The sequence below is a fragment of the Pseudorca crassidens genome, chromosome 2 (assembly GCF_039906515.1).
Source record: "Pseudorca crassidens isolate mPseCra1 chromosome 2, mPseCra1.hap1, whole genome shotgun sequence".
NCBI classification, from domain to species: domain Eukaryota; kingdom Metazoa; phylum Chordata; class Mammalia; order Artiodactyla; family Delphinidae; genus Pseudorca; species Pseudorca crassidens.
Genome location: NC_090297.1, coordinates 49,775,156 through 49,847,244, shown reverse-complemented (window position 1 = coordinate 49,847,244; position 72,089 = coordinate 49,775,156). Strand labels below are relative to the sequence as shown.

At 44.4% G+C, this 72,089-nt stretch overlaps 4 long non-coding RNA genes across 4 annotated transcripts; 1 reads left to right on the top strand and 3 right to left on the bottom strand.

Annotated features, from left to right (window-relative positions):
- Nucleotides 1–5,052: 5,052 nt before the first annotated feature.
- Nucleotides 5,053–14,217, bottom strand: LOC137210573 (uncharacterized). The gene is made up of 2 exons (XR_010936617.1): nt 14,082–14,217; nt 5,053–5,188 (listed from the first exon to the last, which is right to left on the bottom strand). It is a non-coding gene; the product is annotated as an uncharacterized lncRNA (long non-coding RNA).
- On the bottom strand, nt 9,043–11,952 carry LOC137210577 (uncharacterized). The gene is made up of 2 exons (XR_010936618.1): nt 11,831–11,952; nt 9,043–9,233 (listed from the first exon to the last, which is right to left on the bottom strand). It is a non-coding gene; the product is annotated as an uncharacterized lncRNA (long non-coding RNA).
- Nucleotides 14,218–25,724: 11,507 nt separating the features above from the next.
- Nucleotides 25,725–40,557, top strand: LOC137218790 (uncharacterized). The gene is made up of 4 exons (XR_010940851.1): nt 25,725–25,984; nt 31,853–31,943; nt 38,674–38,757; nt 40,020–40,557. It is a non-coding gene; the product is annotated as an uncharacterized lncRNA (long non-coding RNA).
- Nucleotides 40,558–41,357: 800 nt separating this feature from the next.
- Nucleotides 41,358–60,518, bottom strand: LOC137218791 (uncharacterized). Its single transcript, XR_010940852.1, has 3 exons — nt 59,857–60,518; nt 42,710–43,096; nt 41,358–42,130 (listed from the first exon to the last, which is right to left on the bottom strand). It is a non-coding gene; the product is annotated as an uncharacterized lncRNA (long non-coding RNA).
- Between the last annotated feature and the right edge of the window lie 11,571 nt (nt 60,519–72,089).

The following is a 72,089-nucleotide window of genomic DNA, read 5'->3' as shown; positions in this document are numbered from 1 at the left end:
TTGGCTCAGCCTGTACCTTTGGCCTCCCAAGGTATCGCCCAAGGTCTCAGGCAAGGACTCCTTGGCTCCAGACATATGGCACTGGGGAGGCCTTCCTGTGATCTGGTCCCTCTGCTGGTTGGAGCTGGACTCAGACTTCTTGAGTCAGATAGACCCCAGTCTAGGCAGGACAGGGATAAAGACGCAGACATAGAGAATGGACGTGAGGCCACGAGGAGGGGGAAGGGAAGGCTGGGACAAAGTTAGAGAGTGGCATTTACTTATATATACTACCAAATATAAAATAGATAGCTAGTGGGAAGCAGCCGCGTAGCACAGGGAGATCAGCTCCGTGCTTTGTGACCACCTAGAGGGGTGGGATAGGGAAGGTGGGAGGGAGACACAAAAGGGAGGAGATATGAGGATACATGTATACATATAGCTGATTCACTTTGTTATACAGCAGAAAGCAACACAACATTGTAAAGCAATTATACTCCAATAAAGATGTTAAAAAAAAAACAAAACAGATATACCCCTGTCTGAGGATGACTTCAGATCCGTAGGGGCAGCCAGCACTGTAGACCCAGGCTTTCTTCCTCTAGACATGCCAACAGCCTGTGATGATTTCCTCTGGATAAGTGTGTACAGGGAGCTGAATTCAAATTCTGAACAGCTTGGCTGGTTAATATCCATATAAGCACTGAATACTCAATCAGAGGTGATTCCCTTCTTTGTAACACAGCAGCCAGCACTTGACTCATTCCATCACCTGTACAAATGAGAACCAATAACCAAGGGATTCCTGGATATTTCCCCTGCCCCTGAGTTTCCAGAGATGCTCTGATGTCACTGGCCCTGCTTGTTTTCCTACTGTTATGTTCTTAAATCCACCTTGGGCTTTCTTTCAAACACTATTAGAACATGATTTGGGGCCCAATCCAGGTCTGGTGGACCTAATTGCTAGACAGCAGTGCTTTATCTTACCCAGAAGTATTGAGCTGTATTAAGAGATTTGATATTCACCTTCCATGTTGCCCTGAGACCTAGAATGCATTCACTTATAAAGTACAGAAAAATAAGCTGAGGTTCTAGGAAGACCACAAGCTGGAGAGGCAACCCAAAGGCATGAAAATAGTGCTAGTCTAGGAGTTTAAAGATAGGACTAGGGCTTCCCTGGTGGCGCAGTGGTTGAGAGTCTGCCTGCCGATGCAGGGGACACGGGTTCCTGCCCCGGTCCGGGAAGATCCCGCACGCCGTGGAGCGGCCGGGCCCGTGAGCCATGGTCGCTGAGCCTGCGCGTCCGGAGCCTGTGCTCCGCAACGGGAGAGGCCACAACAGTGAGAGGCCCGCGTACCGCAAAAAAAATAAAAAATAAAAAAATAAAGATAGGAGCTAAAGCCCTAGTTCTGGTACTGAGGAGCTGTGTGAACTTTAACAAATAATTCCTGTTACCCTTCCTGTTGCCTCAGTGATCAAAGTCCTGAAAGCTGGCTACACTAGATCAAATGTTAATGTGTACAGGAATCACCTAGGAATCTGTTAAAATGCAGAGTTCAATTCGGCAGGCCCAGGGTTAATCTGAGATTCTGCATTTCTAGAAAGCTCAAGTGAAGCTGATGCTGCTAGACCAGGGACCACAGTTGGAGTAAGAATCTGTTTCAAAAGTTCCCTCCAGCTCCTGTGCTCTAAAAACATCACACTCTTTTTAGTGACAAGAATAACGTTTCCGAGGGGTTTAAGTATATTCTTACATACACATTTGTTAAATTACATATATGATACAGATGGTTAAAAAAATTCAAACAATACAGAAACATCAAAACATAGAGTGTGGAAGTACCCTGGTAATCGACCCCCAAGAGAGAACCATTGTTAATGGTGTCATTAAAGTATTTAAGAATATGACCACCCGCCAAAAGTCAGACTCAGCTGTCCTGATTATGGACAGGACCTTTTTTTGAAAGGACTTGAAGTTTCTCCTTCAGCTCAAAATCATTGCGGCCCCTCAGTGTGCTAGGTGACGAGGTAGTGAGTTTGGGCTTATTACATGCAGGAGTGGATTTCTTTGTGTTGTAATCTCAGATGGAAATTTAGAGTCTATGGTGGCTTCAGAAAGGGATCTTCGCAGAGCTAAGGGAGAGAGAATGAAAACACAGAGTGCTGGAAATTTGGTCACCTGGGGCTTTCCAAATAGGGGCTTTCTCCTCCTTAATTTCTCTGTGGGGACATTGCCCAGATATCAGGAGGAAAATTTGGCAGATGTTTTCCCTGAAAAATGCCCTGTGACATCAAAGAGTGATCTAATGGAACCAAGAAAGATGAGAATTTCTTCGGCAATGGACTTAGGACCAATTGGTCCTGGCTACCTAGAGCAGGATCCTCCTCGTCTAGGGCACCCACGAGAGGGGAAGGTTTTACCTTCTGCCACCTCAAGCACGCAAATGAGCCGGCTAGAGGCAAACTCTGGCTTTGCTGCTGTCTTCAGAGCAGACTCCTGAGACAAAGATTCCCCGAGTGCCCTCAGGACTACATTCAAAATATTCAAGATAGCTGGGTACCTCTCCCCTTATCCTCCAGCGCCTTCCTCTCCACCCATTCTCCAGGAGGGAGGCTTGATGCACTTACAAAAGCAGTTTCCTTAAATGAACCCTGCTCCTTTTAGCCTCTGGACTTTTCTAGGCTGTGCCCTCTTCCTGGAACACAGCTCTGGCCCTGTCATCCCCTCCCCACAGCCTTCACTGACTTCCCTTCCCTCCTAGTAGAGAAGGGTGGCTGTCCTCTCTGCTGGCATCTTATATCACCCCTAGAATAACACTTCTTACTCACGGTAACTTTTATCTCCCACATTATACTGGAGATCCTTGAGGACAGATAGCCTATTCTGTTTAAGGTTTTATCTTCCTCTACAGCACAGAGTATACTCATCAAATATTTGTTGAATGAATGGATGAAATTTAACTCACTCAAGGAGAATTAAAATGATATTTACTAAATATGCTTACCTGAATTACTTTTTGTTTAATTGAGGATTCTCTAATAAAGATAGGGTCACTAGTGCTTTTACTTTGTGGCCAGATTTTGAGAAGACAGTATGGTGTAGTGAAAGACCCTAGTCATGAGATCCGAGAGACCCAAGTCTACCATTTATATGTTTTATATCATTAATCAGGTGTTTGGCTTTTCTGGGCACCATTATCTTCAACAGGGAAAGAATGATTCCTATCATTCTCAAAAGATTAAATGAGATAATAGGCTTGATTTAAAAAAAAAAGCTACAGTGAGATTTGCAAATGTCAGTACTTATTATAACGGAGCATTTAAAGAAATTAAAGAATAAAGATACCGAATCACTGTCACCAGTGCTGGGGATGGCTCTGTGTGTAAGTTACGGAGATTCTGTCTCTGGGTTACAACCCCTCGTTCCCCCAACCCCCAATTCCGTTCTCCATTTTGAGACACTGGGCTGGGACTCTGTCAACCGAATGCCTCCTTTACCAACAGCTCCCTTTTAGGCTCTGCCAATATGGGGTGCTAGAGAGGGACTGTAAGCCTGGCAGAGGGAGAAAGGACTTGCTCCTTCCTGTTTGCTTCCTGTTCCTGTCAGTGTCACCCCAGCCTTGCTTCTTCACTCTGGCAGCAGTAATACCTTCCAGTTGAATCCAGGTGGTGGCTTTCCAATTCTTGGAGAACCAGCCTCCCTGCATCCTCCCAGGCACACCGGCACTAGCCGCTGGCACCCCCAGGTCTGGGCTGCAGCACCATACAGCTCCTCCTCCAAGCTCAGGGACCTCAGCACCGGCTGAGCATCACCCTCTTGTGTTTCAGTCCTCAGGGTCCCTCATTCAAGTTTCTACATTTTAATAATTCCAACATCTTCCTTCGTTTTCCCAGTGATGGAAGTGGTAGCTGCTTCCTGCAATCTTTACCTCCTGTTACTCTTTTTTTTTTTTTTCTGTTTTAGTCCTTTAATGCCTAGTAAACAATTCTTTACATTAAATTCTCTCTGTTAAGATAGCTGGTGTGCTTTCTGTCCCCCAACTGTATCCTGAACCAATTTGCTCACTGACGTATTAGGCTAGGTTTGGAGAAGGAATAGGAGAGTAAGAAAGAGCTCAGGAACTCTGGTAGTCCTTTATAAAGTCTCCTTGAAACATTCTACAATGTTCCTGTGGTAAACGGCCTCTAAGATAGTCCGCACTGACCCCTGCCTCCTGTTATTCATGATGGAACTGATTGGATGCCAAGTCTAAGATTAGATTATAAAAAATACTGTGGCTTCCATCTTGGGTACTCTCTCCTGGATTGCTCACTTTGGGGAAAGCTAGCTGCCATGTGGCTAGGCAGTCCTGTAGAGAGACCCCCCCATGATATGAGGCCAAGGCCTGCAAACACAAGTGGGCTTAGAAGATGCCCCTCCTCTCGAGTCTAGCCCCCAACTGAGACTGGAGCCTCAGCTGACCACTTGACTACAACTTCATGAGAGACCTTAGCTAGAGGCACGCAGTTAAACCACACAAAGATTCCAGTCCCACAGAACTGCAATAATAAATGGGTGCTGTGTTGAGTGACTAAGTTTTGAGATAACTTGTTACATAGCAATAGGTGACTAAAACAGTTCCTTTTATTGAGAAACTATGGAAGGACAAAAGGAAACATTTTTTTCCAAATTTATTTCCTGAATAAGTGAATATGGAAAACTGGACTAAGAATCAGCAGTTGTACATAATTGTATTCTGTTGAGTATTCATTTAGTTCCTACTATTTGGCTTTCTCCAAACTTTGGTTTTCCTTTTTTTGTGTGAAAAGTGTGCTGGTGGAAAGGAAACTGGAACACGGAGAATTGAACTACATATTTCTAAAGAACATTCTGGCTCTAATTTACCTATGGGCATATCCTGGACTATATATTAGATAAGTAAAAGATACATTTCAAACTCTAGTTCTCATTTTTAAAAAATTTAAAATTTAGTGACCTAGGGAGACCAAGAGTAATCAGGATTCTTGTTTGCAAATAGTGTATTTGTCATGGTAAATTAACTTCTTTAACAGGCAAACATAAACTACCAGTACTTTAACATTATACAAGTTCATTTCTTTGCATATGGAGAGGGGAGGGAATTTGCTCTTCATACTCATTTAAGAATCAGAGCCCAGGCTCCTCCCATCTCGTGGCTCTGCCCTCTTCTAGGTGACTTCAGTGGAACAGCTGGGAAAAGAGAGAATAGTAGATGATGTGAGAGATTTTTATGGGCTAGCCCTGGAAGTACATCACTACTTTCCATACTCTGTTGGCCAGAAGCCAGTCATGTGGAACCACAGAACGGCAAGGAATGCTGGGAAATGTAGTCTAGTTGGCTGTGTGCCCAGGAGGAAAAGGAAGTGAGGTTTGGTGAATACATAGCAATGTCTGTGACAAAGAGAAACCAATTCATGTTAAATTAGGTAGAAAAGAAATATATTGGAATGATATTTGCATAGCTAATGCTACCAAGTAGAATTGTGGAGCTTGTGTCCTGTAAGGAAGGCACCTGGATGAGGGAGAGTTTCTATGTTCAGCTCGGAGGGATGTTTGCTTCTTTCTAATGATCTCTTAAGAGAGGTATGCCTTAAAGAAATTCATACAATGGCACTGTATGTGCTAGGTGACCTTGTGCCTAGCTCATGGTTTTCATGGGAGGCAAAAGGATGAGACTTGGAAATAAGGGAGGGCCCAATGCTAGTATAAGAACAATCTATTTAGGATATTGGTGCTGCTGCTGTCATCACTGAACATTGGCTATCATCCTGACAGCCTCTGCTGGAAACTCACTATCTCCCCAAAGGATGTCCAGAGTGTGGCACCAGATAGGCTGCCTTGGGCTCTTGAGGCAACACATCCCACACAAAAGAATACTGCTCTGGCTTGTATACTGGGTGACACAGAAGGCTGTCGATTTTATTATATATATATATATATATTTTTACATCTTTATTGGAGTATAATTGCTTTACAATGGTGTGTTAGTTTCTGCTTTATAACAAAGTGAATCAGTTATACATATACATATGTCCCCATATCGCCTCCCTCTTGCATCTCCCTCTCACCCTCCCTATCCCACCCCTCTAGGTGGTCACAAAGCACTGAGCTGATCTCCCTGTGCTATGCGGCTGCTTCCCGCTAGCTATCTATTTTACATTTGGTAGTGTATATATGTCCATTACACTCTCTCACTTAGTCCCAGCTTACCCTTCTCCCTTCCTGTGTCCTCAAGTCCATTCTCTACGTCTGCATCTTTATTCCTGTCCTGCCCCTACGTTCTTCATAACCATGTTTTTTTTTTTTTAGATTCCATATATATGTGTTAGCATACGGTATTTGTTTTTCTGTTTCTGACTTACTTCACTCTGTGTGACAGACTCTAGGTCCATCCACCTCACTACAAATAACTCAATTTTGTTTCTTTTTATGGCTGAGTAATATTCCATTGTATATATGTGCCACATCTTCTTTATCCATTCATCTGTCGATGGACACTTAGGTTGCTTCCTGTCCTGGCTATTGTAAATAGAGTTGCAATGAACATTGTGGTACATGACTCTTTGAATTATGGTTTTCTCACGGTATATGCCCAGTAGTGGGATTGCTGGGTCATATGGTAGTTCTATTTTTAGTTTTTTAAGGAACCTCCATACTGTTCTCCATAGCAGATGTATCAATTCACATTCTCGCCAGCAGTGCAAGAGTGTTCCCTTTTCTCCACACCCTTTCCAGCATTTATTGTTTCTAGATTTTTTGATGATGGCCATTCTGACTGGTGTGAGGTGGTATCTCATTGTAGTTTTGATTTGCATTTCTCTAATGATTAATGATGTTGAGCATTCTTTCACGTGTTTGTTGGCAGTCTGTATATCTTCTTTGGAGAAGTGTCTATTTCGGTCTTCTGCCCATTTTTGGATTGGGTTGTTTGTTTTTTTGATATTGAGCTGCATGAGCTGCTTGTAAATTTTGGAGATTAATTCTTTGTCGGTTGCTTCATTTGCAAATATTTTCTCCCATTCTTAGGGTTGTCTTTTGGTCTTGTTTATGGTTTTCTTTGCTGTGCAAAAGCTTTGAAGTTTCATCAGGTCCCATTTGTTTATGTTTGTTTTTATTTCCATTACTCTAGGAGGTGGGTCAAGAAGGATCTTGCTGTGAGGGTGTCGATTTTAAATGGGACAGAGCTTCTCAGGAGATCTGGGCTGTGGTTCAATCAGCATTGCCCCTGGGGCTATATGTTCTGTCAGATGATATGATGTTGGAGGTAACAGGGTAGGAGAAACTTCACTGTGAATATTATAGCATTTTCCAGTGGGAGAATCACATGCAGGTTCTGGGGATTCTGAAGGAAGGTCATATATATGTGCACAGGGAATTATTCAAATAAATTCTCCATCTAAATTTGGTTTAAAAAAATGGGAGCAAGAAAAACAACAAACAAACAAAAACCAACCAAACAAACAAAAAAACCGGGAGCCACAAAGTGAAAATTACCAGAAATGACAGAAAGAAGAAACATCATGCCCACAATAGTCCAAATTATTCAGGAGATGGTTTAACCATTCCTAGTGCATAATAATCAGAGGGGCCTGGTTTACTTAGAGAGACCAAACATTGAGCACATAGTAGGTGTTTAAAAAATAAAAGCTATTGATTTAATAACCGTCTTAGTTGAGCAGGCATTTTCTGGCTGCCTAACGTCAGAAAATTCTTTTCATAGTGGAATAGGAGAATGGCTTTGTCTCCAAAAAGAAAGATTTTTACTTTCTCCACCCCAGGCAACTAGAACAGGGTTTCCCAGCATCTTTCCCACACTGTGGTGCATGCATGTCAGCATTCTGGGTTAAACAGGATGAAGGTCAGGGCCCAGATGCTGCTGCTTATTATGAACAAAGACCCCAGGTCCAGCTGTCCCTAAAATAGATACCTTATTGATGAGAATGTTCCACACTAGATCATGAGCAGCTCACCAGTGTCAGATGCTTCAGCCCTAAACTTCAGGTCTTGAGGGAAAGATGCCTAGGTGCAGGGTCAGTTAGATATCATTGGCACTCCTGAGTAGTAGTAGTAGGGCAAAATGCAGCAATTTGTCTTATACTTTGGAGGGACTATGCCAAACATGGCCTGGACCACTAGATGTCTAAAAACTTCCCTGAAATGACAGATCCCTGAATCTTTGTAGGATTGATCTCCTCCTCTCTCTGGAGCACACATGTCTTAAAGGTCTCCAGCCCACTAGCCACTGCTTGTACATCGTATCCAACCAACATGATGAGATTGATGTAATGGACCAGTGTCCTGTCTCTCAGGTTATATTAGAACAGAGGCCAGGAGAATTAACATAGTCCTGAGAAAATGAATATTATTATCTGTCCCATGTGAATGCAAATTGTTTCTGATTCTCTTTTTAAGTTGAAATGAAAAAGATTGCATTCACCAAACTGATGGTGGCCTACCATATCCCTGAGGTCTTATTAGTCAGTTCTAGGAGGGATGCCACATCTGGCACAGCTGCTGCACTCAGGGCTGCTACTTATGAAGTCTACAGTAGCATTCAGTCTCCAGGATCTATCAGCTCTCTGCAGGGTCTAGACTGATGAATTATACGGGACCACCACTTCCACAATTTTTTTTTTTTTTTTTTTTTTTTTTTGCGGTACCCGGGCCTCTCACTGTTGTGGCCTCTCCCGTTGCGGAGCACAGGCTCCGGATGCGCAGGCTCAGTGGCCATGGCTCACGGGCCCAGCCGCTCCGCGGCATGTGGGATCTTCCCGGACCGGGGCATCGGCAGGCGGACTCTCAACCACTGCGCCACCAGGGAAGCCCCACTTCTACAATTTTTCAATGTTTAATGGGGATTCTAATCCTCTGCTTCCCAGGACGTGATTGCTTTTGATTTACTATCTTGGCTGAGGTGAGGAACAGTTTCAGAGTCATTCTCTTCTTCTTCCCGCCATGATAGCCCTTACCTCAAAATCCAAGGAGCTAATGTGGGATTACTCCAATTGCCAAAACTTCCTTATGAGCTTACTATGAGCCAGACGTTAGACAGAATTTCATTTATTACCCGTCTCCTGTAGGCAGGGCTGGCTACACAATTTGCAGACCCAGTGAAGATGAAAATGCAGGGCCCCCTGTTCAAAGATCAGAAAAAAAAAGTGCCATTCGTGGTACATATAAAGGTTTTCCTTTCTTCTGTGTGTTGTCTCTCAATTTGTCCTGGTGTTTTTCTTTGCTATTTAATGTAAGTAAATAAAAATTTGAAATGATTAGCATTAATTTTACCATTCATCATGCCAGCTTTCAATGCAAATATCAGGGAATCACCAAAATTACTCATTTGTATTTCATAGCTTATCCCTAAGGGTGCTTCAAGATGGCCACAAGAGGCAAATATAAGCCAGACTCAGGAAGGTTAGAAGGAGAGAAAAAGGATCCCCCCCAGACATGGAGCCAGACGATACAGGTTTTGCGGGTATGGAGATCCTTGCAGCTGAGTGCAAGCCATTCTTGAAAGCAGGACGCACACTGCCTCACTCTAGCCTGATGGCGCAGGGTTCTCCCTCTTGCCAGCCATGGATTGACGCACCACGTCCTGATAAGGGGCAGGGTGTGAGGAGGTTGAATTGGTGTCTTAACTTCTCGAGGCCTGCCACCCCAGCTCATGGCAGAGAAGCAACCCCCAAGGATCTTTAAACCTTTGCCCCAGGACACGGTTGGTACCAAGATCAGGGGTGAGCAAGAGGCCTGGCTCTGTCAAGACACACCTCTGGCCTGTCACCCACCAGGTATACTATGGTACGTCCAGCCCAAGACAGCGACAGCTGCTTCCATGCCCTGCCCTGAGATGCTATGTGATGCTGAGAGCTGACCTTTCCTCTGCCCACGCTCAGTTCTTTCTCAGGTTGGAGGACAGCAGTGATTGCAGGACATGGAGGGGAAGGCTGGGTGGGCCCCGGAGGGCAAGCAAGCAGGGAAGCAGGTGGCAGAGGACTTGTCCTGAGGAGGCAGTGGTGAGTGGGGGTCGTGCTGGGGTCCACAGTCCCATTGGCCTTCACTTAATGAAACAAATTCAAAGTTAAATTATTAAGAGTTTCAAGGCAGCAATCGTAGAGCATTAACCCTGTGTGCAGGCCCTTCTGAGTATGACTTTATATGGCTACACTGGTCACATGGCCAGTGCAAGAATCTGGCCCCGCCCACAGGCCCCCACTCTAACAGGGGGACTGTGATGACACTTTAGACCTCTGGATATTGATATTAACTCAGACCCTGTAACCAATAATCCCCCCAATCCTGATATTCCCCCTTTCCCCAGAATAGTCACCCAGGTAAATGGTCATAGATCCATCTAGGAAGGGACCGGGGAGAGCATCACAGTATGTGCTTGTCATGGTGCTACAAGGTGTTTCCTCCGAGGGACCCAGCCACTTCTGCACCAATGAGTTCCGGATCTGAAAATTGGCTCAGGTATGGAACTGAACAAGGCTCATGGCTTTTTATGCGGGTGACAGCCCTCAACCTCCTGCCCCTCCATGCTTGTTTTTCTTGGTAATAGATATTAAGCATCACCCTTGCTGACTGTTCATCTATTTTCCCCTTCGGACATCATGTGCTATTAACCATCTCCTCAGCTCCCTGTGGGTCCATCTCCCTTGGTTACCTCTCTCACCTTGTTAGTCATTGCAGTAATTGTGGTGTCCTGGCTTCTGGTAGTTAAGGACCACCACCGGACCTCCATTATTTGGGTGGATGGGACATCATCCCCTGGGGCTATCACAGAGTCCACCTCTGTGATGGCCTCTCGGCAACTATCCCTGGCCTGCAGAGGAGGCCACCTCTGAACTTAGCAATGCTGTGCTCCTCTCACCAGTGCACTCCTGCTGGCCTTGGGGAATAGCGTGTCTTCAGGTGGAGCTTCTGGCTTTATATATTGTGGTAATCCCAGCGTGCCTCATCTCTCAGCCCCTCTACTCCTTCCTCTACCATTTGCCAGGATGCTTCTGGCAGTTCCACTTCCCTGAGAGTTGACCATCATTTTTCCAGGCTTCTCAACAGCCATTCATTCCTAGGGTGAGTTTGCCTTATCCTTGTGTCCTTCCTGGAACGTTAAGTCCCATGTCCCCAGAATGTGCCCCCAAGTCAATGAATTCTTGCTTATCCAGTCTTGCTTTCTGGCTTCCTTGATCAAGCATCCTCAAAATCCAATCTCAGGGGTAGTCCCTTGGCTCCTGTTGCAACTTTTTAAGTGTGTGGTCTCTTTCCTCTCTTACTAGGCCCAGCATACCTCCAGCTGAGTTATGTGGAGATTTAACCCTAGATATTGGCTTGGAAGTCAGCAGAGTCAACATCTTCAGGGGGACCCATCCAGATGTCCCTGTTCTGTATTTCAGGGTCCCAGGTTTTCACACCAGGACTCTGTCCTTCAAGTAACAGATCTTCCTTGACTAAGCATTCAAACATCTCTGGAGCTCTTCAGTTCTCACAGTTAAGGCTTCAGCATGCCCTTTGATTGGAGTTGCCCTTCAGTCACAGGTGATGAGGGCCTCTGTGCAGGCTGCCGTAGAGGCCTGATGACTCTCATACTTGGGCACTAGTTGCTTGTTAAATACTCCTACTCTCTCATTATCCTTCTTTTGGGTGTTAATGCAACTTAGGAGTAACCAGCCAACTCCCTAGTCTTTTAGGCCTTGTGCTCCCTTGTTTTTCAAATGTTTACATCATTGAACCTGCCACAGCATTCCCCTCCACCAGGACATTTTTTTGGGTCACCACTGATGAAATCTTTTTAGTGAGACCACCACTTGATTCCAGGGACCATCTGTGCCTCACCTAGCAACCATGCCTCTGTCCCCTTCTCCTGCCATGTGGGGGATGAGCCCATCTCAACTCCCAACTTTACTGTCTGTTTCTTCAGAGCACTCTCAGTGCCACTTATGCTGTTCTGGGTCCTCTGAGAAGGGGACACAAAGTGGATTTATTTATTTATATATTTAGCATCTTTATTGGAGTATAATTGCTTTACAATGTGTTAGTTTCTGCTGTATAACAAAGTGAACCAGCTATACATATAACTGTATCCCCATATCTCCTCCCTCTTGCGTCTCCCTCCCACCATCCCTATCCCACCCCTCTAGGTGGTCACAAAGCACCGAGCTGATCTCCCTGTGCTATGTGGCTGCTTCCCACTAGCTATCTATTTTACATTTGGTAGTGTATATATGTTAATGCTACTCTCTCACTTCATCCCAGCTTACCCTTCCCTCTCCCCATGTCCTCAAGTCCATTATCTACATCTACGTCTTTATTCCTGTCCTGCCCTTAGTTTCATCAGAATTAGAGTTTTCACCTTTTCTGGATATATACCAAGGAGTGGGATTGCTGGATCATATAGTAGTTCTATTTTTAGATTTTTAAGGAACCTCCATACTGTTCTCCATAGTGGCTGTATCAATTTACATACCCACCAACAATGCAAAGGGTTCCCTTTTCTCTACACCCTCTCCAGCATTTATTGTTTGTAGATTTTTTGATGATGGCCATTCTGACTGGTGTGATGTGACACCTCATTGTAGTTTTGATTTGCATTTCTCTAATGATTAGTGATGTTGAGCATCGTTTCATGTGTTTGTTGGCAATCTGTATATCTTCTTTAGAGAAATGTCTATTTAGGTCTTCTGCCCATTTTTGGATTGGGTTGTTTGTTTTTTTGATATTGAGCTGCATGAGCTGCTTGTATATTTTGGAAATTAATCCTTTGTCCTTTGCTTTGTTTGCAAATATTTTCTCTCATTCTGTGGGTTGTCTTTTCGTCTTGTTTATGTTTTCCTTTGCTGTGCAAAAGCTTTTAAGTTTCATTAGGTCCCATTTTTTTATTTTTGTTTTTATTTCCATTTCTCTGGGAGGTGGGTCAAAAAGGATCTTGCTGTGATTTATGTCATAGAGTGTTCTGCCTATGTTTTCCTCTAAGAGTTTTATAGTGTCTGGCCTTACATTTAGGTCTTTAATCCATTTTGAGTTTATTTTTGTGCATGGTGTTAGGGAGTGTCCTAATTTCATTCTTTTACATGTAGCTGTTCAGTTTTAAATGTGTGATGATTTATTAGGTAAATTTAAATGTGTGAGAGAAAAGCTCCTAGGGAAGGAGCTGGGGGATCCTGGGAGGAAAGTGTTAGACACTGATGCTGGTCTGACCCTAAATGAAGGAGGGAAAATGAAGGAAGGAAAGTTGGGTGGAAGTGTCTTAGATGATAGGGCAGTCCCAAGGGAAGTTTGGCAAAGTTGTTGGGAGTCCTGAGCCAATGGTACTCATCTATCATCTCCTCACAACCAGCCTATCTTAGTATTCTTGGTGTGCGCCGTCATGGGCTGGGAGCAGCAGGTGGGAGCATGGCTCAGGTGTTAATGCAGTGATGGATTGCAGAGCCCAGAGGTGAGGGCTCTTAGGCTTCATGCAGTCAGTGATCTGAGAAGCCCATTTTCATGGCCGCCATAGTGACAGACAATCAGAATGCTCTACATCAGTAGCTGTACTCAAAGTGTTTTAGAATCAAGCCTCATCCACACTTCCAAAGAGTGAAAAGTAAAGAGCCCACTAGATTCCTGTGTACTATTCATACAAAAGTGATCACTGCTTCCATAATATTCTAGCCAACTGCATATCTTTAAAATCATTAATTTTATCAATAAAAACCTATTTCTAACATCCGTTATGTTAATTAACAAAACTTTTGGCGTTAAATGGAGTGAAATATAACTGAAATGTTGTCTCTGAAGTGTGACCTCTTAATTAAACACCTCTGACTAAATGCTGACTAAATACCCCCAGAGTGTGTCTTCCTCCTTAGGGCAACAAGACATCCCAGGGTATAGAATAAAATAAACTAACATAGACTTACAGCGCTCACTGAATATACACTGAATCATGTTAAAGCAGATTGGAGATGATAATGATACTCATATCTGGCAGAAATAAGTAAGACGGAGGAAAAATGGCTAAAATCTTGGAAATATTAAACTAGTTCACATTATAACCCTTAGAACCCCAGCATAAATGGTAGACATTATTATTTTTATTACTCACCATATTACAACTTTGTAGAGTTTTATAGTTTTACGAAGCCTTAGATGCTGTGGAACAACCAGGATTTCCTCATTTCTCTTTGCCAGCACATGAACAGAAGCGAGCAGAGAATGAAGATGGTGGTTTCCATGTTAGGAAAAGAGGGCTGAACCTTTTCACGTGCTTAACTTATCCAGGATGTGTATGGACAGGTAGCTGGATTAGGTGAGCACTGTAAGGGAAGGCTGCAGCCCTGACTCTGTGCATAGGTGTGTCATAGGAGGAGAGCCAGGGAAACACCGATCCTTTCAGGTGGAACTTCTGATTGATCAGCATCTGTGTGTCGATATAACAATGAATATTTACACAGGGCTTTGCAATTTATAAAGCTTTTCCCCGCAATACATTGTCTCATTTAATCCTCATAACCCTATAAGGCAAGTAGTACTTTTATCCCCATTTCCTAGGTAAAGAAATATGACTCAGATGAAGTGAGCTGGCTAAGGTGTACAGAGTCATTTACTGTGAAGCCTGAATTGGCACCCCATTCTCCAGGCTCCCAGAGCCACGTTCATCTCACACATGCCAGCACTAGTTAATGCTGAGGATACAGCTATGATTAGGACACACTCTGTCCTCCCAAAGAGTCTTTTCTACAAGAATTCCTTGAGAATATTTGATGCTACTAGGAACTCTGAGAAGATAAAGAAAAATATACATTATGACCTTTCCCCTAGAAGAGTTTACACTCTAAACGGTTTTGTGTTTTTGTTTTTACTTTTTGGAACAATTTTAGATTTACAGAAAAGTTACAAAGATGGTACAGATTCCCATGTACCCTTCACCCAGCTTCCCCTGATGTTACATCTTACATAACCAAGGTACGTTTGTCAACCCTAAGAAATTAACACTGGTCCATTAGTATTAACTAGACTATAGATGTGATTCAGATTTCTCTAGTTTTTCCTCCTATGTCCTTATTTCTGTTCCAGGATCCAATCTACCATTCCAGGCTCCTTAGTCTCCTCCAACCTGTGACAGTTTCTCTGTCTTTCATAACCTTGATCTTGATACTGATCAAGAAAGATAAGATTTTACGGAATGATTTTCAGTTTGTTTGGTGTTTCTCTCAGGATTAGACTGAGGTTATGGATCTGAAGGAAGAATACACATAAATGATTTGCCACCTCATCACGTCCTGTCAGTGGGTACCCCATATCAACATGACTTATCCCTGGTAATGCTAACCTAGAACACTTATATAAGGTGGTGTCTGCCAGGTATCTCTACTGCAAAGCTGCTCTTTTTTTCCTCCTATACTCTAGTCACTAGAATTGAGTGAGTCACTAAGTCTAACCCACACTCAAGGGCAGGGAATTAAGTTCCACCTCTGGAGAGAGGAGTATCAAGGAATTTAGGACATATGTTAAAATCGCCACAGTATGAATACATATTTAGGGGAAAATAGTTTGAGGCTGTGAAAAATATCTTGTTTCTCCTTAAGGTTTCATCCATTCATTTTAGCCTTCCTCAGTGGATCTTACCTGAGGCAATTATTACTGTGATGTTCTCATGGTGATTTTCTATTTCCCTCATTTCTTTTACACTCATTATGGGAAATGGTCTGTAAAGAAGATTGATCCTTTCCCCCCAACTTATTTATTCAATTAATCATTTATCTATATCAATATGGATTCATGGGTATTTATTTTATTATTTGTGTTCAATACAATACAGTTTATTCTTTGGGTACGATTTAATACAATTTTTATTTTGTTCTTCAAATTGTTCTAGCCTTGGCCACTGGGAGCTCTTTTCAGGTTGGTTCATGGGTCCTTTTGACATTCCCCATCCTTTTTTGGATTAGTTTTGAACACATTTTTTTTTTTTTTTTTGCTAGTAGATGATACTCTAGGCTCATCTTGTGTTTCTCCAAGGAATCCTGATTTCTTTTATTGAAGAATGGTATTTAGAAACCAAGCCCTGGTCATTTAAGTTGAGCTTGTTGCTCTTGGAGTATCATTGCTTCTGGGCCCTTTTAGTAGACAGAGCTAGGAAAATATGTATGTCTACTAACCTACATGTACATGCATCTCTTTCCATGTGTATATTCATTAAATTAAATGAGCGTTTATGCTGATGTCTCCAACTCCAACCCAGCACCATGGGGTTCACTCTAGCACTCCACTTTTGCTTTTTTTTTTTCTTTCTCCAACACTGTGAAATCTCAAAGGAATTTTGAAAGCTGGAAAGATATCCTACAATCTTGTGGTTGATGAACTGTCTCTGAGTGGAAGAAATAGAAGTAGAACAAGAGACCAGAGGACCCATATGGGGGGCTATAGGCAACCCTATTGTGTATGTGTAGGAGAGATTTACCCAAACTACAGACTCTTTGGGGATGTTAAAGAGCATTCAGGGGGAAAAAAATCCACATTTAATCAAAGGATTTATGTTGAGGTTATCCTCTGGGTCTTGCTCCTCCATTTCATCACCAGAGCAGCCCCAAGTAAATGGCACAGTCTTTTTTCTAGGCCCTGGCTTAGAATCCTACCTGTACAACCCCCTTATTTTATAGGTGAGAGCACCTGAAGCTCAGAGAGGAGAGGCTCTCACCCAAAGTCACACAGCAATTCAGCAGCAGAGCCAGCAGGAGAGCTCAGGTCTCCCAACTCCGAGGCCAGTGCTCTTCTGAACAGCAGAACATGGCAGTGGGAGATGTCCACTGTAGATGTGGAGTACAGACCTCGTTTAATTCTGACAAGGGTCTTCAGCTACCATGATAAAAATGGACACTTTTTATTGAGTGCTTCTTCTGTGGTAGGCACTAAGTTAAGCATCAATATCTCCTTAAATATACCAACCTTACAACGCAGGTATTACTATTTCCATCCTGCAGATTAGCAAACTGAAAATGGAAAAATGTTCAGAAATTAGCCCAAGGTCATAGGCAGAGCTGGGATCCAAGCCTGGACCCATGAAGGAACCACCAACTCCTGACTCCCACACCAGCTTGTTGCTGAGCTGCGGAAGCTGCCTCCACCATCCTGTAAGGAAGGGGTGTGTGTCTCCATCATTGCTAGGGATAAGCAAACACTGGCCTGGAAAAAGCTAATTGACAGTAGCCAGAGAGGCCTTGCAAAGCTGCCACACAGAGGCAGGAAACGCGCTGGGAAGCTGTGCAAGCACTTCTGCCTGCTGCCCTCTCCTCTTTCTCCTCCCCATCAGCCTCGGCATCCTCCCCCTCCCCCACTTTTCTCTCTCTCTCACTCACACACACACATACACACACAGACATCATACACACACAGACATCATACACACATACCCTCCCTTGCCACTGTGACTCTCCCCCTCTCACTTGCCCAGAGCCAACCATCTTCAGCTCTGCCTCCTTAGCAGGTCATTGGCGAAAACCAGTCTTGGTGGTGCAGGGTTATGGACGGATTAAGGGCTTAGGAGTCCGGAAGATCTGGGTTCCAAGTCCACATCTGTCCTTTATGAACTGCCCCTCCAAGGGAGTTGTGTGTGACCTGGGCAAATTACACAACCTTTATAAGTGAGGTAATAATACCTGACTTGTAATATTGGAGTCAATGGAAAACAGACCTTGAATTTCTCTGCTGCTTCATCTCCCGCTCTCCTGCCCTCAATCCAAGCCGTTGACATTTTTGCTGGGATTATTGCAGGAGCCTCCTAACGGGCCTTCTCATCCCCTCTCTTGTTCCCTTTCAGAATTGCCATGTGGTACCCAGGAATAATCTTTTACAAACATAAATCTGATCATTAGAGCTTCTCCCCAAGGTTATCAACAAATAAATGCCAAGTGTTTCTCACCGCACTTAGAATTAAACACCCATCCTTATCACGTAAGGGCCTTTGTGATCTGGCCCTTGCCTACCTCTCCACTCATCACCCCTTTCCAGAGTCCTCTGCAGGCCCACTCTCCCTTCTATCATTGCCTCCTAAGCAGAGGCTCTCTCCTGCCTCAGGGATCTCTCACCTGCTGTTCCAGCCTCCTGGGATTCCCTTTCCCCTCTTTTCACCTGGTTAACACCTACTTATCCTTTAAGTCTCAATTTGTCCTCCTAAGAGAGGCCTTCCCTGAATGCTCTGTTTAAATCCAACCCCCTCTTTCATGGTCTCGTGTTTCTCTTCCTTCATAGTCCTTATCACAATTTATAATCGTGCATTTGATTATGTGATTCCTCATTCAATGTCTCTTCCCATAGGTGGAGAGCAGGGTGTCTCTTTGTTCCTTTTTGTCTATCCCTGGGGTCAGTCGTGGTGCCTGGGACAAAGTAGATACTCAAGAAATATGTGGCGTGTAAAGCACAGGTGGGCACACAGCGCAGCTTTTTTTTTTTTTTTTGTACGCGGGCCTCTCACTGTTGTGGCCTCTCCCGTTGCAGAGCACAGGCTCTGGACGCGCAGGCTCAATGGCCATGGCTCACAGGCCAAGCCGCTCCGCGGCATGTGGGATCTTCCCGGACCGGGGCACGAACCCGTGTCCCCTGCATCAGCAGGCGGACTCTCAACCACTGCGCCACCAGGAAAGCCCTCACAGCGCAGCTTTAATAGATCTTTGTAGCTGTGGTCCCCCTCTTCCCTGGTCTGGTGGACACACCAGACACAGCTCTTAGCAGTGGGCCCAGTCCCTCCCTCATCTCAGTTCCCCAGCCCTGTGGGGCTGGCTGGGTGCGAAGGCCCCCCTGAGAGCAGGAGCTGCCTGTTGGGAGTGGGGCGGGGCCGCTGGGGAGCAGGCCCCCATCAGGCTCAAACCCTCCCTGTTCTTTCTTCCCAAACTGCAGAGAGCAGTCCCGCCCCTGCCAATGCCAACTGAGCTGGGGCTTGTTTGGTTGTACATGCTGCTAGGCAACTGGCCTGTTTTTGCTTATTTACCTCCCCTGGGCCGTTTCACAACACTCTGTAATAGGCTCTGCTCGCTCTGGTGCACATCTGGATTGCGTTAGCCTGTCAGAGCCCCCTCTGCACAGAGAGCTAGTACTTGCCCCAAGTCACCGAGAGGGACCGTATGCTCCAGCTGCCCAACCTCCATGGTGTGGGACCAGCCAGCCTCGCCCTTCACTCGCCCAGCCTCGCCTCCCCTCTCCGCCCTGAACCTCCTACTCCTTGTTTTCAGCAGTGTACACATTTCAAAGCCTGAAGGTGGTGGCCCTTTGAAAAGGAAAGGAATGATGGGCCTTCAAGGAATACTAGAGTAGGAAATAAGTTTAGAGAGAGTGAAGTCTGAGCCCCCACATGGCTACGACTCTCCTCTCACCCACAGAGAGGGGAATTGACTTACCCAAGGGGACACAGACAGACAGGGGCAGATCCAAGACCAAGTTCCTTGGCATCTCCTCTTTCATCCTGGAGCCCTCCCACCAAGAAGACCACCTTGGGGATAGAGGGGGGTAAATTGGATGTTATTAGGTTTGAAGGAAATAGTAGGTTTACCCCTCTCCCCATCAAACTCAAAAATTTCTGGAGGGGTTTCTGTAAAGGGACTAAAAGAGAGTTGGACATTTGGTAGATGTCTCTTTAGAGAGAGAAAGTTTCTGATTTCTTTATCTACCTGCAGAGGACGTATTAGCCAAAGCAGGGCAGGGGCAGGGACAGGTGAATGAAGTAGGGTTGTTTGGGAACAAACATGGGGCACCTCTCCCTGTGCCTTCCTTCCCATTGTTCTAGCAAACACATCACACTCAGAGTAAAACCCAAGATTCTGACATGGCTTATAGGGCTCTACACGACCTGGCCCTGTTACCTCTCCGACTCCATCCTCCCCTCCCCTGCCCTTGTACATTCAACCCCAGTGATTTGTGCCAAGAAAGAGCAAGAAGGCTTCCTCGGGGTGGAAGCAGCCAGCCTCTGGGCAGAGCTAGATGAGCAGAGCAAGGATTGCGTTTCTCTCCTGCTTTCTCTGTAAGCCAGGCCCCTCTGGGCAGAGAACAAAATGCCCAGACAAAACACACACAGTTTTATTTTTCTCCACAGCACTTACCTGCTCCTGACATATGGTTACATTTCTCATTTACTGTCAGTCTTTTCCTACTAGAATGTGAGCTCCTTGCAGGCAGGATCTTTGTTCTGTTCATTGTTATGTCTTTGTACCTAGAACAGTTTTACATGAAGACTGGGCTCCATAAGGATTTGTTTGAATAAATGAATGAATGAATGAATGGATGAATCAGTCTGTTTTTCCTCCTCGCTTGTTCACATGGTGATATTTCCTTACACCTACTTCTCCCCTACAAAATGAAATGCTGTCTGAGGGCCCCTGCTTTCTCTCCCCAGCTCACTGGGATGCTCCCCTCTCTGAGCTTTTGGACCACATGCTTTCCCTCTGCCTGGAATGCTCCTCCTGGTCCAATGGATGGAATGTCCATCCCCAGGTGGGGTTTGACCTGGTAACTTTTAATGCTGGGATGAACCTCTTGGCCGTTTCTGGCTACCCCTCTGTGGTTTGCTATCATGGTGATTATTACTTGTTAGGCCATTCCACAGCCTAATAAGGGGACCAGATAACCAGCTGTGTGAGCAGCCGTCCATGGCCTCTGCCCTCTAAGGTTTTCTACTGATTCTTTTTCAGGTTTACTCGGCAGTTGTTGACCTTCGAAATTAAATCATTTTGCTTCTTTCTTTAAAACTGTCCAAATAGCTTCCTGTTACACTTAGGATAAGAACCCAGTGCTTTACTTTGGCCCCCAAAGCCACAGTCTAGCCCCTGCTGACCTCTCCAATTTCAGTTCATATCACCCCCTAATCCCCCTTTTCTCACTGTGCTTCAGCCACATTATTCCTCTTTCTGTTCTTTGAATAAGTAAATTCATTCGAATTTCAGGGCTTTTGAACCAACTGTCGCCTCTCTTTGGAATACTCTTCCCTCAGATCTTCACATGGCCGATTCCTCCAGCCATTCAGATCCTGATTTAAAGAGCACATCTTCAGAGAAGACTTCTCCGACCATTCGATTTAGAATAACATGACTCCTCCCCCTATACACACATACTTTCTCATATTATCGTGTTTTAGGTTCTTCCTAACATGTACCGTGAGATTTTCTATTTATTTGTTTATTGTCTGTCTTCCCCCAATTAGAATGAAACTATAAGGGCAGAAACCACTGTGACCCCAACACCTAGAACAGGGCCTGACATATAATAGACACTCAAAATATTCCTTGAATGAGTGAATGAATGAGTCAACGCTAGCCTGAACATGGACTGAGAGTCAGGAGTCCTGTGTTCAACTCTAACCCGGCTGCCTTCAAGCTATGGGACTTTGAACATGTCATGTATCTGCCCTGGGCCTCCATCTCCACATCTGTAAAATGAGTTCTGATTTCATGATCCTTAAAGTTCTTTTCAACTTCCAGATACTCTGATCCTATCAGTCTTTTCATAATGTTGCACATGAGAAAGCTGTCGAAGATGGTGATGAGAGCAATGACCCAACTAAAGTTGATGAATTGTTTCTTTAATCTCATGCAATGTCCCAGATTACATTGGTTATTTATGATTTGTACTTAAGTTACATATCCAAAAAGGATTTGCGTGGCTTAGGTTTCAGACCCACTTTTCCAAACATACCCTTACCTGTTTCATTTTTACAGGGAGAAGAATAAATGCTCCCATCTAGATTGCTATATTTTACAATGGGTCCTTCTGATCGCACATGACAGAAGCTGAACTGAATTCAACTAGAACATGAGATCCAAGGAAAGCTGAATAACTAAGGTGCTGGGAGGAGAGCAAGAGAGCATGGCCTCAGAGGCTGCTGGAACCAAGGACTGAAATCCCACTACTGTTTCCTCCAATGTTTTCTCTGCAGCTATCAGTGTATTGGTTGCAGCCTCCTCTGTCGATGTAGCCTAGCTCTTTCCGCATACTCCCAGCACAGCACTGACCACACTTTGCCATAATTGATTTGTTTTCTCACTTAGTTTCAGTCTCTTCAAGTACAATAGAGTTAATTGAGGGAAAGGATCTTATCCATTTGTTAATCCCTTGCCCCCAACACAGTGCCTGGAGCATAGAAGGTGTTCAAGGTATGCTAATTAGTTAAATGAATGGTAGAAAACAGAGCCACCAACTATTCCAGAGTTCAATACTGAACAATTTCAGTTACTGGAGAAAGGCTAGCAAAAGTCTCGAGGACTCTTCTCAGACAAGAAAAAAAATCTCAGAGAAGAAACTGTTCAGTCCAACTAGGCCATATGCTTAGCCTTGGCAAACGGCAGCGGCCATTGAACATGATGGTGTCTCAGCGTCCGTGTGAACTGGGGGAGGAGAAGCTTTTAGAAGAGGACCGTGGGAGGACATCCCACAGGTGCCAACACACTCACGAAATTCTTGTAGAGATCAAATGAGACATTGCAGGAGAAGGTGCTTTCAAAAGCTATTATGGGGCTTCCCTGGTGGCGCAGTGGTTGAGAGTCCGCCTGCTGATGCGGGGGACACGGGTTCGTGCCCCAGTCCGGGAAGATCCCACGTGCCGCGAGCGGCTGGGCCCGTGAGCCATGGCCGCTGAGCCTGCGCGTCCGGAGCCTGTGCTCCGCAACAGGAGAGGCCACAACAGTGAGAGGCCCGTGTATCGCAAAACAAAAAACAAAAAAAAGACAAAAAGAAAACAAAAGCTATTATGAAGTTGCCATTTTATAGGTCAAAATTGGTCAAATATTGGCAACTGTGTATGTTTCAACTTACTATAAAATTGTTAAAAGAATTACATGGATGTAAGATATAATTAAGTTGATTGTATGTCAGCACGATAAGAAGGGATGTTACATTTTCAAGATGAAAGGTTAAATTAATTCCTTTTTGAAATGATGGTAGCTTAATAATCTACTCTGTGTTAGCTTTACAAGGAACAGTGCTAAGTGCCTTACATGGATATCTCATTATTTCTTCCAACACTTCCATGAGGTAGATCCTGTAATTGTCCCCATTCTGCAGACAAGGAAATTGAGATTCAGTGAGGTTATGCTCCAGATAACGCAGCTCAAAAAGTGGCAGAACCAGATTTGAACCTATGTTTCTGAGATCCAGTGCTATTTATTACACTACATTAGGGAAAGGGTTGGAGGTCCAGTTCATCCACAAAAGCTAATCCATTGCTACTAGGATGAATGACTCTTTCTGTTACCTGTGAATTCACAGACTTGGGTATATCCCACTTCTAAGTCATCTGCGTTGTATTATAACTAGTAGTTGAGTGTATCTGCCACCCAAGACCAGACTGATCTCCTTCAGGTGCCATCTTTTTCACCTTTGCACTCAAAATAAGCCTTACATTCTACCTAGCATGTGAAAGGCACTCTCCACTTTACTGAAGTGAATGGGGTTAGCAGACAAAGATGGTTCGGTATCTGCAAAGTATTGTATTTGTCGACGTGTTTGCGGTGGTGAAGGGGCTGGAACAGTAAGAGCAGGGCCAATTATAAAAACAGCTCCTTGTGTTAAGAGCCTATTATGTTTCAGAAAGTTATGTCCATTATCTCTAGTTTTCATATTACCTTGCAAGGTAAATGGTGGTATCTCCAGGTCTTACCTCTTGAGAGCAGCAGAATGTATTATTTCCAAAGACTGTAAACATTTCTGTGATATTAAAGCTGGGCCACGAAAATATATTTACTCCAACTAGGGTCACACAGAGCTTGTAACCGAAAGACTACCCTCAGCCAGAATTTCACAGAATTCCATTCCGGGCGGGCCCCCAATGTCTCCTAAATGCAAACCCCACCCACACTCCAGAGCCCTACAACTCTGTCAAGCAAATGTTTGATTTGATTTTGTATGGGAACTTGATTCTGAGCCATGGAATTTCAGAGCTGTGCCTGCAAGTCTGGAATTTCAATATTAGCCTTTCCGACCTGGATAGCTTTGATCTCCCAAGTTTACCCTCACAAGCATTGATAACATGGCTCAAATCACAAGCAGATCTGCAGTCCATGGCTCTAAGTGTGTGCATGTATACATAGATCTCTGTTCAGATCAAAATGGATTTAGATTACACAGGGCTTATCTGATGAGGGGGAAACCCTGCGTATGGGGCAGAGAGACAGAGCTCACTTTCATGCAGCCAATCACACTGGCTTCATCCTACAGGACAGAAATCAAGAGTGAACCGCAGCTGAACTCTGGCAAGACCAGGCTCTTGCAATATGGCCCGACCCTCCTTAATTTCTTAGAGTCTGCTTTCTCACTGGGGAATGGCCGCTGTAGTTAGCCACCATTTGCAAAGCATCTATCTTGTATCAGGCACCTTAAGTGTTTATATAATATTAATAATAATATGTTAAACTTATACATGCTAGTCACTTCCTTGCTTAAATGCCTTCATGGTTCCTCAGTGCTGCAGAATAGAGTCCCCTGCTTTATCTCCCTATGACCCAGTCCTTTCCTCTCTCTCTAATCTTATTTCCTACCACTCCATCTCTCATTCCCAATGCCTTTGATATACCAAAGTATTCCAAGCCTTCCGGACAATGTGACTGCACATCCTTTCCCTCGACGGGATGTCCTTCCCAGCTCTGCTTTCCAGTAAACACCTGCACCTCCTTCCCATCTGTGCAGAATATCTTTTGTTTTCCCTTTTACACCCATACTCCAGCTTTCCCCATTTGTTCTGTGCCCAGGAGATTGATCTGTGCGGATGGCGTCAGTGGGTTCTTGGCCAGCTGGGAGTTTCAGAAGGAGACCGGAAGGAGAGAGGGAATGATTCCCTCCTTGCAAGGGCACTGGAGCTGGCCGTGTCCCTCGCTGCTTCTCCTAAGTTGGTCCACTCTCCAGGACTCTCCGTCTCCTGTGGGAAAAGTTCAGCAGCCACTAAGCTGCTATACTCTCCCTTGCGATTCTTCTACATCTACATCCTTGCAGATAAGCCCTCCTCTAAATATAAATAAATTGATGGGCCATGGATACCCTGACTGGTATACACTGACCCAGCACAAACTCCAGGGAGTCCTTTGTAGGGACCTACCTGTTACATCACAGTGCCATTTGCTTCCCTGTCTGCCTACCAGATTGCTTCATTTCACCTTGTTTTATAGATATTCAAGCTGCCCACCCACACTTTGTGATCAGCTACGACACCCTGGGCTGTGGCCTAGGCACTGCAGATTCAGAGGTTAATAGATGACCATTCCTGACCTTGAAGATCCCCCACTCTAGTGCAGGAGATAAGATGTAGGCCCTGTTTGTGGCTCTGAGCACAGGACCAGTCACCTGTCTGCTCGTGTTCACATCCCAGCTCCACCACTGACTAGCCATGTGATCTGGGCACATTTCTCTCTCTGAGCCTCAGTTTCCTCATCTGTAAGTGGAAATAACAGCAGCTGTCTCAGAGAGTGGTTGTAAGGATTGAAGTAGCACTCCGTAAGTGTCCATTATTATTTTTATTATAGCAAGTGCTTACTTAGTGTACATGAAATGATGACTGAATTTATTCTCTCATTGGATCTCTATAACAACCCTTCCTCCACCCTTCCCCACTATATGCATTCCAAGTAGAGAGCAAAGGAATTCCTTTTCCCATTTTAAAGATGGAGAAATTCAGAGTGAATGAATGAATAAATAAATGAATACATGAATATCTAACCCACTCAACCTGTTCTATGTCCCCCACCTCCTCCCAGTGTCCATAGCTGGGCTGTTTGTCTGGAAAGCTGGGAGCTCTGAGTCCTGGAGAAGTGATCCTGGCTTTCTCTCCAACGTTCCAGCTCTGGGGATGGTGCCAAGAGCTCCATGCGATCTGCTCTGTGTCTAACACAGTCTGGGGGCAGGTGCTTCTGGGCTTTGTAAACACTGGGCCTCTGGGCCCTGCCCCAGAAGCCCCCAGCTTCCCAGAACCGGCTCCCCAGTTCCTGTTCAGCTGCTGCTCTTTCTGTAAGGCCTTCGCAAGCCTCGCTGCCCCTTCTGGTAAGTGCAGGGGCCAGGAGGGAGGTTCCACTTTCACATTCGCTACCACACCCACAGGAGGGACATTTCTCAACGTGGAGGGGAAATTTCCTTTCTCTTTAGGCCTAACCTCAAGCTTGCTCCTTAACTCATTTTTTTTTTTTTTTTCCCAGGATGTACTTAATTTTCCGCCGAGGCTCGGGTCTCCCCACAATATAAACTTGACTCTACTCCAGAAATAAGGGAGAACCATTACACTGCCGAGCCCCTACTGCAGGCCTGGCCTGCCCTGTGCTCAGGTGGGCTCTTCGTGCATCCTGATGTGACCCTTCCCACGCCCCTATTGTACAGATTTGGGGACTGAGGTTCAGGGCAATGGAATGACTAGGGCTGGAATGTTCAAACGGGAAAACCTACCCCTTAGAGCTTTAGAAACACTTAGACATGGACACAGAAAAGGAGTCCCCAAATGGAATTAATCTTGGCTGCTTCTGTACCACGTACTTAACTCTGTTCCTCTGCTTCCTGTAATCTAAATGTTTATTTGTGTCCATATCTGTCTCTCCTACTGGACTGCCCCTTCTCAACGGCAGAGAAGGTGACTCACCTGTGTTATTCTCCCTGGCCCCAGCATATAGGGTGAGACAGGAAGGGACTGCTGGTCTGAGAAGTTAAAGCAAGCCAGTGGGCCTGGTGGTAGAGAATTAATGGAGGGGGAATGCAGGGTGGGCGGGAGTAAAAAAGCAAGGCCAGATCATGGAGGACCCTGTAGGCCATGGTGAGGTATCTGACTTTAATTCTAAGGGAAAAAGGAAGCCACTTAAGGCTTTTGAGCCGGGCCCTTACATGTTACAACAAAGTAATCTGGCTGTAGTGTGGAGAATAGATTGGAAAGTAACAGATGACGAAGCTCAGTGAGGAGCTTGTCCCAGTAGACCAGGCAAGAGATAGGAGAGTCTCTCCAGGTCAGTGTTTCTCAGACTTGAGTGGGCATCAGAATCCCCTGGAAGACCTGTTAAAAGACAACTTGCTAGCCCCACTCCCAGAGTTTCTGATTCAGTAGGTCTGGCGTGGGGCCTGAGAATTTGTATTTCTAGCAAGGTCCCAGGTGATGCAGTTGCTGCTGGTCCCAGAGGACCACCGGCTTTAGGGAAAGAGAGGAGGGAAAGGGTGAGCGAAACACAGTCTTATCCTCAAAGACCTTTCATTTTATGGGAGCACAGTGTGAATAGTGCAATTCCAGAGAAGTGGATGCATCTGCATTGTGACAGTCCAGGGAGGGACCTCTCCTCCAGTGTGGGGTGATGGAGAGGGTCAGAGGAAGCTTTCTGGAAGAGGAAACTCTTGAATTGAGTTATAATAGTTAAGTAGAAGTCGACCAGGTGAGGGGGATCAGCAGGAGAGATAGGAAGGAGAAGATGTTCAAGTCAGAGGGCAGATCTTGAGCAAAAGCAAGGAGGTGAGGAGTAGTATGATGTGTTTGGGCAATTGATCAAGAGACTTCAAAATGAAGCTGGTATATCATGAAGGGCTTTGCATGCCCTACACATTAAAGAGTTTTGCCTTTATACTGTGGAGCAGAAGTTTGAAAACGTTTTTGGGGGGGGAGGGGTGCATAATGCAACGTGAGAGATGTCACAGAGCCCTCTGAGAATCTGCAAAGTTAATGTGCACACAAGCAGAATATGGTGTGCATTTCAGGGTGTTCAAAAATTTGCTGAAGCCTATCCATGAACTTAAAAAAAGAAATCTCTGCAGTGGATGATGGGTTTTAAGTAAATATTTGTCTTCATTACATTTTAGTTTAGAAGGACCTCTCAGCGGCTATTAAAGAATGGATTTGATCAGAGGTAACTGGGTAAAAAGTAATAAACAGCAGTGTGGGCGGGGACCAGTTTAACACCTATACACAAGTGTTAGGTTGGTAAGTGTCAAGATCAGACTTGCTTTTCAGCAAAGTCACTGCTCAATTCAAGAAGTGTTGCTTGAGAGCTGAGCTCAGAGGCTGTGTTTGCATGGCTTAAATCTAGGCTGATGGGTAATGTAAACCAGCAAGAAGGAGCCGTCTCCACCCTTACCCCACCTACTGGAATCTGCCGGTCATCAGTCAGTTGAGGCCCAGATACCCCAGGCCTTTGAGGGCCAGAAGCCAAGGACGTGAAGGAAGGCAGCACTCTGACGAGCTGGGGAGAGGCCAAAAGGGCAAAGTGGGCTAGTGAGTGTTTGGGAGGTGGCCAGAGTGTCATTCCTTCCAAAGGTTTTGCAATAGCTCTAGGAAGCACACAGAGCTAAGATGATTATCTCTGTTGGACAGATGGGACACCGAAGGCCAGAGAAGGTGAGAACTTTACAAAAGACACGTAGCAAACATCAGGGCAAAACTGGAAGAGGAATCATCAACACTGGACTCTTGAGTCAGTGGCTCGCCTTGGGCTGACCCGGGTGTAAATTTTGCCATGGCTTTTCGTGGTGGCTCTATGACCCTGTAATTCTATGATTCTAGCAAAAAGGCTCTCCACCATTAGCTCAATTCCTTTACTTTCTTTTGATCTATTCTGCCTTTTCAGCCAAGACCTTACCATCGACCACCTGTGAAGCTTGGAGCCAGCCGTTTGTCCCCTCTGCCTTGAGTTTTCTCCTCACCTGCAAAACAAGATGATGGCACTAAATGTCCACAAAGCCTTTGTCTTCTCTGAACTACAGTGGTTCTACAAAGGCTTCTGTGATCCAAAATTCTGCCCCAGCTTTGATGTGACAACAGGACGTTCACCAGCCCAACTCCTTTTATATACAGTTACCGAGGAATAATAAGAAGAAGAATGATAATGATTAACATTTATTTCTTCCCATGGGCCAAGAACTGATCTAAGTACTTTTAAGCTTCAAAACAACTTTTTTTTTTTTTTGCCGTACGCAGGCCTCTCACTGTTGTGGCCTCTCCCGTTGCGGAGCACAGGCTCCGGATGCGCAGGCTCAGTGGCCATGGCTCACGGGCCCAGCCGCTCCGCGGCATGTGGGATCTTCCCAGACCGGGGCACGAACCCGTGTCCCCTGCATCAGCAGGCGGACTCTCAACCACTGTGCCACCAGGGAAGCCCCCAAAACAACTTTTTAAGGGAACTGCTATTATTGTTTCCATTTCATAAATGAGAAACCTAGAAACACACAGAGAGGTTACATTACTTAATATAAGGTCATACAGTTAACAATTTGTGGAACCAGGGTTCAAACCCAAGCAGTTGGCTCAGGGTCCATGCTCTTTTCCCCAGGAGCTGAAGAGTGAGGGGTTAAGGGTACAGGGAAGGTATGGGAACTACCAAGTGAAGCCTCAGTGACAGGAGGCTCACTACCCCTCAGTGGCATATTTTATCATCATCCCCATCTCCATAGCAAGTTGTGCTATGTCCTGCTACCTCCCACCCCCTGCAAGAGGACACTTGTAAGAAGTTATCTAGTGACTTGTGGAAGGAGTTGCCAGATTAAGCAAATAAAAATACAGGATACCTGGTTAAATTCGAATTTCTAATAAAAAGTAAATATTTTTTTTGAGTATAAGTCTATCCCATGCAACATTTGGGACATACTTATACCAAAAACTTTTTCATTATTTATCTGAAATTCAAATTTAACTGGGCATCCTATATTTTATCTGGCAAACCTACTTCCAGTACAATAAAAATGAGGATAAGTGATGACACTTTCCCTCTAGAAGACTGAATGTGTATTATTATTCTTTGGCTCACTGGTCCAGAAGGTTGATGTGATGGGCTTGGCGGAATCATTTTCAAGGGAATAGGGATGACCTCTCCTTCCTTATCTCAGTTGGGAAGTCCTGTGGGGCTTCCAAAATCACCCCTGAGGGAACCTGGAACAGACTTCTGAACTGAAGCGGAACTCGCCAGAATGATCTGGAACAGGGCTTGCTCACTGGCTGCCCATGTTCCTGTCTCCGTTTCCAGTGCCCTGCTCACAGCTTAGAAGGTGACATAAACGGAGATCTCCCTCCTTCTCTGCTCCCCAGTAGATTCCCAGGGCCCTTTAGGACATTCGGGTCTTCAAACACTAATTACTGCTCCTCTCTGAACCTTAGTAATCTCGTCTGTGATAATTAGAGAAAAATTAAGAAAAGCACATATTAGATTCTCAAGTTAGAGTGGGTCATTTCTTGGGTTTTCCTCATACTGAATATTACAGAGTCCTGGGAGAAGAATACCAAGGCCCAAAGATTTTCTGACCTTAACAACATGTTGTGAATTCCCAAAAATCCCCCCTAGGAAATGAGTTTTGAAATATAAATATGTGGGGTTACTCCATAGCTGAGACAGCTGTGGTGAAGCTTGCTTTCTCATGGCTGGCATCCCAGACAGACCCCGGGCTTGACCGGACTCCTACCTCCTCATCACAACCTGACCCCGGGCTTCCCTCTCTCCCTCTCCCTCACCACGTCCCACCCGTGCCCTGTGTGGAGTGGTTTCTATCAACAGAGCCTGTTTCAGCTCATTGGGAAACTGGCTGCTCACATGCTTTCAATCTGCTTTGCCTTCCCTGATTACCGAGATGTCCCAGACCAAATCACACTTAGATGAAATGCATTTGGGTGGGTGGACCCTGCCTGTCTCAGCAGAAATATTAGAGCAGCCGCCTAGAGCACAGCCGAGACTTACACAAAATGCAGATCAGCATCCCCAAAGCAAAGGGAATTTTGAAAAGTGTTTTGTATTAACGTTCTCGAATATATACATTTATAGGCATTCTGATGAGACCCCAGGCAAATGTCATACTATTTCCTTAAAAGAATTAATTTATAAAGGATTTAGAACAGAACAAAAACAAAACTTTCTTGGGTTTTATAGCACTATGGGCTGGATAGCAATTTATCTTCCTCCTTGCCCTACCTAAGGTGCAGCACTTCTCACTGTGGGGCTGTGAAGAATGGGGTCCCAGCTTTTTTTCTGAATATTTTCTGATTAGAAGCCTCTAAGCTGACGTTATTAGCCAGACGTGTCCTTGGCTTTGTCAGCTGGAGCCAGAATATCCTCATCATCATTACCTTCATTATCCCGAGGCTGAGAGTCATTGATCACTTATTTTGTGCCAGGAATTTTGCTAAATATTCTACATGATTTATGTCACTGAATTCCCTAATGACCTCCTATGAGAGGTACATTTTTTTCATTAAGATTTTATTTTTTTAGAGTAATTTAAGGTTCACGGCAGAACTAAGGGACGGTACTGAGATGTCTTACGTAACCCCCTGCCCCTACACATGTACAGACTCCTCCATTATGAACATCCTCCACCAGAGCAGTATGTTTGTTTTAGTCGATGAACCTACATTGACACCTCATAATTACCCCCAAATCCATAGTTTACCCTTGGTACTGTACATTCTATGGGTTTGGACAAATGTGTAATGACATATATCCATCATTGTAACATTATACATAGTACTTTTTCTGCCTTAAAAATCCTCTGTGCTCTACCTATTCATCCTCCCCGCCCCTCCCAACTTCTGGCAACCACTGATCTTTTTACTGTCTCCATAGTGTTGCCTTTTCCAGAATGTCGTATACTTGGAATCATACAGTATAAGCCTTTTCAGATTGGCTTCTTTCACTTAGTATTATGCATTTAAGTTTCCTTTCATGGCTTGATGGTTCATTTATTTTTAGCACTGAATAATATTTCATTGTCTAGATGTACCATAGTTTATTTATCCATTCACCTTGGTTGCTTCCAAGTTTTGGCAATTATAAATAAAGCTGCTATAAACATCTTTGTGCAGGTTTTTGTTTGGACATAAGTTTTCAACGACTGTTATTGCTAAATGTATTTAGTTTTGTAAGAAACTGCTAAACTGTCTTCCAAAGTGGCTGCACTATTTTGCAGGTTCACCAGCAGTGAATGAGAGTTCCTGTTGCTCCACATCCTCATCAGCCCTTGGTGTTGTCAGTGTTCAGGATTTGGGCCATTCTAATAGGTATGTAGTGGTATATCATTGCTTTAATTTGCATTTCCTTGTTGACATATGATGTGAAGCATCTTTTCATATGCTTATTTGCCATCTATATGTCTTCCTTGGTGAGGTATCTGTTAAGTTCTTAGCTAATTTTTTAATCAGGTTTGTTTTCTTGTCATTGAATTTTAAGATTTCTTTATATATTTTGGATAACAGTCCTTTATCAGATGTGTCCTCTACAAATATTTTCTCCTAGTCATGGCTTATCTTCTCCTTTTCTTGACATTGTCTTTCACAGAGCAGAAGTTTTTAATTTTAATGAAGTGCAGCTTAATGATTATTTCTTTCATGGTTCATATCTTTGGTGTTATATCTAAAAAGGCATTATCATACCCACATCTAGGTTTTTTTCCTATGTCATCTTCTATGTTTTATACTTTTAAGTTTTAAATATAGGTCTGTGATCCATTTTGAGTTAATTTTTGTGAAGGGTATAAGGTCTACATCTAGGTTCATTTTTTTTTTTTTTTGCATGTGTTCATCTAATTGGTCCAGCACCATTTGTATAAAAGACTAAATTTTCTTCATTGTATCACCTTTGTTCTTTTTTCAAAGATCAGTTGACTATATTTATGTGGGTCTATTTCTGGGCTCTCTACTCTGTCCACTGATCTGTCTATTCTTTCACCAGTACCACACTGTCTTGATTACTGTAGCTTTATATAATAAGTCTTGAAGTTGGGTAGTTTTAGTCCTCCAGCTCTTCTCCTTCCATATTGTGTTGGCTATTTGGGGCCTTTTGTCTCTGCATATAAACTTCAGAAATAGTTTGACAATATCCACAAAATCACTTGCTGGGATTTTGATTGGGATTAGATTGAATCTACAGATCAAGTTGTGAAGAACTTGACACTTATCAGTATTTTGATAATACTGATTCTTCCTATGCATATATTTGGTTTTTCTTTAATATCTTTTATCAGAGACCTGTAGTTTTAATCACATAAATTTCATCCATATTTTGTTAGATTCATACGTAAGTATTTCATTTTTTGGGGTGCTAATGTAAATGGTATTATATTTTTACTTTCAAATTCCATTTGTTCATTGCTGGTTGTGGGAAAGCAATTGACCTTTATATATTGACCTGTATACTTCAACCTGGTAATAATCACTTATTAGTTCCAGGAGATTTTTGCTAATTCAGATTTTCTTAGATGATCATGTCATCTGAAGACAAACACAGTTTTATTTCTTCCTTCCCAGTCTGCATACCTGTTATTTTCTTTTCCTTTCTGGTCTTAGTGCATTAGCTAGAACTTCCAGTATGATGTTGAAAAGGAGTTGTGAGAGGGGCATCCTTGTCTTGTACCTGACCTTAGTGTGAAAGCTTTGAGTTTCTCATCGTGTGTGATATTAGTGGGGTTTTCGTAGATATTCTTTATCAAGTCGAGGAAGTTCTCCTTTATTCATAGTTCACTAAGAGTTTTTATCATGAATGTTGTTGGATTTTGTCATATGCCTTTTCTACATCTATTGATACGATCATATGATCAAGTGATTTTTTGTTTTTAGCTTGTTGATGTAACAGATTACATGAATTGATTTTCTAATGTTCAACCAGCCTTACTTACCTGGGATAAATCCCACTTGGTTGTGTGCATAATTCTTTTTATATATTGTTGGATTTAATTTGCTAATATTTTGAAGATTTTTTACATCTATATTCATGAGAGATATTGGTCCATAGGTTTCTTTTCTCATAATGTCTTTGTCTGTTTTTGATATTGGGGTAATTCTAGCCTCATAGAGTAAGTTAGGAAGTATGCCTTCGGCTTCTATCCTCTGAAAGAGATTGCAGAGATTTAGTAAAATTTCTTTAAAATGTTTGGTAGAATTTACCACTGAACCCATCTGGGCCTGGTGCTTTCTGTTTTGGAAGATTATTAATTATTGAATCAATTTTTTAATAGACATTGTCCTGTTTGGGTTATCTATTTCTTCTTGTGTGAGTTTTGGCAAGTTGTGTCTTTCATGGAATTGGTTTATTTCATCTAGGTTGTCGAATTTGTAGGTATAGAGTTGTTCATAGTACTCCTTTATTTCCCTATAATAGCCATAGGATCTGTAGTGATGTCGAAGGATGTACAATTTTTAATACCCATTTTATGGATGAGGAAACTGAGAGTTAACAAGATTGATAGCCCAGGATCACAGAGCTAATCAAGGGGAAAGCTGGTGTTCTAACCCCAGACTGTACAACCCAAGGCTGCAACATTCAATCTTGGTGACCCTTGCTTCCCAGGGTTTGGTAGCAAGGCAGTTCTGGGAACATTCTAGGTACTTGGTAACTATTTGGGCAAGGAGATTAAAGAGTCTCACTCATTTTTCAGGGTCCCCCTCAAAACTCTCCTGGATGTATATAGTAGATCCATCCCTCCTCTTTGTACTTCCCTGGTCTATGAAGGCATTTATGAGAGTCTGAGCTCCTTTGAGGTGACAAGAGGACATAATGCAAAAAAGGAAAATACTCTGATGCCAGACAGAGCTGGGTTTAAATGATGGCTCAAAATTTAACCAACTCTATAGAGATGGGACAGAAAACTTCTCTAAATTTTTGTTTCCTCAACTATAAAATGGGTAAAATTTCACTTGCTTCACAGGATTGTTATAAGTGTTAACTAGAAAAATTTAGCCTGCATTCAGGCATCCAGTATTTTTTGAGCACCTGTTATGTGCAGAGGCCATTAGGAACTTATTAATGTCCATTACTGTCCTTTAAAGACAGAGATTTTATATTCCATTCTTTTCATGCCCATGACCCAGTAGAGAACCTAGAACAAAATGTGTGCTCATGAAATGGGGAGCATATGATGTTTACATAAATTAATAAATAAATACAATAAAAGTCAAAACTCATGACATGACATATTTACATAACCCACCCAGTTTATCTCTGTGGCCTCATCTACCACCCCTCCCCTCCAGCTACACATGACTAACTGGTATTCAGCAAACAAGCCATGTCCTTCCATGTCTGAGCATCAACCCAGTCCTCAAATAATTCTCTGTCTTGAATACCTGCCACACCCCTTTTGTCCACCTGGCGAGCTACTCAGTAGTATTAGTTTTACCTTATGGAAAATTCAGAATAAATCTTCTACTCTGCATGACAGCCTTTCAAATAATTGAAGTCAGTCTTCATGACTCCCTTCCTTGTGCTATCCTTCCAGGTCATATTTCTTCCTCCTTCCCAATAATTCTTGTAGGTGACGGTCTCTGAATCCCATACCATCTCGGGTCCTCCCTATTTTACCAGTTGCGTCTTAGTCATTCTTTCACTGGCTATTTACTGAGTGCCTACTAGATGTAATATAGTGGTCCCCAACCTTTTTGGCACCAGGGACCAGTTTCATGGAAGACAATTTTTCCACGGACTGGGGCAGGGAGGGGGATGGTTTCAGGATGATTTAAGTGCATTACGTTTATTGTGCACTTTATTTCTATTATTATTACATTGTAATATATAATGAAATAATTACACAACTCACCATAATGCAGAATCGATGGGAGCCCTGAGCTTGTTTTCACTTGTCACTCACTGATAGGGTTCTGATATGAGTCTGCAAGCAGTTGATTTATTATGGTCTCTGTGCAGTCAAACCTCTCTGCTGATGATAATCTGTATTTACAGCCGCTCCCCAGCACTGGCATCATCGCCTCAGCTCCACCTCAGATCATCAGGCATTAGATTCTCATAAGGAGCATGCAACCTAGATCCCTCGCGTGCGCAGTTCACAGTAGGGTTCTCGCTCCTATGGGAATCTAATGCCGCTGCTGATCTGACAAGAAGTGAAGCTCAGGCAGTAATGTGAGCGATGGGAAGCAGCTGTAAATACAGATGAAGCTTTGCTCGCTTGCTTGCCGCTTGCCTCCTGCTGTGTGGTCCGGTTCCTAACAGCCCACAGACCAGTACCAGTCCATGGCCCGGGGGTTGGAGACCCCTGATGTAAGATAAAATAGATTTTGTCACAAGAATAAAAGTTTATGAGGCTTATATTCTCGTGAGAGGAGCTGGACAACAAACAAATAAAAATTGAATATATATGTTGGCTGTAGATGTGTCAGGAAGAAAAAGAAAATGAGCATGTGAGGAGAGGAGAAGGCAGAGTGTAAAGATTATGCATAGGGTGGTCAGGGAATACAGTCCTATTTAAGCAGGATGCTGAAGGAAATGAGGGAGAAACCATGTGGCTATCTGGGGGAGGTGTATCCAGATGGAGAGAAAAACAAGTACAAGTGCCCTCTGGCAAGAGTGTCTTGTGTTTGTGGCAGTTCCGGGAGGCCTACGTGATGGAGCACAGGGAGAGGGAGAAATCACAGTTAGAGGTGAGTTCCAAGAGGAACTGGAGACAGATTACATAGGTCCTCTAGGACAGTGAGAAGAACATCATTTTAAGTGAGATGGAAATTTAGCAGGGAGTTTATCTGAATCACTTGAAGACTTCTCTCTGGAGACTTTACAAAGTTCAGTTTTAGAGGAACAAACATGGAAGCAGAGAGACCTAGTTAGGGGCTATTGCAATAACCACAGCAGGAGATGATGGTTGCTGGAAACAAGATAGTTATGTTTCAAATGCGTATGATGCACTAGAATTCTGGATGTACTTTGAAAGCAGAGCCCACTGCATTTGTTAAAGGATCAAGCGTGGAGCAGAAGACAGTGTACCTCAGCCTCCTTCTCTATAAAATAGGGATAATATTTGTACCTCACAGTTGTTAAGGTTTACAGTGGATGCTCAAGAAATGTGAATTTCCTCTCTCAGCAGCACAGTGCTCCAATTGGCAGTGATCACAGGACCATTAATCATGGTAGATTATTCAGAGTCTGGGTGGGGAGGAGAGATGATGAATTTCAAGTACCTGTGGGAAACCCAAAGGGAGAGGTACGATTGGAAAGATGTAGTGCATGATTTAGGATATAGTTCAGGATAAAAGTTTGGTAGGTGTCATTGTATGTAGCAGCTGAAACCACTGGGATAAGTCAAGAATAGTGTCCTTTCCATTACCATAGTAATACTGTGCAATATTCATGGAACTAATATATATCTTAAAGAAATCACAGCATCATTAAAAGCAGAATGAAAAATCTGGTATCATATGAAATGAGGGAATAATTGTTCCAGAATTTTGGAATAAGGGAAGCCAGGGAAACTGAGCTGACACATTGTATGAGCTTCTTGGAAATGTAGTATAAAGGGAACCGAGCATCTCCATGGTTGTTAGTAATCAAGGAAAGGAAGAAAGTTTAGGCAACATGGATATAAATCAAGGAGGTGTGAGTCTTCATCCAGGCCTTCCCTTTACACTGTGTTATCGGCTTTTTAACATTAGCCATGGAATTGTTACCTGTTTGATTGGCTGATAGCACATCTGGTTGCTCAGATCTGGATTCTGTATCTATGGGCATGCTGGCTTTGTGCAGATGTGTGGTCCACGGGAGCCCCCAGGGATGGTACCCACATGATAAATTCCATGCAACTATTTGCGTGTTGCAAAGGCTAGTCCCCTCCCTCGCTGGTTTACTGGTATCTCTCCATCTGCCCCAGGTACTTGGGAATCAACAGAACTGGGCTCTTTCCTGGCTCTGTCATCACCCAGTGGCATCTGTGTGTTGAGATGATTGATCTGCTCTGCACTCTTGCACAACCATGTGTGGTCTGACCCCACACTGTGTGAAGGTCACCAATACACTATGATCCCAGAAGAGGGGGGTCAGGATGAGCCAGAGGGGATGGGTGCCTGGAAATATTGTATAAGGATAGACTGAAAGAACTAGGGAGTTTTTTTGTTTTTTTTTTTTGCATGGGGAATAGGAGATTCAAGTAGGATGTGTCTTCAAATGCTTTAAGGGCAAATATTTGGGTGAGAAATTGACTTGTTCCTATTCCGTACTGACTAATATATGGATGTGTCAAAGAGATATATTTTGGCCCATCATTATAAAAGATATTTCTAATAACATTTGCCATCCATCAGTGAAATGAACTGTCTTTGGAGGAGGATGACTGATGGAACCCTCTTAGTTTGGGTTCAAGCATTGGATCTGAGATTGGACTAGATGAATAACACCTTCTTGCCTCCTCTCCCCACCTTCCCATTATCTCCCCTTCCTGTCTCTGTGGTCCTCTGGCTTATCCTCAGAGGAACAAACCTACATGGACTTTTACTAAGTGGGAGTCAAACCTTAGGCCCCTTTGTGTGCAAGATGCAAACTGTCAATTTGACCCAAGATGTTCACAAACTTTTTTGAGTGATTAATAGGAAAGGCAAATACCTTTCATTCCTCAGGGCTACCAATGACCATGTGGTAAATGACTTCATCTGAGCACTGAATAGCACCCCACCCCTGAGGATTACTTCTCCCTGGTTGACCCCAGGTCAAGGCTGATCCATTTTGCTTTGAGGGGAAGAATGTGAAGCATGTCCTCTGTGAAAGCCCAGAACAGATGTTATGTTTTCTTTCATGACTGCCTTTGCTAAGTGGCTTGTGAGCTGGGCCCTTGGACATCAAGCCAGGCTTGGCCAGGACAGCTAATCAAGAGATGATCAGGTCCCTCAGACAAAGGGGGAAAGTCCAGTGGATATGATGGAGGAAGGTGAGCTGTCCCCAAAGCCGGGGGAGTATAAAGGAGTCCTAAAACCAAAAAGAACCTAACAGGCCAAATAGTTTGACCTCTTGATTTTATAGATGAAGAAACTGAAGGTCGGAGAGACAGGGAATTCCTGAAGTCATGCAGAAAATCAGACCCACCAGGACTAGGATTAGAGCGAGGTGAGTGAGACACCTACATGACCCTGTGACCCCTCCTGAAATTTTGCACCCTAGGTAACTCATTTGCTTCACCCTAGTCTCAGTCCTGAACCCTGTACCACCCAAGCTAGAGAACTGACCTGCCACACTCAAAGTCCCTTCGGAGAGGTTCTATCCATGGAAGGTGCCATGTTTTCTTGCATATGATCCTGCCCCAATTGGACCAAAGAAGGACCCCTGACCATAGGCAGCCAACATGCAGCCTGGCCAGAATCTTGGGCTAGTCTGGTGTGGGCAGCTGTCCCATGGGGCCTAAAGGGATTTAACTGGACAATCAGATTTTCTCTGGGGAATTTGAATCAGCAATAAGACGACACAGTCTTTAGTGTTTGAGAGATAAAGTCAAGGGCATTCTTGCACCTCAGTTCTGTTACTTTCATTGTTCTGTATTCATTCCTGTGATGTTCATCCTGGGAAGGGAGAGAGGGATGACCAGTCCTGTGCCTCTCCCAATTTCTGCCTGTTGCTAATGGGTACACTAATGTGTACCCATTAGTGTACATTAGTGTACACTAATGTGCCACTGTTCAGACTTCTCGCCACTGTGGAGACCACCTGCCTCCTATCATCCATTTATCAAACAATGAGTGAACAGCTCCTTTTCATTAGGCACAAAGGTGAATAACACTTGGTCCCTAATCTTAGGAGTTTACACCTTAGCAGGAGAAGCAGATGCAAAAGAGATAATTATAGTACCATGTGATGAGTATAACGATGGAAAAAAGCCACATATCGTTGGGGCACCAGGAAAAGGTGCATAACCCATCTGGCAGAACCAGGAGTGAATGAAAAGAAGACTTCCTGGAGGAGGTGTTGCTTGCACTGAGTTCTAAGCCATGAGCAGGATTTTGCCACATGAAGAGTAGGGGAAAAGCATTCTAGGCTTGATCAAAGTATAGAGCTAAGGACCAGCACATGTGGAGGAACTGCGAACATTTGGACAGTTGTATGAATTTCAAGTCAGGGCAGAGCAAGGAGGAGGACGCTGATCCTTGTAAGCCAGGCTAAGGAGCTTGGACTTCGTACACCAGGTGAGCTCTCACACACTGGTAATCCAAGGCTACACTCAGTGCCAGGACAACTGTACTTGGCCCATGGAGGATTTCACAGAATTCTGAGTTTGAATGCCTTTAGACAGCTATGCTTCAGTTCACCATAATCCCCACTGCTCCCCATTGCCTACCCATGGTCCTGGCACTTTTATTTCCTACCTCCATCTGTAGGCGCTGAGGACATGGTCTCTGCTCTGGATGGTGGAGAGACTCTGAAGAGTTTTTGGAGGCATGATCAGGCTTCTGCTTTACAAAAGTTCCCTTGGATGAGGCAGAAGAGGGATTTTATGGGCACTCTGGAGGCAGAGAAGTCGTTTGCAGGCCATTACGATAATCCAGGCCAGACATCCCTGGTGGTGCAGTGGTTAGGAACCCTCCTGCCAATTCAGGGGACATGGGTTCGAGCCCTGGTCTGGGAAGATCCCACAGGCTGTGGAGCAACTCAGCCTGTGCGCCCAGCTACTGAGCCTGTGCTCCAGAGCCTACAAGCCACAGCTACTGAGCCCGTGTGCCACAACTACTGAAGCCTGCACACCTAGAGCCTGTGCTCCACCACAAGAGAAGCCACTGTGATGAGAAGTCCGCGCACCACAACGAAGAGTTGTCCCTGCTCACTGCAACTAGAGAAAGCCCGCGCGCAGCAACGAAGACCCCACGCAGCCATAAATAAATAAATAAATAAAATAAAAATTGTAAAAAATGAAAAAAATTCTGTAAAACATTAATTAATTAAAAAAATAATAATCCAGGCAAAAGATGTCAAGGGCCTGGAAATATGCCAGAGGAGGGCTAGTAAGCACTGAGCGATGGCCCCTCCAGCCGCTCTTGTGCATTTTGGAAGCCATGTGGGAGAGGGTGACGGACCTGGAGCCAGCAATTCTGTGTCCAGCACCACTCTACATGACAGAATGCTGTGAGTCCCTAACCTGCTGGGCGCCTCCTATGCCCCCAGGCTTAACATCCATCATCTCTGGCCAAGATCCCAACAATCCTGTGGAGATATGCCCCCTCCCCAACCATTCTACAAAGGCTTAGAGAGGTTGGGCAGCTCCCATGAAGGGTCCTTGCTACGTGGTTGGTCAGGAATTCAGAACCAGGGTGAAGTGTCTGCAAAGCCGGGACTTGCTCTGCTCTATTCCCCTCACACGCTGCCCAGTAGGTTTGTCTGGACATTGTCCAGAGCCCAGAGGCTATGACAGCAACATCTTTGGGAGCTGACCCAGCAGAGAATTAATATGGACTTTGGGAGAGAGAAAAAGAACTGAGGGTAAACTATCCAAGAGGCCAAGCTGAAATGTGTGTTCGAGTATGTGTATTTGGTTTGGTAAAGCCCTGCTACCTTTCTCTCAGAAAAGAAGAAAAATTCTAAGTGCATTTATATGTTAGAACACAAATGCCAAAGCAAGGGTAAGTATTGTTGTTTGGAATCCACTGGCTACAAGAAGTCTGAAGGGGAAACCAGGCTGGAGAGGATCCTTCTGGTAGGGCCCCAGATGTCCCGGCCTGGGAGCTCCTGTACCCAGCTCTGCTCATTCTTTTCTCCTTCATCAGCTTTGAGGAAGTTTTAGAAAACACTCCCATGGCCCTAAAAGTCCTACCCAGAGACTCAAGCACCCCTTCGAAGTCAGTTATTCTCGAAGTATGGTCCTCAGACCAGCAGCAGCTCCATCACCTGGGAACTCATTAGACATGCAAATTCTCAGACTCCACACGAGCATACTGAGTCAGAAACCAGGGTGGGTACAGGGCCAGCACTCTCTTTAACCAAGTCCACTAGGGGGATTCTGATGTGAGCCCAAGTTTGAGAACCCCTGCAATAAGTGATAATGTGACAGTGTGAATGTTTTATTGATGCTTTAATGAATCTCATGTATTTTTCCTGCGATGTCCTGGGCTTCTTCCAAATGAATAAAGACTTTCTGCAACATCACTTTGGGTCCAGCAGAATCCCAATGTGGCCAAAGAGTGGGCATGGGCAGGTAGACCAATGGTCGGTTCAAATTCAAATTCAAATTCCATGCTGGCTTGTTTTGTTTTGCTTTGACGTTGCTTGATCTGAACTCAGCTTCAGGGGCACCTCCTCAAGGAAGCCTTCCCAGATTTCCCAGGCTAGGTTAGAGTCTCTTGTCATATTTTCCCAGAAGTCCCCAAGTTCCGGCTCATCTTCCTGGTGCTCATCCATCAGTCTGTGTCACAATCATCTGTTTAATAAATAGTCCTTTTCTTCCACTTCAAGTGCAGTGAGGGCAGAGCCTGTGGGTTTCCTGTTCATGCTCCCATTCCTGTAGTAGAGCAGAGGGATACACAGTAAATATGTGTTTAATTAATGGAACACCGAACTCACATATATGCCTTAGTGGTTCCTTCAGGCTGGATTGTTTCTCCCCAGCTTCACCTGTGGCTTTCTCTATCTTCTCATTCCAACCTTACCTACCCAGTCACCATCATCAGACCACCCAACCCAACCCAACCCAGCTAGTCTCTACCATCCCTCTGCTTTGTCTTCAACAGAGCACTTAATCACTATCTGACAGTCTATTTAATTATTTTATGTTCTGACCCCCGAGTACACACCCCCTGAGAATACAAGTTCCAAAGTCAGGGGTTGGTTTATCTAGCTCAACTGTGTACCCCCTGCACATCAGATTCCGTCAGTAAGTGATTTTCAAATGATGCATGACTTTGTACTGACTCATTTACTCACTCAGACATCTTCTATGTATGACCATTTATATATGGAGAAAGCTAAACCCAAGAGGAGAGCCAGTTGCCCAGGTCACACAGCTAGTGGGGAGCAGAACTGAGCTAGAATCTATGACTTCTGGCTTTCAAGCCCATCCTCTTTCTACCACATCACTTACCTCTTTGCTTGACTAAGAAGTTTGGTATTTTTCCTGGAAGTTGCATGGAGCCATTGAATTCTTGAACTTCAAGGAAGTAGCAGAATGGGTGCTGTTTTACTATATAAGGTAGGTCTCTCTCTCCTCCTCTTGCCAAATTGACTAGTCTTATTTCAAAGGCATCTGCTTTTCCATCTATGGGTCATGAAGTCACTGCCACACACCATAAATCCATCATTGACATTTTCTTGCAGCTGTGTTAATTGACAGCTCTGAATCACCAGTGCTGTGAAGATGCCAGAAGGGCTGGTACCATCAAACCGTATCAGCTGGAGACGGCCTGCGATTGCCGATGGCTGCATTAATGTACCTGTGCTGCGGCAGAGGTCCCTCCACCCTGCCTGGCGGCTGCAGAGACAAATCCAGAGGAGATGAAGGGGTGTCACTCCAGGAGGCAGCTGATTTTTGTCAGAGGATTGAACCTGTCCCTGTATCAAGTCCAAGCTTTGCTCAATCAAGCCAGAACCCCATTAGCTTTAAAGAAAGCCTCTGTGCTGGAACTTTGGACCAAGAGGGAGAAGAAGTGGGGATACAAGTATATGTATAGCTGATTCACTTTGTTATACAGCAGAAACTAACACACCATTGTAAAGCAATTATACTCCAATGAAGGTGTTAAAAGAGTACCCACGTTCATTGAAGTATCTTTGATAATGGCAAAAACACATAGGGAATTGTAGTATCAACTCTGGTACTTTCCACAGAAATATTATGCACCTACTAGAATCTGAGTTAAAAATAGGTAGACATAACTGGATTCTTATAATAAATTGGTTAGAAAATTAGGTTACAAAATGTAAAGTGCCGGATGAGCGTATTTTTGTTTTAGTAAAGACTAGATGGATTGACGGATGAATAAATAGAAGGACCATAGGTAGATATGGAGGAAAGTAGGTATATAGTTAGATGGACAGATGGATAAGAGAGACATAAAAGAAAGACTGGAAAGACCTACACCAGTATATTAACAGTGGTTATATATGGATGGGGGGATTAAGAGTAATTTTTAAAATCGCTAACCTTTGGTTCCTGATTATTAAAGAATAAATTTACATTGCTTTTGTCAACACATAGTTATCAATACCAACAATTCTAGTATTCAGAGTCAAGAGTTTATCTTTGACTTATGTTTCCTCTTTATTCTGAGTGGATGTTCGTATCTTCCATCCATCCATCCATCGAGGAGGCAGAATCTATGTGGACTTCAGGATAGCACTTAAACAATATCCCATATGATCTTCAGATCCATTTCATGTCTTTTCATGACTCTGGGTTGTGTTTGGTTTTTATTCCTTCTGTAGACCTGGGAGCCCCTGTCTACACTCTGCCTTGCCACCCCTTGTTTTCCTGGTCAGTTCCTTCTCATGCTCCATGGCCTTCTTCAGATCTCACCACTGCCCCTTCCCTTCGTTGGTGCTTCCATCCCCTCCATCTACCACCTGGGTTCTCCCATTACACCTTACTCCCATTGTATCTTACTCTGTTTGGAACTTTCCAATCTGTATGGTTATTATCCATGTGCTTGCTGTCAGACTCTGTGCTCATTGATGTTCCATCTCGCTTCCACCTTCAGGACCTCATTGCCTAGTAAAAGCTCTTCTACTTCTCCTGCAAGTATGTTCCCATCAGCCTAAAAGGAAACTTGGCTAACAACCTTGATGCCATTCACTTAATCAACAGGCATTTACTAAACATCTACTATATGTCAATGACAGAGATTAACAAAGTACTCTCCCTCCAGAGGCTCACAGCCAGGTAGGGAAGGCAGACATGGGCACATGAAAAAGACCAAAAGCTTCTGCCAGAGGATGTCAATGTCCTATTACAGCCTAGACAGTGAATCTTCTTGGAGTTCAAGAGACTCCTGCCGGCTGTGTGGACAGGGAAAGACTCCCCAGGGGAGTTAGGGTTAGAGTAGCGACGTCAGAGAAGAGAAAGATTCGGACAAACAAAGAGGACGGGGAGGGCATTTCGGGTGGAGGAAATAGTACGGCAAAGGTGCAGAGGCGGTGGGCTCCCGGTTTGTTCATGGGGCGTACAGACTATGGGAATGGGAAGGCGTCAGACTTAATGGGGGCCGCATCTAGCTGATATCACACAGAAGCTGTGTGGTTTTTCTGAGCCTCAATTCCCTCACCTGTAAACTGAATTTTATTTTGCCTGCTTTATCTGCCTCACAGGGAAGTTGGGAGAATTGAATAAAACCATTATATGGTGTGTGGAAGCCCTTGGTGAATTGTCAAGCAGTATGCTCATGGAAGTCAACAGTACAGCTAGAAAAAGGGAGATGCTGAAGTGTGTTGGAAATATTTAAGGCAGGATTTGGGGATAGGCCTTCAAGATTCTGAATTTGTTTTTGTTTTTGGATCTCATGATCCCCCAGCATCACTTCTGTGAATCCTTCCTCACTGATCTAGCCCCTCCGCCCCAGTCTGCGTTAGGTGCCTACCCCCGTGTTCCTAATCCCACTTCCTGGTAAAACAGCCTGTTCATTTCTGTTACTGCATCTGTCTCCCCAGTAAGGCTGGGAGTTCACTGACGGCAGATACCATTCCTTATTGTAGGGCACCTAGTGGGCAACCCGTAGACGTGTGCTAGTGATGACTCTCCTAATGGCTACGATGCATGGAGCCAATCATTTTGCTAAGCACGTATCAAGGATTTTCTCATCCCCACAACAACCCTGTGAAGCAGGTCTTATTCCCATTTTACAGATAGAAACAGTGAGTATGGGGAAGCAAAATAACTCAGTCTCATTTGCCCAATCGGTAAGCATTGGAGTCAGCATTTAAGCTGAGGCAGAGAAGCTTCAGAGTGCTACATCTTTCCTGGGAATTCCTTCACTCACTCATTTCACCAATAATGACCATGTGTCTACCATGTGCCAGGAAACAGTCCAGGTAGGAATATGTCTGGAAGAAGTAATAAACAGGATCTCAGATCATCACAGAGTAGGTGAAAAATGTGAAACAGATGTGAGACCAAAGTACAGAGCATCCCAGAGGCGTGGACAACCTGGCTGTGGGGAGGGATGGAGGAGGCCTCCCCTAGAGGAGAAAGGGAGACAAGGGCGTTCTGTCCAGGCAGAGGAAAGGTCGAGTGCAAGGACACGAAGGTGGGAAGCAGCAGGTCTGGTATGGCTGTTGCGGTATTTCTTCTTGACTAGACAGTGTGCTTCTTGGGGGTAGAAGCCATGTCTTGAACACCTCCATTTTCATAACCATGCACAGTGCCTGGAACGAGGCACCCCAAAGCAGTGAAAGTTTGGTGAATGAATGATATTGGTTTGTACATTTTTAAAAGAAGAGCAAACTTCAAATTTCGGGAAGACATGGGAAGGCTGAAGGGGAAGATGACCCCAACTTGCAAGGGGCAGCCAAGAATGACCAGAAATTAGAGAATTCATATGTTTACCAAGATACCTCTTTGCTTGGCTCAAAATATCCCCAGGCTCCCACCTCAAACCTACTCTCCTGCTAACAAAAAGCACAAGCAAGCCCTGGTTAGGGTACTGTGGCTTTCGCAAGTTGCTAGGATATCCATATATTTACCCACAACCACAGACCTACGGCGCAAGAACAGCCCACTGGTCCTCACATGAGGCAAGATCATGAGGATTCAATCTACACGAGATCCTGAGGGGACTTTGAAATCAGCCAGGGAGTTGATAATTGCTTGGAGATACCACAGCTGAAGTTTTTCTCCAGGTTTTTCTATAATAAGCTTTCTTGTTGTTAAGTTGATTTTCTCTGGCTTCCTCTGGGGTTTCAAATTCAGTTGTGATTTCCACCTGCTTTTTTTGAACCTTCCAAAATTTATGAGGAGAAAGGGGTCATATTGTTCCACTCCACAGGCCCTGGGCTTCCAACATGTAGCAGCTTAGGTCTAGAGGCTCTCGAGGGAAACAAGACATTTGGGTTTGGGGCCCTTTAGGTAAATGTGCAGGAAATGTGTCCTAGAGCAGGTTGAAATCCTGGTCTGAGTGCCAAACACTAGAAGACCACTGCTTCTGCAATGATTTCACGGCGGGGGTGGGAAGGAGAGTCTTTGTCAAACTGAGAGACACAGGGCTGCTCAAGACCTATACCCGGACCAAGCGCTTAGCTTTCACCTGCCTCAAAGGCAAACCAATTTGATCGCAGCCAGGGAAAGCAAAATGAACTCACTCCCTGATTTTAAAAACTCTTCCAAATTATTACATTCTCTAAACAAACAAAACAAAACAAGATTCTGCTATTTCAACTCTGTCCTTTTTTAAAAGAGCTGCAACCTTCTCTTGGCATCACTGTCACCCAGTATTTTTTGAGATCCTTTTCATGTTGACCCCTGAGCTACAAAGGCCAACGCTGGATCCTGCCTATCATAGCTGGATGCTAATTCACAAACATGCCCCATGCCACATTCCCATAGAGACTGGGGGAAAGGATCTTCTCTTTGGCTGAAGTTATTACTTTAACGGGCAAGTGATCTTTTATCTAATTATTAGCAGCAAGGACAGCTTAATAACTACACTTCTAAAACTCTGTTTTGGGCTGATGACTACAAAAATATAATTGTCTCATAGCCCATAGCCCTTACAATGGCTCCGTTTTTTATGGTAATTTTAGTGAAATAATTTGCAACTAATTCAACCTAAAAAATCTCAATGACAAGTTATATTGCTCAAAACTGCATGTTCTGTAGTATATTATTAAAATCTTTTCTGCAGTTCCACAGTTCTAGTGAACAACTGGCAATCCCTGCTTTAACAAGTCTTCAGTTTAAATCATACTGACTATATTCAAGGGCATATATTAGCTTTTCCCAGAGCTTCCTTTGCCAAAACACAGTTCCATGAGAAGAACATTTGTGTGGGGAGTTCTGTAGTCTAAATCTGTGATTGGTTCTGACCACGAAGCTGCACAGAATCAAATGGGTAGTAGAAATCATGGGGGTCCTTATGGTCTGCAGATATGTGTTCCTGGGCCACCCCAATTTTGACATTTATAATAATTTTATTTTTTGAACCTTCCTGATTTTTGTTTCATACTCAGATTTTAACATTAAGAATACTTCTTATAAAGAAATACACAAATGTATGATATTTTTAAAAATCACCACTGGTTCTTCCATCCTCTTTCCCCCATCAGAGCCTGAAATGAGCCATTTTATGTTTCACTGATTGTTGAATTTAAGACATAATAACTGACTTCAAAATGGTCATGGAGAAAGGGCAGGAGGAAGTCATTTTCTGTGTTTCTGCTTTTGCATGGGGAAATTGGAGAAATAGAATATGCTCATAGAAACTCGGGCCTGCTGTAGACACGCTTTGTCCATTCATGTGCTACACAAATGTCTATTACATTATATATTATATATTACAAGTATAAATAATGTGACAGGTCCACAGGGCAAATCAAAAATTCTTCACCATCGGTCTTCTACCTACTTCCCAGCTATTACTTCCTTACAGGAATGCTCTGTGCCAGCCCAGCTGGTGTCTTCCAGTGGTGGACATGTCTTCTGCATCACCACCTCTGCCTTTTGTAGGAAGCCTTCTCCTCAGCCATCCACCCAGGACTCTCTGCCTCCTTTATATGTATTCACATGTTCAATCACTTATTCATTCATTCTATTATATATATATATGTAATATACAAATCCACCTCCACACCCACCATCCACAAGCATATCGAATATCTACATCCACATTCACATCCGCATCTATATCCACATCCACACCCACATCCATATCTGTATCTATTCTATATTTATATCATCACCCAGGTACTATCACTGGTTTTCAGGTCTCATCATTTGCCTCATTTTGATTTGTTTATTTTTAAAGTGGATATCTTTCCTCTCCTATTAGACCATGAGCTCCTTAGAGATAGCAATATTGTTTACTGAATTTTGCATCTTACACTGATGCACAGTAGGTCCTCAAGGTATAGATGTTGTTGAGGGAAAGACAGCACTCATCAAACACACCCCCAGTGTCATTGTTCTGGACAGTTCAGTCACACCATCTCATTTAATCCTCATTACCTTCTGACCTTGTCTCCTTCACTGTGCTCCAGCCACACCGGTCTATTTTTAATGACTTAAATATACAAACTTGTTCAACCTCTGACTTTTGCACTGGTTGTCCATTTGCCTGGAATACTTACCCCCTACCCAGATCCTTTCATGGTTGGCTTTTTCTCTCCATTCTTATTTAAGCTCCAAAGTCACCTACTCTGAGAGTCTCACCCTGACCACCTTAGTCAAGGAACCCAACACGATCCCCCTACAGGGTTATTCTATATTCCAGTATCCTCTTTCATTCTCCCCATAACACTTATCAACACCTGAAATTAGCTTATGGATTCATTTACTTATTATCTGTCTCCCCCCACCAACTAGTTGCCCCTTCCCCAACTAAAATGTAAGCCCCATGAGGGCAAGGGTTATCCTGTCCTGTTTGTGGCTATATTTACAGCCTAGAGTAGTGTCTGACACATAGTAGGTGCTCAATTATCATCCAGTGAGAAAATAACCTTGAATGGATACCAGTTTGGGAGATGTGGAAACTGAGGCGATGGATGTGGAGTGACATGCCTCCTGTCAGCAACTTGTAATTGACAAATCTGAGATCCAAAGCCCTTCTCAAAACCCAGGCCTCTCATGCTACAGGAAACTGCTGCTCCATGGACACAGGTGGATACATTAATGGAAACGTGGTGCTTCATCTGCTTTGATCAGATCTTCTGATGTTTCTCTGTGTCCTTGTCTATTTTGAAATTATAGAGAAGTAGGCAAGTGGGTTTCTAATTTCAGAAAGTTTTATTCAGCGGTGTAATAACAATAATAGTTTCTGTGTTTGCTAATATGCTACGGTCTTTGAATATGCTAATCTCATCTAATTACCATAACAACCCTATAAGGAGGGTAATTTTTTCTCCATTTTTATGCATGAGGAAAATACAGCTCAGGAACATGAAATATCTTACCTAAAGTTAGTGGTATCGAGACTAGAATCAGAAGATACTAACAGGGTAATGTGAGAAGTGATGGATAAAAGGCTAAGGGAACCAAGATTCATATCCTTGCTGCCAAAGCCTATATTTCTAACTCTCCTGCTAGACTCAGGACTCTCTAAAAGGCAAGCTCTGAGCTGGGTACCAAGGATATAAAGACTCATTCTCTGACCACAACAAGCTCTCAGTCTGAAAAAGAAAGACCTGGTTTGAACAAGAAAGGAACCACCATATGGGATGGGGGAGGGCTGTTCTGATGCTGGGGCTGCACACGTGAATGGGGGTAAGTATAGACACAGCTGAACTTCAAGTTCTTTAGTGTCACATCAGGGCTATAGCAGGAGAAGTCCACTTGCAAATTCCATTTCAGTGGTGTTGCCGGCAGGAGAGAGCCTGCTCAAGGATGGGGCTGGAGAAGCATACGGATGAAGGGACCACACAGCCCTGGAGCGTGGTCAGAGTTGGCTCAGGGCAGCAGGGTGACTACAGTGGTCCCTAGATCCACTGACCTACTTCCCCTCTTGGCCTCACACCAGTCACTCTGACTCATGGCCCCTTGGCTGCTGGAAACCCACAGCAACCCAGTATTGTCCCTGGGCCACTTGGTTTTGGTTTCATTTTCTGGCACGGAGTATGGTCATCATGTCCGTTAAGATTAAAAATTTCCTTGATACCTCCAAAGCTTCTTGCAGAATGAAAAAGAAGTGGTCTTGTGACAATGTGGTCACCTCATTGAAGGTTCCACAGCTGACCAGGGGGACAAGGGCTTCCTTAACAGGATGAGGTCTTATTGGCCTCTTAAGCCAGCAGGCCCAATACCTGAAAGAAAGTTGTCTTGGTCAGCGTTCCAGCAGGAATGGAAGGCATGCTCAAACGGGGTCATTTGGGGGATATTTAATGAAAGGACCATTACTTAGGCACAAAGGAAACCAATAGGAGATGGTATGAAGGAAACCTTGGGGCCTGCAAAGGTGGGAAAGCCATTACCATCACCGGGTCTTAAAGGACAAGAAGAGGGAGAAGTTCCTGGAACCAGAAATGGGTAGTTGTAGGGAGAGGGCCTCCAGAGAAGAGGCCATCTTTGATAAAGGAAATCAGCTGAGCCCCAGAAACCCTGAAAGGAAGGAACCAAGGAGAACAAATACCCCAATCTACTCTCCGGACCTCCTGCTGATGCCTCCCATAGGCTGGAGTCAACTGGAAACTAAAAGGCCAGGGGAACTTCCCCGGTGGCGCAGTGGTTAAGAATCCGCCTGCCAATGCAGGGGACATGGGATCCAGCCCTGGTCCGGGAAGATCCCACATGCCATGGAGCAACTAAACCCATGCACCACAACTACTGAGCCTGTGCTCTAGAACCTCTGAGCGACAACTACTGAAGCCCCCGTGCCTAGAGCCCGTGCTCCACAGCAAGAGAAGCCACCAAAATGAGAAGCCCGCGCACCACAACGAGGAGTAGCCCCTGCTCGCCGTAACTAGAGACAGCCCGCGTGCCGCAACCAAGACCCAACACAGCCAATAAATAAATAAATTAGAGGGCCAGGGAGCTCACTGACGTGGTCCATGGAGGTCAGCCTCTTGGGGTGCAGAACGGTGAGAGGGACCTGGAGGACATGGACACTTACCAGCACAGTGGTTATGGCTGGTTGAGAATAACTATACCACGAGCGATGATTTTGGCAGATGGCTGCCATCGACTACATGATGTACACCTAGCGCTTTGAAACCTCTCTCATGGACTAACTCATTTGATCTTCACAGAAAGCCCATGAGGTAAGCACTATCCTGATCCCATTTTACAGACTGAGAAACTAGAGAATACAGAGCTACTGACTTGTAAATAGAGGAGTGTGGACTTGAACCCAGATGACCATGATTACAGATCCAGTGTTCTTCGTCTAATAGACCAGCCCATCTTACACAAAATGAAAATAGATGATTTAGGTAGTAAAGCATTGCAAAAATGGAGGGAGTGACTGAAATATAAGCTGCAAGACAAGAATGAGATGTTTCCATAAGCTTTATTTGACTTAAGTGAGACTGAATATACACATTCCATTTAAGAGATATTAAAACAGAAACCAAGAGGGGCTTCCCTGGTGGCGCAGTGGTTGAGAGTCTGCCTGCCGATGCAGGGGACATGGGTTCATGCCCCGGTCCGGGAAGATCCCGCATGCCGTGGAGCGGCTGGGCCCGTGAGCCATGGCTGCTGAGCCTGTGCGTCCGGAGCCTGTGCTCTGCAACGGGAGAGGCCACAACAGTGAGAGACCCGCGTACCGCAAAAAAAAAAAAAAAAAAGAAACCAAGAGAAAAGGGAGAGAGAGAGAGAGAGAGAAACTCCCCCCAGAAAAAGAGAGAGAGAGAGAGAGAGAGAGAGAGAGAGAGAATGCCAATTGCATATAGGATACAGGCCAAATGTCTAATTATAGCTGATAAGGCCCCTTATGGTCTGTACCTTGCCCTGACTCATCTTTCCCCATTCCCTGTGGGGCACTGTGTCCCAGCCAAACTAAATTTTATTTAGTCCTCTAAATAACCCTCAGGTCCTTGTTGTCCCTTCTGCCTGAAACACTTTCCCATGCTTTGTATTCACCCATCTTAAACCCTATTTATCTATCAAGCCCTAGCTTTGTCTTTTCTTTCATCTTTCCTCCTTCTCTCCCTCTCTCTTTCCTCCCTCCAACACATATTTATTGGACACAGTACATGCAGGTACAGTGGTAGGTGTTGCTGACATTGGTCAGCGTTGGTCCCTCCCTCATGGAGTTTCTACGAGAAAACCTTCCCTTCGTTCTCAAGTCTGGGTTGGGGGGCTCTCCTGGGTGTTTTCTCAGCAGGCTGAGCTGATCCTATTATAGTCTTTTTATTCTGCATTCTAGAACCTTTGTTCTGTCTCCTCTACTAGACCGTGGCTTCCATGGTGGTAGGACTCTGCCTGTGTGGGTATTAGTTTCCTATTGTTGCTGTAACAAATTACCACACACTCAGTGGCTTAAAGCACCCAAATTAATGATCATATGAGTTCTAGAGTCAAAAGTCCAACGCACACCTCACTGGGCTAAAATCAAGTTCTGTGGAGTCTGTGTTCCTTTCCAGAGGCTCTAGGGCAGGACCTGTGTCCTTGCCTTTTCCAACTGGAGGCTACCTGCATCCCTTGGCTGATGGTACCTTCCTCCATCTTCAAAGCCATCAGTGGCTGGTGGAGTCTTTCTCACATTGTGTCACTCTGACACTGACTCTTTTGCCTCCTCTTCTATCTTTTAAAGACCCTTGTGATTATATTGGGCCTACCTGGATAGTCCCGTCTAATGTTCCTATCTTAAAGTCAGCTGATTAGCAACTTAATTCCGTCTGCAATCTCAGTTTCCTTTGCCATGTAACATAACATACTCACAGGTTCTAGGGATGAGGTCATGGGCATCTTTGAGAAGCCATTATTCTGCCAGCCACACTGTGTATCCCCAAATGCTAGTCCAAGGGCAAAAGTAGAATATCTCACTATGCAGGTAGGTTTGTTTGTGTGTAGAGCATATAGACTCTCTCTATGTGTCTAAGGCTTGTGTCTGTGTGTGTGACGTGTGTATGTATGCTCGGTGTTCACGTGGGTGGATGTGTTTGTGTGTGGTTCAGGGGGCACACACTGCCTGACCTCATTAGCTGCGGTCAGTATGTATGTGTTGGAAGGTAGGAGGACCACCCAAAGGGGGAAATATAAAGATGAACCAGGCAACCAAGTACTATTTTCCTGACAATTCAAGTTGTGAAACATTTAGTTTATCCTCCATACGTATACTTGTGTTTAGAGACCTGGATTTCTGTGCTCTATGCTCACATGTGCTGGTTACCACGTTCACAGTGAAGGTAGCATCATACCTGAGCCAAGCAGCCCCTCTAGAAAGGCCTGGATGAGTCAGCATACAGCTCAGAGGCACATTCAGTGCTGCCAGCAATGGGCGGATCAATCAAATTATTGCTTCCCATCTTTCCTGAGAGAGTAACAGCTTCTGATAAGGAAGCCTGATAAAATCGCCAGCCCAACCCTTACCGCAAATCCGAGAACAGCAGATCCTGGCAGAGCCCTTAGGGATCTGGCCCGTACCCTTCACTTTATAGATCGGACAGGGCCAATGAGTGGGCACCTTGTGCAGGTTCATACAGCCATCCCGAGACAGGACAAGAATGGGGACCGCTACTGCAATTAAGATCTTTATGAGGTGACTGTCAGGTCCTTGAGGATAGGGACTCTGCATTAAGTGCTCCTAGAGCATCAGGATTCCTTAGAACTTTCTGCTTCCCAGGTCTTCATGTTCCTAAGAGATAAAACCCAGGGAATGTGTTTTTAGACACAGCCTCTTTATTCTCAAGAGATGTTTCTACTCAGAATCTGTCAGATTTTTCACATAGGAATCTGGGCTGGAAATCAAAACTCTCAAGGGATGTTTTTCTGCCCTTTCCCTTAAAGCTTAGACTGAAGCCAGACCCAAGCTATAGCTTCCCTGCTCAGAGTTTCCAGGCCCTATTCTGACCCTGCTCAGCCTTCCCAAGCAAACGTATCTTCTCCACGTATTCAATCAACAATATTTGGGTGTCCCCACTGAGTGTAGTCTCTATGCTAGATGTCAGGTACATTGCAGTGAACAGACAGACGTGGGTTCCTGACCTCAAGGAGCCTGTGATCAAAGAACTTCCAGGTTAAAAGTAACCGCAGTCAGTTCCAAAGTCGTTTCATTTCAAAAAGAAGAGAAGAGAGAAAAAGAGAAACACCTTCAACCAGAGTGGGAGTGGGCAGGAAGAAAAGACATCATGAGAGCAAAAATAAAAGACAGTCAGAGGCACACCAAGACCCAGAGGGAGGAAGAGAGGAAGACAAAATATCTAGAAATACAAATATCTAGAAACACAGAAGTAGAGACAGGGCCAAAGAGTCTCCCTACCACAAAGACCTCTTCTCCATTTGCAGAGGACCCCAAAAAAGGGTCTTGTCTCCATGATGCACAATCCCTGTGCATCTCCCTGCCATGCTCAAGAAGAAGGAGGCTGAGATGCAAGGAGACCCTCCCTGGAGACTCTGCTGTACTCCAAGGAGCCTTGGGGGGAGGGTTCAAGAGCGTATGATCCAACCTTACCATAGGGCTGCTCTGAGCTCCCCTCCTCCATGGAGCCTTTCCCAGCATCCCTGAACAGAAACTGCTGTCCCTCCAGTGGAGAAGGAAAGCAAGCCATTTGCTCCACATGGAGCCTCAACTTATGCTATCTTGTCCTGTTATCTGTGGTAGCATATGCTATGTTGTGACATAGGCAAAATACAGCAAGCACTCTATAAGCGAATGGCCTTTCCCTCTAAGGCTGAGAACAGAAACCACTCATTTGTTCTCATTTATTCAACCCATATTTTTTGAGCACCTATAGTAGACACTGTACTGGGTGCATGTTTGCATCCCTAGGCTTGACCACATTGCAGGTGCCTACAATCCTGTAGTGTGAAGAAGCAAGGATGCAGGTCCCTCCTTTATAGATAAGGGAACTGAGGCGCTTTGAAAGTAAGGGCCCCAGATGATTGCAAGACTCAGACGTTCCTGGAACTAACCTTCAGCTCTCTCACTTCCCTAGCCCCAGCCCAGCTCTACCCATCCTGTATGTGCAGCCTGACTTTGAGCTCAAGAGACTTCCTGGTCCTCAGGCTGAGGCTGGGATTAGGCAGGTCCCAGAAGGGAACCTCCCACACAGAGTCAAGAGATGCTGTCTTCTAAGACAAGGATGCTATTTAACTCATCTTTGTACCCCCATCACCTAACTCCAATCCCTGGCACATAGTAGGTTCTCTGAAAAGTGAATTGAATTAAACTCTGTAGTTTTGACCTCTCAGATCCTAGAATCTTTCCTGCCTCATTCAAGTCTTAGCAGAGGAGACACTGCCCTCAGCCTCATAGCCTCTTTGCTGCCCTATTCCTGGATAAAACATGTACCATCAGTCAAAAGCAGTATCATCCTTGAGGCATGCTGGGATTTCCTCATGTGTGAAAGAAGCCAAGTCAGGGCAATATCAGAGCTGGGGGAGAAGGACCTTGAGCCAGGGTGGCCCCAGTTCAATTCCTCCTGTTGTTAGGGGTGTGGCAAATTCAGGCTTGAAAGGTGGGGCGGGAGGGACCAAGATGGTAATGGCATATAGCAGGAAGAGGTTCTAGACTGGGCATGGTACCTGAACTTAGATGGGATCCAAGATGATTTCCCCCTTATTCTGAAGGGAGAACCCTGAAGGGGATACCGTGTGAAGCCTATGGCAGCAGCCTCTGCCCTGTTCAATTCAGAGTCTTGGTCTCCCCCAGACCTGGATCAAAGCTTTGTCCAGGGTCTTCCAAGCAATGCTGGAAGCCATGTTTTCACCTTCATCACCACAAGTACATCCCGGGGCAGGGGGTCTGTGCTGAAATGGACTTAATAACAACTCCATGGTCATCTCAGGCTGCCATGCAGAATACCATAGACTTAAACAACAGGAATTTATTTCTCACAGTTCTGATGGCTCGAAGTCTAATATCAAGGTTCCCCAGTGAGGGCTTTCTTCCTGGTTTGCAGACAGCCAGCCACCCTCTCACTGGACCCTCACATGGTGAGAAAAATGAGAGCAAGCAAGCTCTCTGGTGTCTCTACCTATAAGCACACTAATCCCATCAGGAGGGTCCCATCCTCGTGACCTCATCTAACTTAATTACCTCCCAGTGGCTCTGTCTCCAAATACTATCACATTGGAGGTTAGGCCTTTAGCATATAAATTTGGGTCATGGGGATGGGGGTACAATTCAGTCCATAAAATCTTTCCACACCCATCCCTCGTCCCTCCCATAGGCCAGACTCTGTCCTAAATAGAAGGGATATAAAGGTAGGAAGGACTTACATCCTGCCCTCCAGGGACTCATAGTCCTTGTAAGGGCAGGGGATGGGGGATGGGGAGTATAGGTGGGAATAGGCTAAGGCAAAAATACAGTGTAAAACTGTGTACAGACTGCTTTGGAAACACTTGAGAAGGAGCAACAGACATTCTTCGGGGTATCTGGAAAAATTTCACAGAGGAGCTAATGTATGAATCGGGCCTTCAAGGATTAATGGACTTTTGACAGTTAGACAAGGGACAGAAGAGTACTCCAAGTCAGAGAGCAGCATGAAGTATGGAAGAGCGTGGTGTATACTGGGAGGACAAGCCAGCCATGTGGATGGGTGGGTGGATGTGGGCATTGAACAGCAGAACAAGCCTGGAGAGAGGGCTGGAACCAGCCATGCTTCAGGGCCTGGACTAGCCTGTGTGGACAGTGGGGTGAGAGGGACATAGGTGATGTCTATGATCTGATCCTGTGGTCAGAACACTCTCATAGCTTGGGAGGCAATTCTTTTAATGAGGGCAAGGAAGTGAGATTTGTGGGTTAGACTGTCTTAGTTCATTCAGGTTGCTAAAACAAAATATCACAGACTGGGTAGCTTAAAAACAAGAGAAATTTATTTCTCATGCTTCTAGAGTCTAGAAGTCCAAGATCAAGGTGCCAACATGGTCAGGTTCTGGTGAAGGCTCTCTTCTGGGTTTCAGACTATAGACTTCTCGTTGTGTCCTTACATGGAGAAAGGGACAAGGAAGCTCTCTGGAGCCTCTTTTGTGAAGGCACTAATCCCATTCATGAGGGTTCCATCCTCATGACCTAATCACCCACCCCCGCAAAGGCCCTACCTCCTAACACCATCATACCGGGCATTTGGATTTCAATATATGATTTGGGGAATGGTGTGGAGGACACAAACATTCAGATCATGGCAGAGATCAACAAGGAGACTATAATAGTGGTCTAGGTGAGAGGCAATGAAAGTCTGAATAAGGTAATGGCTGTGAGAAAAGATGAAGGCAAGCCAATTCAAGAGCCACTGGGCAGCTAGAGTGGACAGGACTAAGGCCAGATCAGATAGGAGAGAGAGAGTTCAGATGCCTCCAGGCTTCCCACAAGGGGCCTTAGCTTATGATGGTATCCCTCACTGAGGTGGGAGATGTGAGGAGAGTGTAGACTGAAGGTAAGGACACAAAATCCATTTTAGACAGCCGTAGCCCTGGCAATCAGAGAAGAAAAAGAAATAAAAGGAATCCAAATTAGAAAAGAAGAAGTAAAACTATCACTGTTTGCAGATAACATGATACTATACATAGAAAATCCTAAAGATACTACCAGAAAAGTACTAGAACTCATCAATGAATTTGGTAAAGTTGCAGGATACAAAATCTTGTTTTTTATAAATTTATTTTTTATTTTATTTTTGGCTGCGTTGGGTCTTCATTGCTGAATGCAGACTTTCTCTAGGTGCGGCAAGTGGGGCTACTCTTTGTTATAGTGCACGGGCTTCTCATTGTGGTGGCTTCTCTTGTTGCAGATCATGGGCTCTAGGTGTGTGGGCTTCAGTAGTAGTGGCACGCGGGCTCAGTAGTTGTGGCTCATGGACTCTAGAGTGCAGTCTCAGTAGCTGTGGCACATGGGCTTAGTTGCTCCACAGCCTGTGGGATGTTCCCGGACCAGAGATTGAACCCGTGTCCCCTGCATTGGCAGGTGGATTCTTAACCACTGCACCACCAAGGAAGCCCCAGGATACAAAATTAGTACACAAAAATCTCATGCATTCCTATACACTAACAATGAAAGATCAGAAAGAGAAATTAAGGAAACAATCCAATTTACCACTTCATCAAAAAGAATAAAATACCTAGGAATAAACCTACCTAAGGAGGCAAAAGACCTGTACTCAGAAAACTATAAGACACTGATGAAAGAAATCAAAGATGACACAAACAGATGGAGAGATATACCATGTTCTTGGATTGGAAGAATCAATATTGTGAAAATGACTATACTACCCAAAGCAATCTACAGATTCAGTGCAATCCCTATCAAATTACCAATGGCAGTTTTCACAAAATTAGGACAAAAAATTTTACAGTTTGTATGGAGACATAAAAGACCCCGAATAGCCAAAGCAATCTTGAGAAAGAAAAACGGAGCTGGAGGAATCAGGCTCCCTGACTTCAGACTATACTAGAAAACTATAGTCATCAAAACAGTATGGTACTGGCACAAAAACAGAAATATAGAATAATGGAACAGGATAGAAAGTCCAGAGATAAACCCAAGCACCTATGGTTACCTAATCTATGCAAAGGAGGCAAGGGTATAAATGGAGAAAATTCTCTTCAATAAGTGGTGCTGGGAAAACTGGACAGCTGCATGTAAAAGAGGTTCCTATCAGATACTAGGAGAGACGATAGGGACAGACCTCGAACCTCAAACAATGGCCCACTGGACGTGTGGATCTGAAATTCTAGAGATATAGGTGGTAATGCTATTGGGGGATAGATGTAGGGAGAGGTTGTACTGAAACAAGCAAGACCCTTAGGACCATACAAGGATGAGAGGAACAAACAACCCACCATCCTTTTGAGCCTCAATTTCACCCGGAACCAACGATTGCTATTGTTAGACAGATTTTTCAGTTTTCAAACTAGACATGCAAACATCAAGATTAGATTTACACTTCTTGGTGAGAACAAGCCATTACCTATTCCATAATCCAAAATTTTGCTAGGAATATCAGCCTTTGATTTCCTAAATTCTTATCCTTAAAATGCACCAACTTTCCATCTGTGCTTGGAGGCAGAAAGATCTCAACTTAAATGAAAACTCAACTTTTGAGGAAGACTTTTTCTCAGCTGAGTCTTTTTTTTTTTTTAACTTTCATAGTTGATTTACAATGTTGTGTTAGTTTCAGGTGTACAGCAAAGTGAATCAGTTATACATATATATATATCCACTCCTTTTTAGATTCTTTTCCCATATAGGTCATTACAGAGTATTGAGTGTAGTTCCCTGTGCTATGCAGTAGGTCCTTATTAGTTATCTATTTTATATATAGTAGTGTGTATATGACAATTCCAATCTCCCAATTTATCCCGCCCCCGCCTTTCCGCCTTGGTAACCATAAGTTTGTTTTCTACATCTGTGACTTTTAGCTGAGTCTTGCGCACAGAGCTGTCAAAGAAGTCCCCTTGTACAAGATCAGCAGAATTTCCCCATCTTACCAACGTACCTATTTTTCCTCCAGCCATCCAAAGAAGCACTTTAAGATTTCCACATTTCCTTTGGGCACTTTATAAGAAAAGGCAACATGGCTTCCAGTCACTGAGGCTCCCAATTGCCTAGGAGAAAATGTTTACAGCACAATTTCGCCTGAAGCAAATCCACCATCAGCATTTTTATAAACCTCAGAGAAAGAAGAAGCAGCAGAAACTGTTGCAATGTGAAAATAATTAGAGAAGAGACTTTCCCAGGGAACAAACATGCCCCACACTGTACGGAGGAAAGAACAAACAAACTTCGGGGAGGTTATGGAGCGGTAAGATTCTTGTTTACTTCTGAAGAAAGAAATAAAGTTGGAGGAGAGCCACTGGATCTGCACAACAATAAATCAAGTTCCAGGGGGTGAGGAAGGAGGGGTTGGACTATAAATCCGGAGTCCAAAACTAAGCAACATTCCAGCGGTCCCTGGTGGCCTGTGAACCTGTAACATCTGATTTCTGGAGAGATCTGGCTCTGCCCACTGTCACTGTCTTCACGAAGTCAAAATGCCCGGGTTCTCCACAGCGTGGTCCCTCCCCACATTAGAAGAGCATTTGGTTTGGGTTAAACTTTCTGAAATCAAGTCGTGGGTTTGTTCGACTTTCAAACAGAAGGGGAAAAAAAAAAAAAAATCAAAACAGCCCAGTTCCGTCTTCTTCTCAAGCTGAACTTTCCACAACAGTTTCAGGGGTGACAGAAGCCACAAGGAGCCCAGTCAGGCACAGCAGGGTAGGCCCAGGAAGGCCAGGAGGAAAATCCCACAGCTGTGCACTTGGGAAGGGGTGGGCCCAGGCCTCTCCCCTCCCGGCTTTGGGTAAATTTGCCTGTGAAAGGTCACCAGTGAACAGCCTCTGGCTCAGGGATTTTTCTCCAGGCCAGTACCTCAGGTTTCTGGAAGAGAGAGGTCCTATTTCCTGTTAAGTCAGTCTCCTAGAAATAACTCTACCTTTTTAAGTGGCACAAATGCCAGGCATGAAGCTGCAGTTTTCACCTTTGGTTAATGGCCCAATAACTTTTGTTGCCTTGGACCTTCAGACTTCTTTCCCCCCTCTCTCTCTCTCTCTCTCTATATATATATATATTTTTTTTTTGTGTGGTACGCGGGCCTCTCACTGTTGTGGCCTCTCTCGTTGCGGAGCACAGGCTCCGGACGCGCAGGCTCAGCGGCCACGGCTCATGGGCCCAGCCGCTCCGCGGCACATGGGATCCTCCCAGACCGGGGCACGAACCCGTTTCCCCTGCATCAGCAGGCGGACTCCCAACCACTGTGCCACCAGGGAAGCCCTCCCCCTCTATTTTTAAATGAAAATGAAAGCAAGGGAATTTACTCTGCTGAATATTGACTAAGGGCCTACTATGTGCCAGCTAGGCTAAGCCCTTTAAACGTATCATTTTGAATAATTCTCTTCACAATTCTGAGAGATAAATACCAAGATGGTGCATATTACAGATGAGAAAATGCAGGCTCGGAAAGTTCCCATGATTGGCCTGATACCACACAGCCAGTGGTGTGAATAGGGTGCAAACTTAGGTTAGTCTCTAACTTCATGTCTCTTATCCACTAAGCTCTACTGCTCCAATATCACACGGTTCTTGTGGGAGCTGCAGCTAACTGGTTAAAGAATATAGGGGATGAAATTTTACTATAGTTAATTAGCTGGGCAACAATAATAACAAATAATAACCTTGCTAAGAAGCTGCCAGTTTCTGAGCACTTTCTATACCCACTTTACATATATTATTTCAACCACCCCACAAAAGTACCCTTCGAGGAAGGGGGCATCCCCATTTTACAGATGAGGTAACTGAGTCAGAGAGAAGGTGAGGAGCTTCCCTAAGGTCACCTAACCAGCAAGTGGCAGAATGACCTCTGGGGGTCAGCTAGTTTCTAGCAGCGGTTCAAAGACTGATTCTGATGCAGAGTCTCAGGGTCTTGGTTGTTTCTGCAGAATATCACCTAGAGGCAAAATGTTGTTTTACTTTTTTATTTTATTTTTTTTAATTTATTATTTTTTTTGCCGTACGCGGGCCTCTCACTGTCGTGGCCTCTCCCGTTGCGGAGCACAGGCTCCGGACATGCAGGCTCAGCGACCATGGCTCATGGGCCCAGCCGCTCTGTGGCATGTGGGATCTTCCCGGACCGGGGCACGAACCCATGTCCCCTGCATCGGCGGGCAGACTCTCAACCACTGCGCCACCAGGGAAGCCCTGTTTTACTTTTTTTAAACTTAAAATGACTAAATGTATAATTTTGCACTAAGATGCCATCCTAACTGATTTCTGGTTATGGGCAAGGTCAAAGGCCTAAAGGAAAGTATGAGAACAAAACATAAAATTAATAAAACTATCCCTCTCGTCTCCTTTCCCTCCCTGTGAAATGAGTAAAAAAGGGCTCCTATTCAATTTCATGAGCAGGTTGCTTCAGCCCGGCCCTCGTGTTCCATGGAAGCATGATGGGACCCCACCTCTGCCAGCTGGCCATGATATTTTGTCATTCTTTAACATTAAGATAATAGCAGCTGGCCTTTATGAGCTTCTCCACATGACAGGTAGGTTATTATCTTATTTTCCACATAAGGAAATCCTGGCTCGAAGAGGTTGAGTGATTTGCCCAAGCTGAAATAGCCAGATGATGAAATGGCTGGGACGAGCACTCTGGTCCTCTGGTATTTTCTGGAGGGCTATTTCAAGCACCTCGCATGAGTTCCACACCCCATCCTTGTTTCTTTTCTGCTACTTCTTTCCCTTGCTTGCTCTAATTCGTTTCCTAGGGCTGCTATAACAAATGACTACAAACTCAGTGGCTTAAAACAACACACATTGATTCACTTACAGTTCTGGAGACCAGAAGTTGGAAATCAGTATCACTGGGCTGAAATCAAGGTGCTGGCAGGGCCATGCTCCCACCGGAGGCTCCAGGGGAGAATCCACTTCCTTGCCTTTTCCAGCATCTACAGCTGCATTCCTTGTATTCCTTGGCCTGTGGCCTCTTCCTTCATCTTCACAGCCAGCAGCACACCATCTTCTCTCTCTGATTCTGGTTCCCTCTTCTTCCAACACACTCCTTCTTCTCTTCTGTCACAGTCAGGCCTTGTTCTCTGTTTCCAGCCACACATGACCTTCTTTCTCTTCTTTTCTGCCAATGGTGAATCTCCCTGTGCCTCTCTCTTATCAGGACGCTTGTGATTGCATTGAGAGCCCGTCTGGGCCAAGATAATTTTCCAACTCAAGATGCTTAACTTAATTACATCTTTTTCCATGTAAGGTAACAGTCACAGCTTCCAGAGATTAGGACCTGATATCTTTGGAGGACATTTTTCAGCCTACCACACCTGCTTTCTCCCTGGAAATTGCCCTTTGCATTATTTCTCTGGGAGTGGAAGTGAGGTTAAGTTTGATCATCGACACTCTCTTGCCTAGTCTCCTAGGTGACCATGAACATTGTACATTTACCTAGGTCTTTCTAGTTATCCAACTTTGTGTGCCAGTTGCCCCATTGGGATATCCAGTCCATGATGCTCTCTCTCATATGCAGTTGTTGTGAGAAAGCTTGACACAAGTCAGTGCCTGGTGGAAACTAAAATGCAAGGAATTAACCTCATGAGAAGGGAAAAAGAAGGTGCTTTGGGGAGTTGATGACCTAATTGAGGCAAAGCATCACGTACATATGAAAAGTTAACTGGGAATGCCAAGGATTGTCCACTAAATGTCAATTATAAAGGGCAGCTGGAAATTATAAGTGGAAGGCATCCTGTGGTCAGGAGAGGTCATGAAAACCTTTCTGGAAGGGCTGAAGCCTGCACTGAACTTTGAACATAAGCTAAGGTTCATAAAAAGAGAACGGAGCTGCCATATTTGAGCATCTTTTATGGGCTAAGCCTTTCATACCTGCCAGCTCATTTACTCCTTTCCACAACCCAGGGTGGTGGGTATTTTATGTTTACAAATGAGGAAACTGAGGCTTGATTGGAGTGATTATGTCCCTTGTTCAGCTGGGAAATGGCAGAGCTGAGACCCAATCTTGGGCCACCTGCCTAGAGCCTATGCACTTTCCATACCCTGACACACTCGGCCTACAACCCTAGCCTCAGGGGTAAGTAATGGCAACATGGTCCTGGTGTCTAGTGGACTTAAAGAAGAAGACGCCTGTATTGTGCTAAGCAGGGGAACAGAAGCCACCAAAGTTAACACCTGGACGAATAGAGTATGTTCACTGGTGTCCCACAGCCTGTATCAGGCTCGCGGGTGTGTTTTGGAAGGGTTCAACCAAGGTTTAAAGAAAATCTGGAGCCCGTCCTTGCACCTAAATATAAAAAGTAGTCATCAGCATGATAAAGGGGGCAAATTTCCATTCCTGTCTGGCAAAAATCAGCTGGTATTAGAGCAGATTCCACCACCCACAGTGAGGCATTCATCTGCAGATTTCTGGATGGATGTGAGTTTGAGGGTCCGGACAAACAGTCTCTCTCAACATTCAGGCACCCATTTTGAGAACCAAAATCAGATATCCCCTACCTTCAATGTTGATTACAATTTCTAAGCAATGTCAATATACTGACTGAAAACAAATGGAAGCACAATTATGTTTTCAAGCAAGACCTCCCCATGGGCCCATCACACGTTGCCGCCTTGGCATCACTGGTATGACTCTGTCTATGATGAATGATAACTCTTGTCAGATGCATGCTGTTTTCGTGCACAAAACATTTGCATAGGCCTTAATTCTTATTATCCTCAGAAAAATGATAAGAGTTAGTTACTATTCCTGTATGAAGATGAGGGAATACTTCAAAAGGCAAGACCTACTGGAAAGAATGCTGGTGTTTTGGTTCAAGCCCTCATGAGGTCTCAATCCAGAGTTTACCTTTCCTGGACCTTAATCTTTATACCATGAGGGGCTTGTTAGACAAGATGGCTTGTACGGGCCTATTTACTCTGAAATTCTGTGAAAGAAGAGCAGAATTTTCCAGCTCCAAACATATACGCTATTCTTGGTAATGACTTAAAACTGACCACATTTAAACTAAACTGTGAATCATGATGGGAGAGTTTAAGTTTTAGCAGCCACCTTGCTCTTCAGCACTGGTCCTGTGTCCCTGGAGGCCCAGAAGACCCAGCTGGGTCCCCTCACAGCTCATCAGGTTTTTAGAAGGAATAAACTCCCAATTGTGAAAACCTAAATTAGTTTTCTGAAGAAAGCGAGCCTCAGAGAAATTCTGTCACTTGCCTAAGGACACACAGCTCGTGAGTGACGGTGAATCAGATTTCAGGGCACCAAGCATGCAGGACAGCAAGAGTCTATGGAGAGGTGTTCCAGGCAAGAGCATTTTCTCCAGCTCTGATTCCTCTGGGGGTTGAACATGACGTAAATTCAGATCTGTCCTTCAGGCTGGGTTCTTTTATGTCAGATTCAATCACCACCTACCCCTTGACTTTGTTTTTGGTGGGGGGAGAGTTGTAGAAGGCCTCTTCTTTAAAAATATGCATAAGAACTGATGGTATCACCAGGCAAAGCTGTGGATGTATCAGAGCCGAGGTGGGTGCCTGTTTGGGTCTGAAACAAAAGCTCTGTGATTGGTTGATGTGGCCTGGCAGGTGGTGGTCTGTCCACCTGACCAGCTGGTACCATTTGTGAGACGCAGCCACGGACCTGTGGACGGGCCTTGCCTGGGGGCCATCCTGAGTTCTGCATTTGGTCCAAGTTCATCCCCAATTTAGCCAGTGGTCTGGAGCATTTCCTCCCTCTCTCTCTACTTTCCTCATCTGGAAAATGGGAACATAACACCAATCCCCGGAACGGTTCTGAAGCACAAGACACCAACTTTGCCATGAGCCTGGGTTCAAATCTCAGCTTCTTCCTCACTAGCCGCGTGATTTGGGGCATGGTATTTAATCTTCTGAGCCTCAGTTTCTTCATTTGTCAAGTGAGGATAAGGACTGGCTCCAAAATGAAATAAAATCATGAGGATAAAAAAAACAAGTACTTAGGATAAAGGCAGCCATTTTTGTTACAATACCAAAGAGTTTGGGAAACAGAGAGAGCTACTAAAATCTAAGGTGGCGGCGTTATCATAGCTACATTATTATCACTAACCCTCGCAGATGGGCCTGGATGAGAGCAGGGAGGCCGTAGGAGGTCAGAGAAGGCATGACTGCAAGGGCAGCTCCAGGAATGCTCGGGACAAGGGGCACTACATTTCTTTTTTTTTTTTTTTTGAGTCATGACATTTTAATAAAAAAATGTTATTTAAAGGACATTTATATATACTAAGAAATTCACTAATCATTCTCTTTGAATTGTTGGACTGTATGTATTGCTATCACTCATTGTGCTTTTGGGTTTTTTTAACATCTATATTGGAGTATAATTGCTTTACAATGGTGTGTTAGTTTCTGCTTTATAACAAAGTGAATCAGTTATACATATACATATGTCCCCATATCTCCTCTCTCTTGCATCTCCCTCCCACCCTCCCTATCCCACCCCTCTAGGTGGTCACAAAGCACCGAGCTGATCTCCCTATGCTATGCGGCTGCTTCACACTAGCTATCTATTTTACATTTGGTAGTGTATATATGTCCATGCCACTCTCTCACTTTGTCCCAGCTTACCCTTCCCCCTCTCTGTGTCCTCAAGTCCATTCTCTACGTCTGAGTCTTTATTCCTGTCCTGCCCCTAGGTTCTTCAGAACCTTTGTCTCTTTTTTTTTTAGATTCTATATATATGTGTTAGCATACGGTATTTTTCTCTTTCTGACTGACTTCACTCTGTATGACAGACTCTAGGTCCATCCACTACAAATAGCTCAGTTTCATTTCTTTTTATGGCTAGTATTTCATTGTATATATGAAGGGGCACTACACTTCTGACCAGTTGTAGAATCCATCCCACTGCCTACTCCAGTCCCCAAGACACACACACACACACACACACACACACGCACGCACAAAATTGAAAAGCAAACCACAGCGTTTTAAAACCTCCTGTTGGTTTTGCCTTTCCTTCCCCACGTATTGTTTTTGGGAAAGGCCGTTTCAGCCACAGCACTGCCAAGAAACAGGGTGGTTTCCCTTGACCGCCGGCCACGAGTATGTGCCTTTTCCTAAGCTTTGTGCAGGAACCCACAGTGACTTTAAAAAATAATAAAATTCTTCTCTATAAATAAACCCTTATGCTTTCTGCTGTGGGTCTTGGAGGGATGAGTTTCCTCTTCTTTTTGAACACATTAAGGCCTCCACTCCCCTCCACAGAGGAACTACATTGTGTAGCATGAGTTATTCTGGGTAATCATCCTCCGTTGTGTTTTCCATCAATGCAGGAATGGCAACATTCAGGAACTTTTACTTAAAGATCTGCCTCTCCTCCAGAGACACACATCCTTCCACAAAATACCCCATTCCCACTTCCCCTAGAGACTTTACTATTACAGCCCTCACTGATTTTCCAGAGTCTGGCAAACTAAACACTTACAAGGATTTACTCTGTGACATGCAACAGCGGAAAGATGATAAGTTTTGTGGTCCAGAGACCCAGGACTTTGTTCCTGACTAGCTGTGTGATTCTGGACAAGAAGCTTACACTGTCTTGGGCGAGGTACTTAACATCTGTGTATGTGCCTGCCTCAGATTATCCACCTTGAAAATGGATACAAATGATCTATACTTCATGGGCTGTGCTGAGAATTAAATGGGAAAAAATGTATGTGAAGCCCCAAGCACACAGTAGGTATTCAGTAAATGGCCATTTTTATGAAGTTCTTGGCAGAACCAATTATGGCAAGAAGAAGAAGGCTGATTCTGCTGGGATTCTGAAGAGGATGTAATGAAGGGATAATTTATAGGGATGGGTGGGGCTAAGGGAACCATTAAGGGATGTTGAGTCGCCCAGAGACCTGCAACAGTGGGACCTATCACCAGTCCTAGACCTGATGGGACAAGAGGAGGGCCAGGCATTGCTGGAGCCCAGTCAGAGGTGGAGCCATGGAGGGGGCCATGGGCAGGAACTGTAGTTTTAGAGGAATGAAGCCACTGGCAGAGAGAGGCACAGAAGCAGGGAGGCAGCTGAGGGGAAGTGTCCCAGCCTCTCCTGTTCCCACCCTCTAATCCCTTGCCTTTGCCTGTCACTGGCCAAGCCCAGCTGAAGACAGAGGCAAGGGAGTCCCCGGATGCAATCCTAGGGGGTCAGCCTGCCAGGACACAGTGCAAAGCAGAGAATAAATCTCAGTGGGAAGAGGGTGCACATGGTGAATCACTAGGCCGTTTGGAGAGAGGAATTCCTTGTGACTTACATCTTGGCTAGTATTTGTCAACCCAAACCATGAACAAAACTGCAAAAATCCTAAAGCGGTCATTAGGATCACTTCAGACCTAAAAAGCCTAGGGTGGTTTCCCAGTACCTAAAGACGTGAGCCCCCCCACCCCTGGCAGCCTGTCCCAGACCCTCTCTCCCAGCTCATCTCCTGCCTCTCCTCTCCTGGAACTTTCTGGAATGCTTTTGTCCTGACGTGCTTCTCAACTTTGCACTTGAAACTTTTGATGGGTGAACATTTGATTGGTGAGAGTCCTTACAAATCCTTCGCCCCTGCCCTCTGCTTGGCCAACTTCTTGTCATCTGCCAACATGCAGGTGGCACCTCCCCTAGGTGATGCACCTTACCCACGCTCCCCAAAGTTCTCACGCAGAGGCAGCAGAGTGTTACAAGGCTCTGGAGCTGGACTGCCCAGCTTGCTGTTCCTGGATACAACATTTCTGTGCTGCTTTGTTTTCTTGCCACTTAACCTCTCTGTGCCTCAGTATCAGCATCTGTAAAATGGGGTGTTGCTAATACCCACCTCACAGGGTTTTCCTAAGGATTAAATGAGTCAATGTTTACAAATCACTTAGAATAGTGCCTGGCACAGAGTAAGCACTTAATAAATATTAGCCAGCTTATTTTTATCTCTTTATTATCAGTATATCACTGTCCTTAACACACCTAGTATAATTCCAGGTTTATCTGCCTGATTCCCACAATGATTCTTTGAGCAACTCAACGACAGGGTCTAGAATAGTGCTTGGCACATAGTAGGTGCTCAAAAAGTGATTAATGAATAAATGAGGGAATACGTGAATGACATAGGACTCAAAGTGAGTTGAGGGAATCTGGTTTGGGCTTTCACATGAAGCATAGCACAGGCCTTTTCTCAAGGATATGAAGAACTAAAGAAGTCAGAGCCAGAAAACTCAAGCTCCTCCAGGGCAAAGCTGGACCACCCACAGGGGCAACTCCCATGTAGGCCTGGCATGGGTGGGTCCCTGCCCGGAGCAGCCACCAGCTTTCTAATATAATTGTGTGATCAAAGAAACCACTCCCCCACCCTTCACACTTCCTCCTCCTACGTTAGAAACCAAGAGCAGTGATGTGTATTCAGTGGTCTCTGGGGAAAACAATACTTCCCCCTGTCCAGCCAAACTTACCATCAGGACATTCAAGGGTGGAGGGGTCTGATCAGAGGATGCCATGAGTTCCCAGGGAATGCCTGCACATCGTCTGGTCACTCTGTCCAAGGGGCAGGTGTGTGCTTGGGGAGGAGGGACACAGAAGCTCTCATACAACAGCCCTGTCCCTCTTCCTGGCTTCCAGGATGCCCCCCTTCCTGTCTCTGCTCATATGTGTTCCCTCCCATCATATTGAGTTAAAATAAAGTGCAAGGGCCTGCAAAGCTTGTGTGATCTGCCTGGCTGCCCCTCAGCCCTCATTTCCTCCACTCCCCGCCTCACTCACCCCATCGCAGGCCAGCAGGCCTCTTAGCTGGTTCTCCATGGACTGAGCACGCTTGCTGGCTATTTCCTTGCTTAAAAGACTCTTGCTTCAGTCATTCTTGTGGCTCTCTCCTCTCCATATTTACTTATCAGTTCCTTCATTTAACAGACAATTTTTAAATTTTAAAGTTTTTATTTTTAATTATGGTAAAAAAAAAACCATGCAAAATGTACAATAGTAACCATTTTGGAGTATACAATTCAGTGGCATTAACTGTGTTTACCTTGTTGCGTGACTATCACCACCATCCAGCTCTATCTTGCGAAACCTTTTCCATCTTGCAGAACTGAACCTCTATACCCATTAAATACGAACTCCCCATTCCCACTTCTCCTAGCCACTGGAGCCGCCATTCTACTTTCTGTTTCTATGTATTCGACTACACTAGGCACCTCATATTGACTCATACAATATTGTCCTTTGTGATTGGCTTATTTTGCTTAGCATAATGTCCTCAAGGTTCATTCCTGTTGTAGCGTGTGTCAGATTTCTTTGTTTTTTCAGACTAAATAATATGCCAAGCGTGTATATACCACATTTTGTTTATCCATTCATCTGTTAACAGACACCTGAGTTAATTCCACCTTTCAGCTATTGTGAATAACACTGCTCCAAATATGGGTGTACACATATCTGTTCAAATCCCTGCTTTCATTTCTTTTGGGTATATACCCAGAAGTGGGATTGCTGGATCCTATGATAATTGTGTGTTTAATTTTTTGAGGAACCGCCATCCTGTTTTCCATAGCAGCTGCACCATTTTACGTTCCCACCAGCAATGCACAAAGGTTCCCGTTCATCCACATTCTCTACTTCCTCACCATCACTTCTTATTTTCTCTTTTGGAATTTTTTTTTAATAGTAGACATCTTAATGGGCCTGAGGTGGTATCTCATTGTGGTTTTTAACAGAGTTTTTGAGCACCGACTATGATCCAAGTCTCAACTAGATAATTGTCAGGATATACAAATAAAGTCCAGTCTCTGCCCTCCAGGAAGACAGAGGGCAGCAAAATAAACCTGAATTGATCCATTCATGGATATGTACTAGGCCTACAGTTATCTCATTTAATCCTCATACTGTTTCTAAGGTGAGTATAATTATCCTATTTTAGTGAAGGAACCAAGATTCACCAAAATTCAATGACTTCCCTCCCGTTTATATAGCTGATACATGCGACAGAACTGAAAACACATGTTTTTGAGACTCAAAAGTCCATGCTCTTTCTGACAGTTGTTCTCAGACATTTTTTTAATTTAACTGAGCAGAAAAATATAAAAATAACTTTGAGGCACCAACAGACTTATTGCCAACTTTTTATCTGGCAAAACAAGAACATTGGAAAGCAATTAATTCACCATCTAGTGTCACTATTCTTTTTTTTCTTTTAAACATCAAAGGTCACCATTTTCATTTTCTCTGCTCTGGTTCTGACGTCTCTCTCTTTTTTTTTAAATTAATTAATTTATTAATTCATTTTTGGCTGCGTTGGGTCTTCGTTGCTGCTGCGGGCTTTCTCTAGTTGCAGCGAGCGGGGGCTACTCTTCGTTACGGTGCACGTGCTTCTCATTTCAGCGGCTTCTCTTCTTGTGGAGCACAGGCTCTAGGCACAGGGGCTTCAGTAGTTGTGGCTCGCAGGCTCTAGAGCACGGGCTCTAGAACGCAGGCTCAGTAGTTGTGGTGCACGGGCTTAGTTGCTCCGTGGCATGTGACATCTTCCCGGACCTGGGCTCGAACCCGTGTCCCCTGCCATTGGCAGGCAGATTCTTAACCACTGCACCACCAGGGAAGTCTCAAATGTCACTATTCTTACACAGGAAGAAATTTAACCACACACACAATAAAGTTTAGCTGAATAAACTTAGCTTTATGAAAACCTTACTGCACTGCTGATGCTGTTCTCATTTCCCTACCCCAGGAGTAAGGAACATGTCTCAAACCGTGACCAGTCCTTGGCTTCTAGATGTCAAGTGCTCCAGCCCTGTAGACCCTCAGCTAGGTGCTGTGGGAGATGCCAAGCCCAGCATAAGTCAACCTTAGGAGGAGGTTAGACTTGAACAGAACAGAGAGAATTAAGCACCCCTGCAGGTTGGCCAGCCTCATCTCCAAGTGATGGGTGGCAGGAAGCTTCACCAAACACTGCCATTTCCACTGCCTTCACGACCTCTCCCTTTTATTTTTTAATTTGTTTTTTTTATTGAAGTAGGGTTGAATTACAATGTTGTGTTAATTATTGTTATACAGCAAAGTGACTCAGTTATACATATATATACACTCGTTTTCATATTCTTTTCCATTATGGTTTGTCACAGGATATTGAATATAGTTCTCTGTGCTGTACAGTAGGACCTTGTTGTTTATCCATTCTATATGTATCAGTTTGCACCTGCTAATCCCAAACT